Genomic DNA, 72,089 nt, shown 5'->3' with positions numbered 1-72,089 from the left:
TAATTAATTAAAAAAAAATCAAAGAAACAATTCAGGAATGAATGCTCTTCATGGAAATATGAGATAAGAACATCTGCTCAGAATGAAAGTTCAGCCACAGGAAAATATACACAAATAGGAGGAAAAATGAAGATGTGAAGTGACCTTAAACATTATCAAGAAGGAATAGGATTGTTGAGAAGGATAAGGGAGCCACATTAAAATTGGATGGCAAAGACCAAACAACTATTTCTTTACCTTTCTCTAGAAGTGTCTGTGCTGCAAAGAAAAATGCTTAGAAGTTGAATGATAGAGGCCGAAGCTTGAAGATTGATCCAACGTTGGGTGATGTGTGTTGTGTGTGGGTATGTGTGTGTTGGGTATGTTGCTGCTTGTGTGATGGAGTCTAGAAAGAATATGAAGCTGGTTGTGAAGTCGGCACTTACATAACCAAAACTAGAATTTGGGCTAAAAGAGACCCATTATACTGGAACAAAGTAGATGGTCTGTGTAAATAGGAGGTTTGGAGTGGAGAGGTTTGGTGAAGGCACAGTAAGTGGAATGAAGGAATCTGCGAGAAGGTGAGCAAAGCATCACTAAAAGAAATTATTAAATTCACTGTTTATGAGTTGATGTCATTGCCTATAACGATAGGAATCTACTTTTCACAAGTATATGTATTTTATCAAAATCAGAACTGATCATATGGTATGGTAATAAGAAATAAAAAATTGTCATCAGTATGATGGTTGGAGTTTCTTCAAGGGAAAAACCAAAAAGGCTAAGGAGCCCCTTTGTATATTGCCTTTCTTGAGTTCAATCAGTGTAGAAAATTAACACTGGAAGACTTGTTTTCCCCATAGCAACTAATTATCCACCTAGTACACTTATTTGTGGATGTATCAATCATTCTCCAAGTATTTATTGATCCCCTATTGTGTGCCCAACATGATGCTAAATGCTGAGGGTAAACAAGAAAAATATAAAGCATGATCTCTCCCCTCTCAATCTGCAGTGTGCCTGTAAGTCACTTAATCTACCCTGATTTCACTCTTTTGCTTTACATCATTTCACTCTTCTGTTTTAGTAGTGGTATTAGTGACAGAATAACTTTTATTGATAATCCCTTGCTATTTAGCTGTTCTTCTATAATGCTTGATGATCCTTAAGGCTACTCCAGACTTTTATTTTTTTTTCCTATTTGTTTACATTTTCTTGTGGCCAAACCCTGATTCTGAACAGATGTTGCCTAAAAAGCCAAAATCTCTGTCCGGGAGATATTTGCAAACTGCACAGTTACTCATCTGTGTAGAAAGGGTTATATGAATCTTGATCAGTGTTACTGGTCTCTGAAAAGTTGTCTCGGAATATACTTCTATTTGTCTAGTATTTATTTGACATTTGGGAGAATCCTGACAATAAGAATTCCTAGGTTCTAACTTTACATCTTCTCTTTCCTTGGATATTCTGTTTTCAAGCTTAGATAAAAGGGATGACTCCTTATAGCTGTTAGTAAACAGCACAATAGAAAAATCATTGCTGATCCCACTTCACATTTTGCAACATGCAAATTGATTACCACAGGAGCATTCAAAATGTCAACACTCACTGGCTTATTCCCTGCAGGATGTGCCTAAATGGGGCTTCCTTTTACAATCTGAAGCTGTGTGGTCCTATATTTAGAAGAATTTCTACCAGTCCCTTATAAGGCAGGAAACTTAAGCTGAATGTTTAATATTTCATGAATATCACATGAAACTCCAGTTAGGCATGAAAACATGAAGATAAACAATGGGTACACTTATGAAGTCTGGGTGATGCATATATTTTTATTTCGTTCAGTAGCACATACATGGTCTCCTTGTTTTGCTTTCAACACTACTCTTTGCTTGGTTGTGAGGCAGTTTGTATTCAGCATTGCACAACTACATAATTATAAATGCTGAACAAGCTTTTAGATCTATATGCTCTGCCCCACAGAACAGTATAACAAATTAGAGATTATAAATCAATTTAGTTATCCCAAGTTGGAGACTTTCACAAGTGAATTTATTTATTTAATAGATTTTTCTCTGTGCATTTGAATCCTTCCCCTTTGATTTATTGGGTTTTTTGTGTTGTTGTTATTGTTGTTTTTCAGGAAATGTATGGAGGTAGTAACAGGAAGTAAATGTTTATTCAGGATCCAATTGTTATATATATATTTTTTAGGACACTGGAAATTCAGTATAAGTGTTTGTTTTTAATGAATAAACATTGCTCATCAATCTGTCAAACAAATAATCTTCCAACAGAAGAAAGATGCTAAGTTAACCATCATTTTTGACATATGAAAATTTTGTACAACTTTACTTTTCAGCCACACAAAATTCAGAAATTAAGAATCTATATCTAAAATGTGGATTTAGAAATCTTAACATAATTATCTATGATACAAATATACGGAAGAATTTCTGACTGTCAGTGGATGCAACACTCTTTTTAAGTTTTAAAATTTTTTCTGCTAAGTACTATATCAGAATGTTCATATTTGATAGGATCTTTGAGGTGCCAGGTATAGTCTGTTAGACACATTTCCTGGCTTATCTAAATCTGTGTAAAAGGTAGATCACTTTACTTCTCATTTTCAGAAACAATTCCTGAATACCAACCCCATGGATGAATTTCCTAATTAGAATTTGTGGTTTGTGGGTGTGGAGCAAACCATCCTATGTCACATTAGCTACTTCCAGGCTCATGCAATAAAGTCAGATAATTGTCTTCCGTATTTAGGTAACATAATTTTGTTGTGGATGTTAAACTCTTTTAGAGTTGAATTTTTCAAATTATTAATGTTTACAAAATGAGTTTATTGGGACACGATCAGATTTAAAATTAAGATGTAGACTAGAATATTATAGAATAGAATATAACGTACATTGCAGGGAGGAATAATAATCTGTTTTTTGAAATTTTAGTTACACTGTATGTGTTTGTGGGCTATAGTTGCAAAGTTATATATATATATTATATATCTACACATATATGTGTAATATATGTATGTATGTATATATACACACAATATATATTACATATATAACATATTATTATGTTATATATTATATATGCATATATACATATATGTATCTTTCTTTTTAACTGTGGGTAAAAGTAAAAATTAATTTGAAAGCAATTATTCTAAAGGTATATCTTTTTTAGTATTTATATCTAACTGAATCAGTTGCATATTATTAGTTGCGCTAAATTAAGTGAATATTTTTTTTCCAAGTGTCAACTATGCACCAATTAATGTGTGGATCCTTTAACATTTTTATCTCCTGTCAATACTGATAACTCTTTGAGATGATAGTTAAAAACCGAACCCTGTTACAAATTAAGAAAATAAAACATAGAAACACACAAATGACTAGAACTTGGGACATTGCAAAAAATACATTAATATCAGCATTTTCCAAACTTGAGTTTCCAGGTTTTTAAAAGATATTATTTCAAATAACTGAGTTCTATGGCTGATGGGCTTTGGAAAATTGGGTTAAACCTATTAAGTTTACTGCAGCAATTCTTTGGGATTTTAATATACTAATGGCTTCTTCAAATCACCAAGTATTGCTTTATGAATATAATGTACATTTCCCAAGCCTATTTAACCACAGAATTATTTTTAAATATTATTTCTTTGGAATATTGTTTATTGGGACACACTTTGGGAAATGTTTAATTTAATCATGTTAATTGAATTGAACTTAAGAGACAAGGCCTTACAAAGTAAGTTTGAATGATCTTATGATATGCAATAACATTTCCTAGAAATCATACTAAACTCTAATTTTCCTTTTAACAAGAATTTTTAAATGGGAACATTTGGTATTGTAGTAGCTCAAGATTCAACTTAAATGTACCTATTCTGGTCTACTTTCTTAGGGAATTCATTTTAGTGAATTTAGAAGTAGTAAATGCTTTGTGTTTATTTGCTTTTCTTACAATCAGTAATGTTGATTACTCATTACTATTTATATTTTAAAAGTAATGTGTATGGAACTATGTAGGTGTTGTCTTCCCTGGTCAATGTTCCAATATGCTTCAGATGAGACTTCCACGTGAGCTAGATTGATTTTCAGTTCTGTTCGTATACAGTTTCCAAAGGTGTATATATCCCTGGAGATATTTAGTGAGTCAGCCATCTGTTTTCCAGAGAGGTTTTTTTCCTGGTAAACCTCTCTCCCTAGTCACTTGCCATGAATGCAGGAGAACTGGTAAGGGGATGTGGGTCACTTATAGTAGACTAGTTGTGCTCGTTCCCATAGAAGAGTCCTTTCCTTTGGACAAAGTTCATGAGGATCCCCTACACTTTCCTTGGAATGAGTTCACGTCTTTGAGAGCCACCCTGCTGCTTGTCACCTGGCAGAGCTGCAGGGCTCACCCTAAGACATGCCTGAACATGCCTGCTCACTAGAAAAAAAGAGAGTTCATTACTAAGGCAAACATTGCTTCTACTCTCTCTACTTCTATAACAACGTTGATAAACATGCTTTGTATAGTTATCACATTAGAGCATAACAACATATCTTTAAGACAGGTTTGCTCATTCTCATTTGTTTTTGGATGCTGGTTATAGTTATTTATTTTTCATTATTTTTTTATTGAGGTATAGTTGCTTTACAATGTTGTGTTAGTTTCTGCTGTACAACGAAGTGAGTCAGCTATATGTATACCTATATCCCCTCTCTCTTGGACCTCCCTCCTACCCCCCTCCACATCCCACCATCTAGGTCACCACAGAGCACCGACCTGAGCTCCCTGTGCTATACAGCAGGTTCCCACTAGCTAGCTACTTTGCACATGGTACTGTATATATGTCCATCCCAATCTCCCAGTTCATCCCACCCCCTTCCCCACCCCATGTCCACATGTCCGTTCTCTACATCTGTGTCTCTATCCCTGCCCAGCAAATAGGTTCATCTATCCCATTTTTCTACATTCTCACTTTTTAAATTAGGTGAATGAGTCACAGAGGGGTTAAGTCATTTCCCCAGAATTACTCCACCCAAATGTGAACCCAGAGCTATGTCGTTATCTGGCAAGGTTAGCCTTGGGGTAGGTGTAGCTAATGGACAGTCAACGCCTCTTTATGAGGATGTCCTAACCACACCAGCTAGCCTTATCTGGTCCCTCTACTCAAGAACAGAGTTTTATTGTCATCTTCATAAAAGCCTATTGGGCAAGGTCACAGAATTGCTTCTCTACAGATCTATTTTATAAACCAGAAAACAAAACAGAAACAGAAAACAAAAATTTTACTAAACACTGTTGGTTGTAGGCCTGCCAAGGGAACAGAGTGGCCTGATGGGGCTGGGGAAAAAGACAAGGGTGGCCACCTCAAGTCTAACTGACTAATAATTCAATTGGGAGTGTCAACAAAGGAAGGGAAGTGAAATACAGGTGTGAGGGATAAGGAAATAGGGAGGATTTGACATTTTGGTGAGGATTCAAGTATTATATGAGTCACTGAGTAAAACCCAAGAAGGGAGAGGCTAATTAAAGAGAAGGGAAATGAATCAGTTCCATATTTCAGAGACAAGGATTATAGGATAAAGGTGGAAAATCAGAAGGAGAAACTGTAGGTTAAATTCAGGTAATCTTTTGATAAGTCCTTGAATTTATTTTTCTGAAATTGTGGAGTTCACTTACATTTACAAAACACCAAATTAATCAAACAAATTATTCTGCCATTGTTAGTGCCTTACACGCAATGCACTTACTTGGCATATATTTGAGGGCACTTATTGAAATAGGTGCTGGACCAAACAATACAGAAAAAAATAAAGATTTTACTTTAGACTGTTTAAAGTCCAAAGAAAGAGGAATATATGTATAAGCAGATACCCTCACCACATAACTCTGAGCAAGAAAGAATGTATTCATCATTGATCATAAATGGTTTATCCAGAAAAAAATAAACTATACAAAAATATTCTGACAGATGCTGGCTTAGGAGTAACAAACAAAATTTTCTGAAAAGGAAGCCAAAGTAACAACTCAGTCTGGCTGGACTAATTAATCCAGGAAGACTTGTGAAAGTGGGTGGAATTTGTTCTTGGTCTTCAAATGAAAATTATATTTGCAGACAATGAATAGTACTGTTTAAATATAGAAACACTCTGGCTAGAAGTGACAGAATGGTAAGATATACCATGAAAACACTAATCATAAGAAACCTGAAGTGGCTATATTAATATCCAGCAAAGTGATCTTAAAGACAAAGTATTACCAGAAACAAAGAGAGTCATTTCATAATGATAAAATGGTCAATTCATCAAGCAGACATAACAGCCCATAATACATAGGCACCTATGAACAGAGTTTCAGAATACATGAAGCAAAAACTTACTGAAATATATTACAAAATAAATCCACAAATAAAGTTAGAGATTTCAGCACTCCTCTTTCAGTAACTGATAGCAGAATTATACTAAAAAGCAGTATGAATATAGCAGATTGGGGTAATATGATCAATTAACTTGATCTGATTAAATATTTAAATTTTCTTTTATATAACAGAATACCCAACAAATGAAGAACGCATGGTCTTCTCAAGAGCAAGAAAACATTCACCAGGATAGTGCATATGCTGGGTCATAAAGCAGCTTGATAAGGTGCCCCCACCCACTGTCTTCCTTGCTCAGAGACCTTGTGAATGCCTCAGGCGGCAAGACATCTTCACATTTTCTCTACCGCCAAGTGATCTATGTGGATTAATAGGAGGGGGAATGGGCATGCAGAGCTCAAGAATCCCACCTTTGCTTCCACAAAGCAAATTTTAGCTCTTCTCAATTTTAGCTCCTCTCCATCTAATCCTGAATTGGATGTACTTTCTTTGCAAGGTGGTATTTCTTCCACCATGATCTGTTTCTTACTATATGTTTACCCTCTCCTTCAAGACACAATTTAAATTTACTTAGTTTGTTGTCTGAGATCTTTCCAATCCACTCTTCTTTCTATCTGCTCTGAACTTTGTAAGCACAGACTACATATTATTATTTAACTCTTAATGCATTTGTATTTTATCTCCCCCATTGGATTAAAGGCTCTGTGAGAGCAGGTGTCACACTTTATACTTTTTTTGTAGATATTGCCTAACTAATTGCTCAATAATTGCTTGCTAAATAAGTGTGATGAGTGAAGGTTGAATGTTACTTTTGTGGTTTCATAGCTTTAACTTTCTTGTGAAGACATACAGGTGTTTCACATGTGGCATCTATAGGTTACAAAGACATGTTTTAACAAAAGATGAATTGCTATTTTAGATGAACTTTGTTCTACTGTAAACATTCAACAGACAAAAATTGAGTGAGGAATTGGAACAAGGGAGACAAAATTTTTAAAATACTCACAAGGGAAACAAGATTTTTGAAATGATGTTTCAAATTTACTTTCAAAATAGACTTCATAATATTTTAAATTAAAAAGTTCCTGATATAGGTCCTATCACACAGACCCTAGGACTATGATTCTAGGTGGTTTCTAATCATTTCCCGTGGGAAAGAACATTTGACTATGAGTTAGGAGTTTTGAGTTTTGATATTGTCAGCTAATAAGGAATTGTGTCATTGCATTGCTCTGAGATTTTACTTCTTCATATTTAAAATGTGTAGTTACACTAAATGTCATGTAAGGTACCTTCTAGGTTTAACCTTTTTCTATCTTGTGTAGTTTACATTAGAGCCTCCCACTTGAAGTGTTGTCATGAACCAATAGCAGTGGTGTCACCTGGGAGCTTGTTGGAAATACAGAATCTCATCTCAGACCTTACCCCAGACCACGCATTCACATTAAAGTTTAAAAAGCACTGTTCTAGAGTGTATGTGTGAAATTGTACCCTAAATATGATGCATATTTTTCTTTAAAGTTTAAAGAGTTAATCATGAACACAAACAACCTGTTATTTTTCCCCCTCAGAAAACTATATGTCAGAACAGGTGCATATTCATTATGCATATAATCAACAGTGTGAATTTTCATCATATATCGGGTTGGCAAAAAAGTTCATTCGGGTCTTTCTGTAAGATGTTATGGAAAAACCTGAGCGAACTTTTTGGCCAACCCAATACATAGGGAAGCATGGCATTTCACTCTTCCAAACTTCCATCTTCACTTGCCTGTTTCAGATCTAGGAATTTGGGGGAGAATTTGCTCTTAAAAGGACAAAAACAATACATGCTTTTGAGATGATAATGTTTTATGCCTTCATCTCAGCTAGGGCTGCAGTCTCTATTTCTTCTGCACATCCTAAGTGAATAATAGACTACATTATACTGGCATGTCTTTCTGAAATGAGTGAAATATCTGGTTTAATTAGTTTTTCCTGTTACATTGCTTGACATTAGCTATAATTAATGTGTAAAACTGGATGTTACCATTCAGAGTTTCTTAGTAAACAACAGCCCTGGAATTCATCCTTTTTCCTTTTCCTCTAGGGCAGAAGGCTTTGTTAGTTACTTAATGTTGTTGGTGATTTTCATCATGTTATGTTAATTCTCTCCTTGTATGATGTTTTTCTGCTCAATCAATTTCTTATAGGATGTACTATATGACTTTTAAATAGTAAAACATTCAATCAAACATTTACTGATTTCACTGTTAAAATGGATTTCCTTCAATGAACTACTTATTTCACTGATCGATTGAAATAACAAACTGATTGATGGACTGTTTTGACACCATGTTGACACAGGCTTTGTAGTTAATTTCTCCTTTGCTATTCTTACAAACGAAACTGAGAAAAGTGTGCTTCAATCTGCCTATATTTCTGTGTTAAAAAATCTTCATGTTTGTCAAGTTGTTGACATTTTTATTATTCTTCAATTTACACCACTTTGTTCCTATATATTCAAGTGAGCTTATTTTAACACTGCTACTAAGATCTTTTTCAGCCAAGTCCCCCTTCCATCAGTTCAAGTGTAAACAAATTAGTTACAAGGCATAGTGTGCTCTGATAGAAAACTATAACCATCTGAGTTTAGAAAGCAGGACAATAAGATTTAGAAAGTTACTGAACAGTATGCTTACTCATGAGAACCCAAGGGCTAAGAAGATCAGTGGACCATTATCCTCAAATAATCCACATATGTAGCACATCTCTGGCTTTAGAGTGCTTCCCTCTCTCTCTCTTTTCTCCCTGATACCTAGAAAGAAACTTGTAGTTTATCCATTCCATCAAGTACAGCAAGACAAAGACTCATTTTTACTACCTAGCCCACCATTACATAAATTAAATTGCCATCACTCACTCACTATGTGTTATTTCCATTTGGACTTTAGAGATAAAATTCCACTGATGGGAAATGAGAAGGATCCAAGCACAGTCTCTAACTGAGTGATTATCCATTTCTGTATTCACAGGAAATAACCACAATGGCTGGATCTTGTCCCCATTTTATAAACAAGCTTACAAACAAACATAGATGTAAACCTATTCCAATTTATGAACAAAAATAAAAATGTTAGTGTCCAAACTTACTTAATAGGGATTCAGGGATAGAAATCTCCTAATTTGGGTTAATAGCATCATCTTTTTCCATTGTTAAAGGTTAAAAAGAGTAATGGATTAATAATAGAGATCAGTGTTTCAAATCCTGAAACAGCAGTTTTTCTTACCTGCTGCTAAGAAAACTGAGTAGCATTTGGGAACTGATGAGTGAGATGATTCTATAACAGTCATCTTCAATTGGACCCATTTGTAGGTATTCTTTTTTTATCCTAATTTAAATTTGTATTGAAGGCTCACTACAGATTATCCCATTGAAGTGTTGTCACATATTACAAGGTGGTTCCACTCAAATACAAAACAATCATTATTAATATCATATAGTGGCCTATATAACATCTAGAAATATTCATCCTATGCTTTAAATCCTGTATTTGAGGTATATAGACATGTTCTAGGATAGTATTGTGGGGATACTGTTTTTCTGACACTTTTTAAAGTATATGCAGATTTTAAAAAAATATCTAATGAAGTATTGAGCTATTTTTTAAAGGAAAGAAAGGGTTTAGAGGAGGACTGGAAAGTATAGAAACATTTTTATTTTCTACGTTTTTTACCACATGAGCATTGTAATGAAATAACTTCATGGACAAAACACTGATTTTAAAATATAAGATTTTGTTCTCATTTTTCTTAGAAGTCAGATTCAAAGATTTAGTGTTGAATGGAAAATATATTACACAGTGTAACATGTAAACACACTCTAGAGTGTTTTCTGCTATCAAAATGGGTAATCTTAATTTTCCTGTTAATGACTCTCCCCATCTACAACTCCTCAAATGCCACATGATTCCTCCGTTTCAATGACTTTCACTCAGTTCCATTTTCTCATTCTTTGTGTAGTCATTCCTTAGATATCACTCGAACTGCTTTCATTTCATATCTTGTACCACAAAATTCTTTCATAACAACATCTCATTTTCAATTCATTCCCTTTCCTCTCCTGAGCCATATCTTCATTTTCATTATGATTTTCAAGTCTTTTATAAACATATTTTCTTCCCATCTTTTAAGTCCTCTTGATTTTACTTATTCATATCCTGGATTTCACAGTCAATCATTTCAACAATGATTTTAGTAAGGACTTAAAATTCCTCATCTCCTTAGCCTTCTGCGATTTATAAGTATATGCACAAACTTGAGTACATTCTTCCTTTACCTACATTGGCTATCAAGCACTGATATGAGAAAAAAAGGTAAATAAGTAAGTCATAGTAAGCAAGTAACAACATCAAATATTTAACTTTTTAAAATACAGCACGTTTTTCAATTTTTTTCAGCCATCCTACTGAATCTCTGTGACAATTATCTGAGTTCTTATTTTAAAAAGACAGAATAGACTTTGTTTTGCTTCAGAAACAATCTCAAAACAAGGCTTAAAAAATTAGTGCAATGGATTTCATGCTAGTTCATGTGAGTGGGGGGCAGCTTTACCGACCAGACAGAGTCTTTGGCCTTTAATGGTGCTTTCATCATAAGACTTCAGGGTTCTGTACAACAGGAAAGGTGAGATAGAGGTATGAGTCAGAAGGGGAATTTTAAAATTTAGCAATCATTAGAATTATCTTCCACAATGTTCTGACTCTTCTCACTCTGCCCAAATACTAGGACTCATTTTCATTTTTCTCATTCTGAGTGAAATGTTTTCCCCCTTTATTTGGCAAACAGATGCTAAACAACACATGTCATCAAATTCCTTTCCACTCCACATTCCTCTGCATATTCACTCATCCTTTCTTCTTTTCTGGCATCCTCAGCATCACTTCAATTACAAAGATGTTTAGAAACAGGAGCTTTCATGGTTGATGGAAAAACAGAGAATGTCTACTAGAATAATAAGACTAATCCATAAATCAAAAACGATGAGAACTAATTCAGTGTAATATTATTATGTTAGGTCATTAATAAAACCATTTAGGTAAGGTGTAAAACCTGTAGTGCACGGTAGGAGTAAAGGTCAGGGACTGGGACATCCCATTAAAGAAATTGGAGACAAGGACATGAGAAGAGTAGAGACTATACTGTTGCCTCCACAGCAGTAAGAAATGGCCCAGAAATTGTGATAAAATTTGTTATGGATTCTTGGATTTGTTCTTCCAGTACCCACTCCAATCCTTTACAGAGTGCAGGAGATAGTTAGAAGACCAAATTAACAAATGCCATTTGCAGTGACATGGCTAGACCTAGAGATTGTCATATTGAGTGAAGTAAGTCCGACAAGGAAAGACAGATATCATATGATGTTGCTTATATGTGAAATCTAAAAAAAAGGGTACAAATGAACTTATTTACAAAACAGAAATAAAGTCACGAATGTAGAAAACAAACTTATGGTTACCACGGGGAAAAGGGGAGGGGATAAATTGGGAGATTGGCATTGACATATACACACTACTATATATAAAATTGATAATTAATAAGAAGCTACTGTATAGCACAGGGAACTCTACTCATTACTCTGTAATGACATGTATGGGAAAAGAATCTAAAAAAGAGTGGATATATGTCTATGTATAACTGATTCACTTTCCTGTACAACAGAAACTAACACAACATTGCAAATCAACTATACTTCAATAAAAATTTTTTAAAAATCCCTTCCTCCACTCATAGATAGAGTTTGGGATCTGATTTTGATTATATTTTTCATGTGTAACCCCATAAACCTAGATTAGGAACAGTATCACTGAGACATACAAGGTGAGATATATCCATTTTGTTGACTCAGATCATGGCAGCAATGGCATATGTAGCAGCCTTTTTGATTCATCAGCTAACTGTAGAAGGAGCAACAGCTCTGCCAGACATGACACACATAGCATGGCTTGATGATTAGCAGGAGAAGTAGGAGCTTCCTTATTGCTTCTCATAAGGGAGAGGGCAAACTGAGCAGAAAATGAATGATTAGTGGATGGGACCAATCTCATGCCTTCTCTGGCCCTTCTGACAACTTTGTATATTCCTCAATCTTTGTGTCAAATGTGTGTCCATTTAAACCATCTAGAGTAGATTGTACTGCTAAAAACTCAACACTGACCAATGTGGTTATTGATAGCAGCATTGGTTAAATGCAATAGATGTTCAGGAAAATAAGATTTGGGAATGTCTTCATTAACTATTTGTATCTCAAAGTAGTGAGAAACCACTTACCATTAGAAAGTAAGACCGGTATGAGATGCCAAATAAAGGAAAGGCATTGGTGGACAAAATTACTATTAAAACAGACCATTACCTGGATCAAAAGCAAAAGAAGGACTGTAGGCGGGGATAGAGAATTTAAAGATAGAAAGCGACAAGGTCAACATTTTCAAGTCTTAACTCAAGACATTATCAGAAAACCTAACATTTTCTAAGACTGAATATCTTAACTTCTTTGGTCTCAAGGCTGGTATGGCAAAAAGTTAACTTCAGAATCTGATCTTGTTTATTGCTCAATTATAACACAAATTGAATTCATTATGTTAGGTGATTTATTAGGGAAGATTTATTAGGGAAGGTTTATTCCTGAGAACTGGAATAGTGATTTGAGAGTATTTAGATGACTCGTTAATACCCAGATCACCCAAACTCTGTCAGGCCTGCCAGCAGAAGCAGACCTCCTGACGCTTTGAAAAGGGGCTGGTCCTGCATTGCTTAAATTAGTTACAAATTCATACGGAATAGTATCTTGCAGAGGGATGCAAGATATTTCTTATTTCTCTCCATGCTTCATCCTTACCAGTTATCAATGCTCCCACATCTTAAACAAGCTCAGCATGATCTGGGAGAAAAAAAAAAATGTAACTCTAGAGAGAAAAGTGCTTAACACCAAGATCTTGCAAGTTTTTTTGTTTGTTTGTTGTTTAGTTTATTTCATAAAAAAAAAAAAAAAGGATGGATATAGGTAAGAATGGATTCTAAGTGTTAGACTAGAAATAAACATAATTTTTGTGTTGGCTGAATTTATTAAAATGGTTGCACTTACTGAAGGTTGTGGATGCAGAGTATTGGCTTTGGCAAATGAGAAGAGTTTTTATTACTTATTCATTTTGTTGCCTGAAAACTGGATTTTCATGCTGTCTTTGGGGAATGTTACAGTAAATATGTCATAAATGACTCTCCTAAATATGTCCTCTGAGGAAGTTTAGAGGGCACCCCCTTCAGCACTAAATTCGAAGTTACAATGATAAGTGGAAGCTTGGGCATCCTTGAAAAGATATGTAGTGCACAAGTGTTCTTTTTTCCACATCTTTGCCAATATTTGTTATGTGTTGTCTTTTGATGATAACCACATAAGGTGACATCTCATTGTCCAAGTGTGAAGTATTATCTCGTGGTTCCACTTTGCATTTTCCTGATGATTAGTGATGTTGAACATCTTTTCATGTGTTTGTTGGCCACCTGTATACCTTCCTTCGAAAAACATCTATTCAGGTCTTCTGCCTATTTTTTATTGGGTTGTTTGCTTTCTTGATGTTGAGTTGTAAGTTCTTTGTTTATTTTAAATATTACCTCCTTAGTGGACATATTGTTTGAAATATCTTCTCCCATTCAGTAGGCTGACTTTTTGTTGTTGATAGTTTCCTTTGCTGTGCAAGATTTTTAGCTTGACGTAGTCCTACTCCTTTGTTTTTGCTTTTGTTTCCCTTGCCTGGGGAGACAGATCCACAAAAATATCGCTAAGACCAGTGTCAATGAGTGTACTCCTTTTTTGCTTTTATGGGTTTTATGGTTTCAGGTCTTTCATTTAAGTTCTTAATCCATTTTGAGTTTGTATTTGTATGTGGTGTGAGAAAGTAATCCAGTTTGATTCTTTTTAGCATATAGCTGTCCACTTTTCCCAACATCGTTTATTGAAGAAACTGTCTTTTCCCCGTTGTCTATTCTTGCCTCCTTTGTTGTAGATTAATTGACCATATAAGTGTGGGTTCATTTCTGGGCTCTCTATTTGTGCTGGTAGGTGGGTCTGGCCCCCACCTGGTTGGTTGCAAGGCCCTGCCATGTGCAGTGACTGTGGGCCTGCTGGAGGGCAGGGTAGGCTTCTTGATGGCTGGCTACCTGGCCCAGGGGGGCTCAGCACTGCTGTTGGTCTGCTGGTGGGTGGGTAAGCCACTGGCACTAATAGGCTAGAGGGAGGATCTCAAAATGTTGCTTGTCAGTGGGTCTGATCCATGCTCCTTTCAAACTACTACTTATGTCTCTGCTCTGGGACTCACAGCACATGAGAGTTTGTGTGTGCCCTTAAAGAGTGGGGTCTCTGTTTCCTGTAACCCTCTGGCTTTCCTGAACAGAAGCCTTGCTTGTTTTCAAAGCCAGACATTCTGGGGCTTATCTTCCCAGTGCAGACCCACAGGCTGGGGAGTCCAATGTGGGATTTTGACCACTCAGTCCTTGGGAAGGACCTCTGCAATTGTGATATTTCTCCTGTTTTGGAGTCACTGACTAGGGGGTGTGGGTCTTGACTATATTGTGTTTCCACTCTTCCTACTTGTCTCATCATAGTTCCCTTTCTTCTGTCTTTATCTTTAGTTGTGGAAAATCTTTTCTGCTAGTCTTCACATTGTTCTTATAGATAGGTGCCCTATAAAAAGTAATTTTGTTGTACCTGTGGGAGGAGGTGAGTTCAGGGTCTTCCCACTCTGCCACCTTGGCCACCCCCCTAACCCAGATAGATTTTAAAAGAAAATAAGTTTTCATAAACTTAAACAGGGATGACTGATTTAGAGCTGCTGTTTTTAAAGTGGTCCTTTTCCTAGAGCAATTCGACATAGCCCCTGGCATCTGGTAAATTTATATTCTGTATTCCAATAAACAGGGAATAACTGAAGTTATTTGCTTTCACTTGGAAGGGAGAGTAAAATATCTTCAGGACCTTACTTCAGAAGTGCTTAAAATTCCTGGTTTTGCCCAAATTATTCCTTAGGAATTTTATCTATTTTTTTGCAGGGTACTACACCAGTCTATATCAGCTGATTTGATCTGATGAGCAGGGAAAACTTGCTTTATCACATGGCCTTTATGACCAAGTGGATAAGATGCTATGTAAGGTTTATGGAAAGATTTGAGAGGAGAATAAGGGTGAAAAATCCTAGAACTGGATGTAAAGCCATTCTGTTGTCAGAAACTAATTTTTCTCTTTCTGAGATAGCTCTTGGATTGCTAATGTGCCATAGCAGAGACTGCAAACATGGGTTCAGTGGGATCTGAGATGCTCAATACCAAGTGGTTTGAACCACCAATTCATGAAATGAGATGTTCTAGCAGCATCCCACCATCAAGCAAAAATAATAAAACAGAAAGAGGTTCAAGTGGTTCCTGAGAACACAAGTAATGAAAGTCACTAGAAAGCTCATCTTTCTTCTGTGCCTGCTTCTGCAGCAACAGCATTATTCCCTCAGCCTGCCTTATGACCTCATTGAGAATTTCCTATGACTGGCTGATAAAGGAAGAAAAAAAATAATTGAGTTTGTTTACAAATATTTTATTTATTCATTAATTTAAACAAACAAATATCAAGAGAGTCTATTTTTCTTAGGTCTTATTCTAGACTCTGAGGTACAACAGAGTATCATACAGTTACTGCATCTTGGAACTTGCAATTAACTTAGGAAATACAAATATTCCTCACTATCCAAACTCATTATATCCTCTATTTCCAAACTCTCCTTTACTGAATTCAAGAATTGTCCTTATCTGATTTTATTTTTTTTAATTTTCAGATGATTTCCTCACCAACTGAATTCTTGTTATTCACTAGACAAACCACAGTAACCTGTACTATTCCTACTCGCATTCATAAATTAAATATATTTGGACAATAAGAGATGTTTGTGTATAATATATTAGCTTTCAATAAGTGCTTTGGTGGTAAATAAAGCAGAGTAGGAGAGAAGTAATTTCCAGAGCTGGTATGGGAGATTGATATTTTATATAATAGAAGGTGACATTTGAATAAAGAAACTGAGGAAGTGATCTTTAAAGATATCTGTGTGGGGTGGGAGTAGTAGGGAGGTAGCATTCCAGACTGAGTGAACATCAAGTACAAAGTTCCTGAGTCAAGCAAGATTCCTGTGTTTTAGGGCAACAAGGATGTTGATATAGTTCTAATGGTGTAAGGGAAGAAAACTGCCAGAGGGTGATGTCAGAGAGTTTGAGGGGATTGGGATTATGAAAGACCTGAGGACCCACTATAAAAATGGAAAGGAAAGCCAACAAAGGCCTTAGGACAGAGAAACAATATTTCTTTAATTTACTTAAGTAACTTATATGCCAGACATTACCCTAAGCTTTTTACACATATCAAGTAATATATTCTTCATTGCAACTTTAATGTTTATCACATTTTTATTTCTATTTTATAGGTAAATCAACAGAAGCCAGCGAGATTAAGTAACCCATGCAGGGTTACATGGTGGGTAAGTAGTAGAGCCCAGAATGTCCATCTGCAGAGTCCATGCTGTTGGCCATGAGTCTAGGTTGCCTCTATGACCTGACCTAGATTTTAGATAAGGAATTGTGGCTGCTGAGTTGAGAATTGTTTGTAAAGGAAAAATAATAAAAACAAGGAGACTAATTAAGAGGGAATTGTTAAAATCTTAGCAAGAGAAAAGAGTGGTATGGGTACTGTTAGAGGTTATGGAGAAGCATGGTGGCCAGATTCAGGATATATTTTAGAAGTGGAACTGACAGAAATTACTCAAGTGTGAGATGGATTCAACAATAATCCCAAGGTTTTTGAGTTAAATAATCAAAAGAATAAAATTACCATATGCTGAAATGAGGAAAACTGGGAGGGGAGGTGAAAGGAAAACCCTATGGAAAAGAACGAAGGCCATCGTCATCTCTTCATCAAGAATTGGATGTTGGAAATGTTAAATGTAATATATTTATTGGATACTCAATAGAAGACAGTTGTATATGTGAGTATGGAGTTCGGGGGAGAGGTCTGGCTGGAAATATATATGTCAATTTTTAGAACACAGATGATATTGAAAGCCATAAGGATGGAAGAGAAAACTTTGGGAGTATTATTAAAAGAAATGAAGAGAAGTCCAAGAACCCCAATATTTAGAAGATTGGCAGGTGAGGAGAACACTTTGCCTCCCCTCAACAATGGGGGCTGGGGGTTAGATAAGAAGGTACAACATAGAATGTAGGAGGAAAGCCAAGACACAGTAGAGCCTCGGAAGTTAAATGAAGGAATTCTTAAAGTAAATAGGAGTGACTGAGTTAAACCTACAGATAGAGTAAATCAGATGGAGACTGAGAATTAAGCAATATCAATGATCTTTATAAAAACTGTTTTTTTGAAGTGGTAAGAATGAGGGTCTGCTTAGAGTGAGTATAAGAGGGAATGATATGAGTGGAATTGGAGATAGCAGGTATTTTCAGATATTCCCAGAAAAGTGGAAGGAAGCTAGAATGTGATATCAGAAGAAAATATTTTCTTACATGTTTGTACGTTTATGGCAATGATTCAACCAAGAAGGTAAAAATGATAATGTAAGAGAGGCAGAAGAACATTTCTTGATCCACTTCATTAAGTAAGCAAGATAGGATGAGATGCAGAATCCAAATACATGGGCTCTTAGATAGAAAAACAGTTTATCACAAGTACAGAGGAAAAAAGAGTATATGGACACACATACAGGTAGATGTTAACTGTGATCTAGAAAGTTTGTGGATTATTTCCTTATACCTTGAATTTTTTTCACTGGAGGAAGCCTCTCAGCTAGAGTGAAGATGGAAGAGGAGATGGTGGTGATTAGCTTCATAATTTAGTTCATAGGTTATGTGAAACCAAGATGGGATTGTGACCTAAGGAGACATAAATGTCACCAAGATATGAAGGTAGTAAGTCTCTGAAGCTCATGCTGTGATGATAGGACAAGTGCCTAGTTGCATTATAATAGGTGAAAACATGTTGTTTTTGGCTGGAGTAAAAAGTTCATATGAGGAAGTCTGAGAGAAATCAAGTTGGAAAGGTAAGCAGAGGCCAGATACTAAGAGCTTAAGGTCATTTGACAAGTAGTTTGCACTTTATCCTGCTGTTCAGGAGGAAAGTTGGAAGAAGATCTTAAGCTGGGGGATGACATGGTTAGATTTTTGTTTTTAAAAGAAAAGATTAGTCTGTCTATTGTGGTTAAATGATTTTAAAAAGAGAAGGCTAGAAATAAAAGTAATTGAAGTGATCATGCAGCAATGCATGTGATAGATTTGAAAAACTCATCTAAGAGAATGGTAGTAGAGGTAGAGGCAGAAACAGCTTCAAGATACATTGAGGATGAGGGCATGACAGGGACTGTTGATTGGAGTGGAGATGGAGGAAAGGTGAGGAATCAAGGAAGTCCTTGAATGTCTGTCTTTTGTGACTCAGTGGAAGGTGGTGTCCTTCATCAATTTAAGAGATACAGCAAGAAGAACAAGATGGAAGATAACAACAATTATTTCTGTTATATGTAGGTAGCATTGACAGCACATAAAGGATGTGTAGATGGGTATGTCTTATAGACCCATAGCTTATAAATCTGAAGCTTTGGAAAGTAGTCTGGGTGATGAAAGAGACTTAGAAATTTTTAGTTCATTGGTGCATTTGAAATAATTGGTGTAGATGAAATGCCTGAGAAAGAACTAGAATGCAAGTAGAAGAGGACCACCCCCCACAAAACAAAAATCTTGGTGAACATAACCTTAAGAAGCTCTTGGAGGGAAGGAAGTCCAATGAAGATGACCAGGGAAAAATGGTGAGGAAGAAAAAAAGGAAGAAACCAAGAGACATTTTAGAGGAGAATTATTATTTGTGAGTGTCAAATGCAGCCTGGCATAGGTGCTAAATAAACACTGAAAAGTGTTCTTTGGATTTGATCATCTTACCATCAGTAGTTTCACTGGTATGGTGGGGTGGAGACAGAAAGTCAGTCTGTAGTTAAGTAGAACACTGAATGGGAAGGTTAGGAGGATAAAGAATAATGATATATGAAGAATAATTTTGACTATTAAGAGAAGAAAAATGTGATAGGAAAAGAGTCCAAAAAAATTTTTTTAATGATGAAAGAGTTGAGTGTATGTATATGCTCACAAAGAAAGGAGAGGGAGAAATGAGAGACTCATAATGCGAGGGGAATAATTTGGTGGATGAGGCCTGGACAAAGTTGGAAAGACACAGGATCTGTAACAAATGTATAGAGATTAGCCATGAACAAGAGAAAAGATTCTCTTTATTTGAGATAAGAAGTGAAGCGTAAGTGCATATGTAGAAAAGACTCTAGGTACAGGGAGAAAGTTGATAATTCTGAAAAAGAAAGAATTGAAGTATAGAAGAAGAGGGTAGTAAAACCAGTCTAATAGTCTGGGAGTCAAGGGAGAAGTACAGAGAATGGATGAGGGAAGAACCAAAAGTAAGTGCAGTCAGCAAGCAACAACGGTAATATTATATGTTCACATACATATTATAATTTTCCTCTTCACCTACAATGTGACATTCTTCTGGTAACTTCAATATAATTTTGATTAAACTATCCACATCTATCCTCTTAAGACTTTGACCTCTTTTTTCCCAATAAACTTGATATCCTCTCAATCTGATCTTATGTGTATCTCATTTGTCTTTTTAACCCCAGACTAGCTCATCATATGGCATGAGTGAGCCCTCAATATAAATGGACAAATGAAGAAGACAAACAGTGAAAGAATGGAATTAAAAAGCCAGGATGGAATAAAATAATGTTAAAATTTATGAAGTCTCTCACCGTATTTTTAGAGGGTGGGTCCCAGAATTTTAATATATCTTCCTATTTATCTTGATGCTTGCACCAACTACTTGCTAATATCTTTTAAAAATTAAATTGTGTTTTTGGTTAAGGCTTCACCAGTTAGTCAGATGTAGAAAATATTTCAATAGCATATTCGCTATAAATGAGTTTTTCACTTTTTCAATAAAAATCTGTAAATTGAGTGCATATTTTTATAGTTTTCATTGATTGAAAAATATCAAAAAGTGTGTCAATGAATGAAGAAGAAATAATATTACTCTATGTTCATTTATTAATAATGCATGGCAATATTTTCAATTGTGCAAATTCAAATAATATTAAATAATATTCTAAATTAATCTAATTTAGCTATAATCTAAAATACTTAGGTAAACGAATAAAGTAATAAACATCTATGAAAAGCAGTTAAGTGGAAGGCTTTCATTATATTTAAAACTGTCATTTCCAGTGTTTTAATAGAAGTTAAGTTTTTGATCTGTTTTATGAATGTATAAATTTAAATATATATATATATATATATATATATAACAGATCTTTAGATATTTCAAAACAGTCTCTGACTCACTCTTAATAAATTAGAATAAATGAGATATTCTCCTTAAAATATGAACAACTGTGTACATAAGTGGAAAACTGTGACAAATACCATTTGGTGTCACACAAAGATGTTTTGAGTAGTAAAAAAATTACACAATGAGTAAATTTTCCCAGAATGTTTAAAAACAACTGGCTGGGAAAGCCATGGTTCTCTGGCATCATGCCCTCTACGCAAAGTCAATTATCTATTGTCATCTGCATTCATTTTCCAGGTTAACCAGGAAACCAGGATTGCCTGAGGGAGGGTTTGCGTCACATACAGTGAGAAGTTTGAACTGTAGCCAGACATACAATTAAGGTATTTCAGTAGAGCTATTACTTTGATTCAGACAAATCCCACTGGCATAAGTACTCAGTAGGAGGAATACTCCAAATACTTCATGTTTTAACTCATAGAGTTAATATTGTCATAGTTCATGTTTTAATATTTTATAGAGTTTTATCAAATTTTATAGTGTTTTCATCAAAAATAGTTTATATTTTAGCTCATAAATTCTTAACGTTATGATGTTAGAAGACAGGGATGAAGATAGAGGAAAGTTGTTGTCTGTGTTTTACAGCTATTATCTTCATGAAATTTGAATACTAAAGGGAATAATTGTATCTATGTGTTTACTACAATTGTTCCATATTTACCTAGGTCTGAATCCCATCAAATTTAGGGTATATATAAAGATATCCTTGCATTCAGTAGCTCAATTAGCATAATGTCAGAAAATCTCCATTATGAAAAACTACATGAAAAATAGTAAAATCATGGTAAAGTTAAAAAATAATTCAGAATGCACTGTGGCAGTACAGACTATCTCTAATGTAACACTTCATCTGTCTGAGTTAAGGTGTCCTTCACAGAAGCTGGACCCAGTTGAGGAGGCACCTGGTCAGGTCTCATGGAAGTATCTCTTGGACCCTCTTCATGAATTTCTCTGGCAGAGGATGTGATTGGCATTGTATGCCATGGGAGATGCTGTTAAGATTTGGGTCAGTGCTTGTTAATGATCAGATCTTTCAGTTAGATTGATTTTGCCATGCTTATTAAAAACTACTCAGAAAGTTAAAAGAAAGCGACTCTGAGTGCCTTATGATTAAAAGAATGATACCCCTCTAAAGTAGGTGAAACTTCAAAATGTGTTATATAGCAGAAACACCTCAATAATTTATGGAGAGAAAATAAATATACATTTTTCAATTATAGGTAACTCCAGTACATTTGCCTATAATGTTTATAACGCTACAAAATTGCATAATAACAACAACAACAACAAAACATGAAAGGGTAAAAAATAAGAGATTACTGTGGTCTGAAATAGGGATTGCTTTTGATATCTACATGCATTTCCTAACTCCTAATAGTCTGTCCCTTGCGCTCCAATTATAGGAAGGATACATGAACCAAGGCCAATCATCATAATTCTTTTCCATTTTCTGGGCATAGTTATTGGTTCAGGGGTGGACATTTGAACCAAGCCAGACAAATCCGTTCAGAGGTACTGATCCAGAGCTTCAGGTGATATGGGTCTTCCCTCTGGTACTACAGGGCTAGGTAGATGAGAAGTTGGGACCATGTTGAGAACCCTTGTCTGCAACTGGGGAGATGATAGAAACAAGCAGAGGTGTGCCCTGGAGGTCCAGCCCAGCCAGTCTTTGTGTCCCTGGTTAATTGCAGATCTTCTTTTATGTCTATCAGCTCCCTCAGAAACTCTCTCAGCTACAGGAGCCAATGAAGTAGATCTAGGTCATGAAAAACAGATGTGGGAGAGCATTTACACATCTTCATATACTTGGGTAATGCCGTCAAAGAATTAATGCAAGAATGTTATCTAAAACAAAGATTCTTGTGATGTGTGCATCTCTAGTCCACTTAATCAGTTATATCAAAATATTGATTGCTGACCAATGACAGAATCTAGGGCCAGTGAGGCATCCCTTTGATCACTGACATGCTATTTCAGGCCCTCATGAAGATGTCCAGTAAAGAGTGAGTGAATGTCCATTTACTCCCCTTTAGTGGTGTGGACCTCACAATCTCACAAGGCAGAATATTTTATTGTTTTTAGTTATGTCAAAGATTTCTTCCTCATATTGAGCTGAAAGTGTTGCTTTGTGACTTGACTCTAACTTTATTCCTGGTATCAACATAGAACTATTTGAGTTCTATTACAGAGTCTATTTCTTATGGTATATAACAATTTTGAAATTTTTGGAAACAGCTCTCATATTTCTTCAAATGATCTCTTCTCTAAAATAAACATGCTCAGTTACTCTAAACGTTTCTCAAATAAAGAGGACCTAGAACCAGATGTCAGGTATCACATGTGGTAAAATCTGCCATAGACAATTGAATTATTCAGTTCTAATTCCTAACTCCAGAGGTGCTAAATAACTTAGATCTTTGAGTATATTAAAACTTGATTAAGTTAAACAAAAATAATACTTATATATTCTGATTACAAAATTAACATAGACTCATTGGAGAAAGCTTGACAATTTGAGAAAAGCATCCAGAAAAGACCATTGAAAGTGTTAATTCCATAAACATGATTTAACTGCCTTAAAGTTATAAAAGGGAACACTCAAAGGTTATAGCTCAGACTTTTGCTCTATATAAGAGATAGAGTTCAGCCCAATCTGCTACCATCTCTAAACTCTATCACAGCTGCAGACATATGACCATAACCTCTACTCAGGCCATCTTATTTTCTTCCTTTTTTTTCTTTTCATTATACAATTTCTTTGTGTCTGACTTTTTGGCTTTTATAAATATTCTACTATGTATAAAATTCTGGATTTTTTTAAGGACACTGGGTTTCAAACATGCAATGTACCACGTAAATCAGATTCAACACTGGTATTAATTATCTTTAACAAATTACCCCCAACTTTGGCAGCTGAGCGATAAACATTTATTATCTCACAGTTTCTGTGGGTCAGGGATCTGGGAGCAGCTCTGCTGAGTGGTTTTGGCTCCATCATCTCTCATGAGGTTGCACGCTGCATCAGCTATGGCTGCAGTCTTATCTCGAGCCTCAACTATGGCTAGAGAAACTGTTTCCAAGACCTCACATGGTTACTGGCAGACCTCAGTTCCTTGATGGCTATTGGCCAGAGAAGGTTTCACTTTGTTGCTGCCTGGGCTTTTGTGAGCAGCTGCTCACAAAATGGCGGCTCATCTCTCCCAAAGTGGCCGAGATGGAAGGCACGAGCTTCTATAACCTACTCTCTGAAGTGACATGCCATCACCGCTGTCATTATTGGTCACACAGACCAACTCTGGGATCATGTGAGAGAGGACTACACCAGGACGTGAATTATAGGAGGTGGGATCACTGGGGGCTGCCTTGGAAGCTGGTGACCCTAAAACTGATTAAAACAATATTATCTTTAATGATGTCAGGAGACCAGAAATCCATTTTAACTTATTGTCTTGATATAAAAGTTAGCTATTAAAAAGCATGTATTTCTTCTGAGATTTGAATAATAAAAGTAGATCCCTCCCCACAAAGCTGTAGTCTCATAACTTGAAAACTGATAAATAACTAATAGTTAAAAATGAAATACATGAAAATAACTCTTTTCACCAGATAAGACAAATGTTTCTACCTATTAACTACTTTTGCAACATTTTTAAAGTGATAATACCCTGAGAAAAACAAAATCATTTAAATTCTGGGATTTGAAAATATTGAAAAATTGACAACCAAAAAGCTGAATCTTTAAAAGTGAATTTTTTTCTGAACTTCGATTTTATTCCTCTTAGTCTATATCAGAAATTAATTTATTTTGTTGATCATCTTAACTATGAGGGCTAACATTTACTGGGTCCCTGGGTTGTTTCAGGCACGTTCTCTGCTTGGCACCTTACAATGGGTCATCATCTCCTTCAATCTCCAAATTATATAATAGAACCAAGACCAGTGACCATAGGGATACAGCCAGCTCTCTATACCACATCATCCAAATGTCAGAGGAGTCAGGTTTTCTGATGCTAACCTTCATGCAGGACTTGTCTCCATTCCCAATTCACATGATAGACAGCCTCAGACTTGATCAGACTTAGGTATCAAAAAATAAATCTTATTACTCATCTTTTTCATAATTTCATTTAAAATAATTTTGCATCTTTATAACATGATGCATTTTTTTAACTTGTCATGTTTATATTCAAGGTAAAATATAATTTAATTATCTATGATATCATGCTTCTTAGTGGTACTAAAGTGAGCGGTATACAACGTATATCCTCTACATCTATCTCCACAGTCTGGTATCCACAGAGAAAGAAGCAAATAGCAAACAGCAACATGTGGCCATTACTGTTTATTAAGTCAATCAATAGATTTGCTGAGCACCATGCTGGGCTTTAGAGCCAGAGGCGTGAAAAAAGTAGACAGAATCCTAACCATCAATGAGCTTGCATTCCAGAAAATCAGCAGAGACTATTAAACAAATAACTGAGCTCCATTCATATGGATCGTGCTAAGAAGGATATGGACACGGTGTCAGGATAGAGAGTAATGAGAGGAGGCCACTATAGCAGCAGCGATCCTGGAAGACGTTTCTCATCAGGTGAGAGCTGAGGTGAGACCTAAAGCGATGAGTATGAGTCTGCCTTTCGATAAGCCCAGGACGGGTATTCCAGGCAGAGAGAACCACCAGGATAAAAGTGAGAAAGGGTTCTGTGTGCTCAAAAAGCAGAAGGAAAATGGAGCAATGTGTAATGAACTAAGAGAAGAACGAAGGGAGAGAGACTGGAGAAGTAGGCAGGAAATAAATCAGTGGGAAAACATAGATCAGAAGGCTGACACAATGAAATTTTCAATTAAAAATGGAAAAAAAAAAATCTCATCTGTCTACACCATGAATAGGAGGGGCCAAAAAGAGAGCTGTGAGGTCAGAACTACAATAAACTCATTTACGTCATTCAGGAACATACGAGAGAAAATTCTTAACTCATCTGGGAAAGTCCAGAAAGACACTGAGGTGTGAACTCGACTTTACTAGGGGAAGATGGGGATGGCGGAGGGAAGAGCATGCACGAAGGGCTGGAAGCATGAAGTGTTGAGGCAAATTTCAAGAATTGCAAGTAGCAACAAATGAACATGACTTTAAGTTTGGGGTGTGATTCAGAATGCCAGGAGGTGACATTTTAAAAGTAGGTAAGGATGAACTCATAAAAGCCCTGGATGCCAAGCTGCGGAATTGGAGCTTTATTCTGTAAAGGATGGAAACACCAGTGAATAGCCCAAAGTAGGGATATAATCAGATTTCAATCTTGTGGTTAAAATGAGGATAGTAAATTGCAAAGGATCAAGACTACAGAAAAAAAGAAAGAAAAGAAAAAAGGAATTGTCAGCAGGGTGCTTTATTCATCCAGTTAAAAAGAGGATAAAGATTTGGCTTCAAAGAATAGGAGATGGGTTCCAGCATTATTCAGGAGGAAGCGTAGACAATAACATAAACTCCATTAGAATGTGAGCTCAATAAAAACGGAGATTTTGACTATTTTATTCATTGGTGTTGTCTCTAGGGTCTAGAAAAGTAGCTGGCACCTAAAAAAAGTTTAATGAAGTATTTGTTAAATGAATGTATGGATGGATTAATTAGTGACCAATTAGGGAGACCACACTTTTATTTATTAAATGTGTTAATCACTAACTATAATATAGATATAGAAATATAAATCTATCTACCTATCTATCCATTTCTTTCTCTCTTCCTCTCTCTCTCTCCTATCACCTATCTCCATATATCCATCCATTCAACCATGATTTTATCACCTTCCTATGTGTCATTTTACTTACCTATGTTGTGGTAAAAGTTTTTAAACACCAAACTGTTTCTCACTTACAGAGACTAGAACTAAAGGACAGAAGAAACTTTTGCCACTGCAAAATGAAAACTAAAACTGAGAAATGGAGCTTAAGTTTTCCTACATAGGAAAATTCACAAGAAATGAGAAGAGATTCTGGGAATTAAAAAAACTCTACAGATCATTTGAGGAGTGGGGTGGATATGAACGTAGAGAATTGGAGGCAGGAAAAAAGAGTGGCTGGTGAAAATGTTCTGCTTATTCAAGTGATTGAAGAGACTCTTAACTTAGGGATAGCTAGTGTCAATTAATTTTTAAGATTGGTTTTCATTTGCATTTTTGTTACCCAGACCCTCCCTATCAAACCTCTGGAGGTGAAAGATTAAGGAAAATGAATAGTAATCCACATCCGAGATAGCAGGCTAGAGAGAGAAAAGAATCAGTCACAAGAGTAAGATGTAAGATCCAGAGTTAAAGGTGTCTAACAAAAAGAAAATCTCCAAGTTTGCAAAACATCTTGTGAAGGGTGATGGGTTTCCCTTCCTCAAAAAAAAAAAAAAAAATATGCTAGGAATTTCTTTCCAATTTTTCCAATTATATTTAATTCTCACTAGACAAATTAATTTCAGCTAGTATGTAAGTTTCATATCTTAGTTGTTCCTTTAGGTAAATAAATATATCTTGCAGTAACATATGATAGTGTGTGTGTATACATGTGTGATGGGTGTCAGTGTTGAGCTTAAGGGGCTGATGTGATAAAGGAAGGAAATTTCTTTATCCAGTAGCTTCCAGTGGTTCTTATTCAATAAAAACACAGACTCATACTGGCAGCCAAAATGTGGGCACAATCACAGCTCTGCGGTAGGCAACCTCCCCCAAATTAGCCAAGATTCAAGGATCAGTCCTGTTCAGGCATAATCGAGGGGTAATTGTCACAGTTCCCTTCCCAAAGTCCTGCACGTTTAAACCACTCCTCTAAATCAGACTGCTGATTAAGCTATAATAACTCTAGCAGAAGTGATGCAATAGCAGTCTTTATGGGCAGACACGAAAACATTCATTTAAAGTTGCTCTACTAGTGGCCATAAGTGATTTTTGAAGGTATTTGGAGTGTAGTTTTGCATTTGAGATGGCATGGGAAATACAAAGACGGGGACTTCCCTGGAGGTGCAGTGGTTAAGACTCCGTGCTTCCACTGCTGGGGACACCAGGTTCCCTGGTCAGGGAGCTAAGATCCTGAATGTCGCATGGTGCAGCAAAAAAACCCCAAAGAAAACAAACAAACAAACAAACAAAAAAATACAAAAGCAAATCCACCAATAGGAAGGGGAAGCAAAAACAAGGCTATCTCGAAGGAACTCCTAAAATTCAGAGTGGATCGTTAATTAGACTAACACTTCTGGCAACACCTGTAACACTTCTGGCAACACCTACGCCATTTGCTTACAGGTAATTACAATGTGAGGGAGAACACAGGCTTGCCATTCCTATTGGTTTCTTAAACTCTAAGCTATGTGGAAAGGATGATATGGGGGTGTATATAAGATAGAAGATCCTGAGCTCCATCATAGATAATCTGATAAAGTACATCTGGGAAGGGGTGCAGGAATGTGCATTTTTACCAAGTTTCTCAGGTGTTTCTGATACAGTCATTTTAGGAAAACACTGGCATACAGTGGAGATTTCAGAATTTTAGAGGGTAGATGTATTCCATATTTTCCAAAAACACTTCCTCGTCAGCCCACTGATGCTTGAAATTCCTTTAAGGAAAGGCAGATCCTATCAATCCACAATTAGAGATGGAGATCTGTCTGGTAGTTTCCAGATCTAATGTGATCTAAATGTCTTGCAGTATCCTGTCCTAAGCCCATGTTGTAGGGATTGTGAAGAATGTTCTCTGAAAGTAAGAAGACTGCAGGTATTAGCTAGGGTTCTCGAGAGAAACAGAACCATTAGGATATCGTTATCTCTCTCTCTCATATGTACTTATAAAAAATTGGCTCACAAAATTATGGAAGTTAAGTCCCACAATCTGCTGTCTGCAAGCAAGAGACCCGGGAGAGTTGGTGATGTAATTTCATCCAAGTCCTCCGAAGGCCTGAGAACCAGGAGTTCAGATGGTGTGAATCCTAGTCTAAAAGCAGAAGACCTATGTCCCAGCTCCATAGTCAAGCAGGAAAAATAAAAGAGAGATAGAGAGAGAGAAATTCTTCCTTCCTCCGCTTTTGGTTGTCGTCCAGACCTAAATGGATTGAATGATGCCCACACACTTTGGGGAGGTGAGATCTATTTTACTAAACCCACCAATTCAAATGTTAGTCTCATCTGGAAACATCCTCACAGATACGCTCAGAAATAATGTTTAGACGAATATCTGGGCACTCTGTGACCCAGTCAAGTTGGCACATAAAGTTGGTCACCACACTGCCTTTGTTAACAACTGGCACTAAAATCCCTCAAATGATAATGCCTAGAATACAGGAACCTGAAGATGTGAAAACACTCATTTTCATAGAATTTATGGGACAATCATAGCGTGTTATTTTTTTATTGTACCAGTGAAGCAGAGTTTCCTAGTAAGGGTTCCTTAGTGTTTCACAGTTTGATCAGGACCATCAAAAATATATGCAAACATTTATTTTATCCAAAAAATTGTTCTTAAGTGAAAGTCACAACTTTTATTATTGACAGGTTTTTTAAATTTTGTTTTGTTCTGTTGTTTTACTGTAGGATATGTTTTAGAGACCTAACAGGACTGAACACTTCTTGAGAGCAGATGTTTACTGTTGGTCACCATACTTTTGTTTCTAAATGTCTCATGACATCTAGCCCAGTTCCTTGAATAGTGTGTGTAAGTACTTGTTAATATATTGATGGCTTTGACCAACTTACTAATTAATAAGGCAAACCATAATAAAGTCCATTAAAATGAGAGAAGCTTTCTAAGAAGAGTTGTGACAATATGACTCTGTTGTGCAAGTTCCTTTGACAGATTACAAATAAAGAACTCTCTGTCCTAGTTTCCAAGGTCTTCCATATGCTGAACACTTAACTTTTCCAAATATATCTCAAATTGCTGCCTATTGTGTATGCCTGTATTCTGATTCACGTTTCCCTGGACATACCAAGGGTGTTTCCATATTTATAGCTCCACTTTGACATCTTTTCAAACCTTCTTTCACTTATTTTTACCCCTGGGAATCCCCTTCCTCCCCAAGGTCTGTCTCAATTTCTGTCTCTTCCAGAAGGGTTTTCTGCTTCTGCACACTCTTAATCCATATTATCCCTCTCCTCTTCACTTCCAGAGAATTTTGTTTTTCAAATGGCAGTTATCACGGATTGCATTGCATTTGTTTCTTTGATTTATTTGGTTTCTATGTTTTCTTGGAGTGACTTCTCCATGGTACAGGATACCTTATGGTCTCTATTGGATCTAATGAAAAATACTTATTGCATATGCTATTGAAATAACAAAATGAATAATTTAAATTTTGATCTAATTATTTATGAATTGGCAGATTTTGTTCAAGTTGCTTAATGTCCTTGGTGATGGGTGTGCTTATCCAAAAAAATAAAGATGGCAACACCTAAATTGTGTGGTCAGTGCAAAAATTAAGTAAGATTTTTTAATGCAAAGCACACGTATATCTTTAAAATTTTCCAAGATATCCCTATCGATGAAAAGAGATAAGAAAGATAGAAAACAAAACATATTATATTGATATACAGATAGTCATATGAAAAGAATGAATGAAGTAAAGTGAGGCTTTCAAATATCACTTGTCCAAAATTCTGTGAGGCAGAAGTTGGAGCTGGGCTCAGCCAGGATGGGTCTTCTCTGCTCCACATGGTTTATTGGTCTCGCTCCTATTTCATGGACCCAGTTGGGAATGCTGGAATTACTGGGATGGCTCAGAAGGCTGGACTTCTCTATCTGGCCTCTCATCCCCCATCAGGGTGGTCTGGACTAATAACATGGTAGGAGCATTCCAAGAGAGCAAGGCTGAAAGCTGAAAGACTCATGAGGTCTAGATGCAGGACTTGTTTTTTTTTTTTTTTTTTAATTATTTATTTATTTATTTATTTATGGCTGTGTTGGGTCTTCGTTTCTGTGCGAGGGCTTTCTCCAGTTGCGGCAAGTGGGGGCCACTCTTCATCGCAGTGCGCGGGCCTCTCACTATCGCGGCCTCTCCTGCCGCGGAGCACAGGCTCCAGACTCGCAGGCTCGGCAATTGTGGCTCACGGGCCCAGCTGCTCCGCGGCATGTGGGATCCTCCGGGACCAGGGCTCGAACCCGTGTCTCCTGCATTGGCAGGCGGACTCTCAACCACTGCGCCATCAGGGAAGCCCAGGACTTGTTTAATGTCACTTCCTTTGCATTCTTTTGGTGAGAGCTAGTCTTGAGGTTAACCCTCATTCCAGGGCTGGAGAAGTAGTTCCTTCTTAATAGAAGGAACTGCAAATGATTAATGGTCATTTGCAATCTACCAAAACAGAGATGGAGAAAAGAAGTATGGAGAAGGCATGGATTACAGAAGCAACAGAGAGTGTGCTCCAGGTTTGGAGCAAACATATCTGTGATTAATGACATATGGGACAGGTTGAACCCAGTTGTGTGTACTCTAAGTAGTAATTCATAGTTATAAAGAAAGAAAGCTGAGGAAAGAAAAGAAGATAAAGGATAATTGAAAGTAAACAGTGAAGCTTAGGATTAGAAATTTAAATGCCTTTGAGCTCTAATAAAGGAAGGGACATGATAATAGCCATGGTTGGAGGTGAGAATCTGTGTTTCTGTATTTCAGAAATACGGAACAGAAGAATTTGTGACATGAGCAGAGGAGAAAAAGTACTATCTCAGTAAGCTGAGTAAGTAGCAATTGGATTAACATTAATGAATGTAAATGGGGAAGGGACAGGGTTTTAAAACACGATGAGCAAGAATGGAGACAATAGGGACCATAGCAGGAGGCACATGAGAGATCTTAGGTGACCGTATAATTTATCATCCACACTGGGAGTTTTGACAGAAAAAGAGGGTGCTATTAATTATTACTCCAGGACCACAGCAGTTAAAAAACCAGAGTGTAGCAGTCATCAATGTTTTAGGGGAAAAATTAAGTTGTGATACTTATGAAGGAAAAAAATATTGGGGAAATATGAAGCATAGGAAAACATAATGATAATTATGTTTGTGTAAGTTTAAGGCCAACAGGACAGACAAGTTAGTTACTTTATGGGCAGAGAAAGCAAGTGAACTGTAAAGAGCTTAAAGACTTGGACTGCTGGGAGATAATAACAATAATCATGTATTACACTTACATAATGCTTTATGATTAAAATGCTTTCACAGGCACTACCCGGTTTTCTCCTCAGTAGCCCTTCTAGGTAGAGAAGATGGCTATTATCCCCCTTATGTGGGGAGATGGGGAGGACGGGCACCGCATGGAAGAAAGCATACTCTTTCAAGATGCATTGATGTGGGTGCGGACAGTGACCTGGTTGTGTCCTTGGAAAGGTTACGTAACCTCTTTGAGCATCAGTTTTGTTTTTTTTTTAACCTATAAAAGAAAAATAAGAAGAATTATGTGTGTCTGTGTGTGTGCCTTTAGTCTACTTATAAGCATATAGTACATGTTAAAAAGTATTTTTTCACTGTCCACATTTTGTATATGCGAACACTGAGGCTCAGTTTGAATGGAAGAGTTATGTTATAAACTCAGATCTTCTTGTCCAGTGCTCTTTCTACGAATCCATTTGTCATTTACTGGAAGTTGCAAAAACAGGGATGAATGAGTTCTCAAAGGAAGTAGATACATGTGGGATCTAGGGAAGAAATACAAAAGCAATGTATCTTAAAAAATCTTAAAGAAAAGTGTTCTCAGCAATAGTTTAAGAAAAATTGTCAGAAAAAAATTGGAAAAAGTGACAAGATTATTGAAAAAATCTTTGTCAACCTTCAGGAGCCCAACATTTGCAGAAGAATCAAATCAGAAGACATTGCAAAGGGTGCAAAGTGCAATACGAATGGAAGCTCAGTGCTTGGACAGGTGTGAGGTCAAGTTGAGGGTGATGGAATAGAATGAGTAAGAGGTGGTGCAGAGAAGGTGAGTGGAAAGTTGAGAGGCAGGTTTTTCCTGAGGGAGGCAGGTTTAGGTCTGGAGAATTACTGATGGAAGGTAGGGTGGCCCTGGGTCAGACCACATTGAAGAGGAGTTAACTAGAGAGGCTCACCTGTCTTGGCCTTAATTCCTTCCATGATCCTTTTCAACCTTACAATTCTATGATTCTAACCATGTCATCATCAGCTCCAGGAGAGGATGGAAAAGGGCTTTATAAATAGCAGTGGTGTCTCCATGCTTCTGAGAATCTTCATCACAGGTTCAGTGTCAGTTCTAAGAATTATTTTCCTCCTTGTAAAGCTGAATGTTCCTTTGTTTCTCCTTCTGTACCAGTTGAAATTTTCCCTCCCCTTCCAATCACCATAGCCTTTCCTCCCATCCCACCCCTATTTTGGTTTGCACTGTTTCCTAGCTGTGCCTTGCCTTTATTATCAGCTGTCTTTTATACTTTCAGATCTCCTTTATTACATCCTTTCATTTTTTCCCCAGAATGTATTTGACAAATTCATTTCTACCAAATCCACCTCCAGAACCAACCTTGTTATTCAGAGTGTGTGGGAGTTTTTGTTCAACTGATGAATACATTCTTCATCCCACAGTGAGACCAGCCATGATAAAATGTCTGACACATCTTTATTGTGGTAAAAGTTTTAGTCATTTTACTATAGCCCTATCCATATTATGACGGGCTTCTTACTGAATATTTTACTAGTCATTTCAACCAGTAAATTCTGAGCATTACTAAATCACAGTCTAAATTCAGACTTTTGCCCATTTTAAATGTATTTTCTTGATGTCCTGTTTTGTCTGCAATAATCCTTTAATGGGCAATCCATTAAATAAATATTTTCTTGGAAATTATCCTGCTAAGAGTATCAAAACCACGAAACTCCTCTAGACCCATTTAGGAATTGAACTTTTGATTGCCCCCAGATAAGGCACTTTATATTGTGATTTGCTTCTTATTTTCTTCTTTCATTAATTCATCATTTATTCATTCTCTCAGCAAACATTTGCCATCTCCTAAGTGTCAGGTGTTTTGCCATGCAAATATTTTTAAAAACTGAACTTAATTTTGGTTGCAAACTCCCATGGAATACAAACTTAATCTTATTCAGTCAGGGTCCCTCATTTTCTCAGAGTCGTACCTAAGTTCTGTAAAGCCAAGCTCATGTGAAGCCAAGTCATTGATCTGATACTTATGACCTTTATTTTTTCACCTTGGATTTGACTGAGAGGCACCATTTCGGATGATTTTCAGTTGTTGTGTCTCTCAGGTCCAACCAAGAAAAGTGAAATCATTCTATATTTTTAAATTAGTGGAATTTCATAGAGTGACATGGTTAGGCAGGTTATGGGGAGATTGAAGACCAAGGAGAGGACCATGGAGCCTACCAGACCTAATGATAGCAGAAAACTGCTGTTTTCCTGAAGATGAGGGAACTAAAAGAAAAGCAATGATTGTTGGACCCAAGAGATGATGTGCAATTGGCAGAAGCTGGACCTACAAGTGGCCCATTCTGGCAAAGCTGGGAAGAAGACATAGCCATCACTGGAGGCATCTGCCCCCACAAAGAGAAAAGGGGCGGACCACTACTGCCTTCCTGTCTCTAACCTGTGCCTCTTATTGGCCAAGTCTAATGGGCAGCAGTTGAGCATGGAGCTCAGGAAAAGGCAACCTCAGTGGTCTGTCTGGCCTCTCTCACTCCCAGATACAAATTATTTTTTCTTATACCTCTCCTCGGTAAGAGAAATTGTTTTCAGTTATAAGCTTAAAATTAACACATTTTTATTATTTATCCTTTAATGAACACTGTATTCTTTACAGATGTAACTCTGAAGAAACCCCAGTAAGTTCATTACAGGTTAGACTCATTAGAGCTAGCTAGTGTATACACAGTTTGTGCCTCCAATTTCTGTAGCAGAGACACTGTCAAGATGTAGAAACAGAACTCGAGTTACTTTAATTTTGTCATTTTACAGCAACTGGGGGTTTTTATTTGTGTTAAAGAAATTGAAACAGTAAAACCAAGTAAACAGAGTGATGATTTGAAAAATAAGCCTTGCTGAATGTAAGGAAAAATTCTCTCTTGAAACAAATACAGATAGCCATGTGTCAAGGCTCACTGTAGGTTTTCTATCAATCTATCTATCTATCTATCTATCTATCTATCTATCTATCATCTATCTACCATCTATCTATCATCTATTTATATCTATCTAGTTTGCTAGGGTTGCTGTAACAAAATACCACGGACCTGGTGGTTAAAACAACACAAACTTATTTTCTCATAGTTCTGGAGGCTAGATGTCCAAGATCGAGGTGTTGGTAGAGTTGGTTCTTTCTGAAGGCCGTGAAGGAAGGCTCTGATCCAGATCTCTCTCTGTGGTTGTAGATGGCTGTTGTCTCCCTGTGTCTCATATTGTCTTACCTCTGCTCCTGTCTGTGTCCAACTACCCTCTTCTTTTAAGAACACTAGTCATATTGAATTAAGGTCCCACCTTTATGTCTTCATTTTAACTTTATCTCTTTCAAGAACTTATCTCCAAATATGGTCACATTCTGAGATACTGGGGGTAGGATTTAAATGTATGAATTTTAGCAGTGGACACAATTCAGCTCTTTGCTGGCTCTATCTACCTATCATCTATCTATCTATCTATCTATCTATCTATCTATCTATCTATCTATCTATCTACCTATCATCTATCTATCTATCTATCATCTATTGTCAATCTGTCTATCTGTCTATTTTCTACATCTACAGTAACTACAGTGATTTGCAGGACTTAGACCAACACAGTTTTTTTTCTTTCTGAGAAGGAGTGCTTTATCACTGACATTTTTTAGAAAGGCCTTTATGTAAAGATTATAAAGAACAGATCTGATATTTAGGTGGATTTATTATTGCTTTTAAACTCTCTACAGATAGAGTTACCCCTTATTGCCTATACCTGGTAAGGACAATTGCCACCACCCACTCTTGGCATACCACTGCACAACCTGCAGGGACCAACATCCTTAGGATACAGATTAGAGCAGAGGAAGGCAAGGAATAGATCTGAAGACAAACAGGCCATGGACACCCTCCCTGCCCCCCAACCTTCTCCATCCATGTGTGTTACTGCTGTGTTCTCACTTAATCCCAACAACCAGGACTTTTTGCATGCTCTGTTCCATTTTAAGGGGAGTAGGAAATATTCTTCTCTTCCCATAGTGTTCTAGCTGTGGAAAACGTGGCAAGATTATCTCTTGGCCTGACAGACTAAACACATCACAGAGATGTTTCTTATCTCCCAACACTGTGAGTGCATGAGGAAAACTGTCAACATCCTTTGTTCCACCTGGGTCAGGACACAGATCATTTCTGTCCTTAAATTCTCAAACCCATCTGAGAATTTGTCATTTCTCTGCATCTCACTTCCCAAGAACTGAACTAGGGAGGGTCCATAGGTTTCTTCCCAGGGACACACTGAAATCTAGACCATCTTAACTCTGCTCCTTTTTATTTTACCTTCATCCAAAGAAATCATTGTATAATCTTAAGATTCAGAAAAACCTGATTCTGACTGAGCCATTTTATACTTTGCCCACAGTCTCCTCAGAATTTAGGTTTTTCAGACTAAAAAAACAAGAACTGTCTTTAAACTTCTGAGTTCTATTGTTTCATCTCTTCCCTGTGGGAAGAGGAGCTTCATATTAGCTAAAATCTCAAATTACTATACTGATGTATATAGTTTCTTGATCATTCCTCAAATATTTGTTAAGTCTCTACTTAGTATGGCTGACTTCTTGATTTCTCAATGTTGGTATATGATTTTGGCCAAGTCATACAACCTTGTAATTTTCAGTTCTCTTAGTTAAAATATGTTGATAATGCTCTCTGCACTGTCTACAGTATGTGGTAGCTGAGGAGTGCAAGTGAGCCCAATAAAATATTTTTAAATGTATCAAGATCTTTCTGCAAAAGAAAAGCATTATTAGTGTGCATTTAATTAAATTTTTAACCTACAAAGGGTTAGTCTTTGAAAACATTTTAACCATGTGTGGCTGGATAATAGTATATTTCCCCCCTCTCTCTGGTCCCCATTCCAGAAGGCAGTTAGCAATGCAGTTCACTGGTTCTCTAGATAGGGAGTAGAGAGCAAAGCGGAAAGCAAGATCACCTAGAGAAGTTTCAGTCTTTTTATGCATTTTTGCTTCTGAATGCTTAAGCATCTATGAAATTGTATAAAATTTTTGACAATGGAGGAGGAGATTTGTGGAGGTGATTTTTTTTTTTTAATTCCTATGGGAGAAGGCAAAATTTGCTTTACCACTGCTTGTAGACAGCTGGTAACCAAGTCAGGAGGTCAGATTCCTGCCATGACTCTGGGAAATGATGTCATAGGTCATCTGGACACTGGCTGCATTGGTAGTTTTCAAAGTTCCTCTGGCAATTCTATTAATATGCAGCCAGGGTTGAAATCCACCGATCCAAGCAGCCGAGAACAAGAGAGTCTCAAGAAAAGATTGCCAAGCATGACAGAAAATCGACCAAGCAGAGAAGCCTAAAGGGACCTTGTGAGCAGGCATAATAGACATCTTCTCAGTACATCTATGGAGTGATGATCATGGACTGATACCCTGAACCCACCAATCAGCCGCTGCTTATCCCTGCAGAAGACCCCAAAAACTGTGTAATACATGGGAAAATACCCAAGAAGTTGAATTTAAATTGGATTTTTTAAAAAAAGATGCATTTCTTCCACACCTGGGTTTGTGGTATGAGATTTACATCTACAATGCACCTTGAAATTCATTGAAAATTATTAATTTTTTGTGTGTGTGTAGAAGGAAAAATAGTACAGCAGAGAGAAGGAACAATTTTTTTTCCAAAGTATACTCTGATTAATGAAAGGGCAAGGAAAAGAATTCTTAGTCCCTAAAACTTTGCCCCATATTCAGTAGCTAATGTTGTCTCTAGTAATTTTATGACTCTACCTAGAGTTACACAATTTTACTCTTTGATTCTCTGACTAGCAGGATATCATGCCTCATTTAGATTCTGGAACCCATCCTGACAGACTAATTACTTCTTCTAGTGAGCCAAAGGGTAAGACAAATGATTCCGTGACAACCCTTAAGCATATATCTTGCTTGTCCTGATGTCTTATGTATTTGCTTGTGTAAGATAAATGACTCCTTTTCAACGCACCCAATGTTTTGGTCTTTCTCAATTAAGTCTGAAAAATAAAGCAATCTTAGGAAAAATCTATCTAAATTATTGGTTTTCTTATTTTTATTGCTATTATTTGAAGACATTTACATTTATTTGGCCTATATCATTAATGTATTACTAATTTTTAAAATACAGTTTTATGTTACCAAGGGTTTGCCTTATTGAAGTCTTGCTGGTGGTTTGTAGAATGGAATGAGGGTTTGACCTTAACATCTAGCCTTGAGTTATCTCTGATTTAATGCTTCAGAGTTATTAGATGATCTTTTCAGGACAGAACTTCATTTTCAAATTAACCCCGCAGGGAAGTAGACCAACATCACTGAAAATATGTAACTATTTTATTTTATTATTTTATTATAATAAGCATGGACATACAATAAATATTTGGTGAACAAATTTAATCTCTTCACTGAAATTATATGTTGTAAATGAAATACATCTTTATTATAAAATAAACACAATATTTGAAGAGTTAAAATTGAATATATAAACATTAATTGGTTCACAAGACACTGGAGATATTCAGAAGCATCCCATAGGGGTGGTCTTGCCCCACAAACACTTGACTATCCATCTCCCCCAAGCCCCACACTTATGACCCAATATTAGCATGTTAAATACATGGAAAGTGAAGAATTGAGAAAATACTGCATATAATTCAAGCAAAACAAAATGCTTTATCCATACCTATTTATTTATTAGAGAATACAAAAGGAGATACTTACTTTGGCCTGACTAACTGCCTGAATCATGACTTTGATTCTTCATTTTACTTAGAGTGTGTAGACATGTGCAATGACTAAAGAATAAAACAAGGAATAGAAACCACTCCCTTCAACACGCAAACCTCAATTCCCTGATTGGGACTGTGTTTCCTATTGATGAGAATTGAGTGTTCATAGTATTCTACTGATGTGTCTTATCAAGACAGATAATTCTGTTTGCTTGTAGGTGCACATCATAGGTTCTGAAAGCATATTATTTTTCATTTATAAATTGTTTTCCTTTGAATATATAATTCTAAGCAAGTTTAACTGTATAAGTTAGATGCTTTAAAATCATCTTCTTGAATATCCTAACAGATATCAGAGCTCCCTTCTTCCTAAAAGTGTTTAATTTCTAGTACATTTGAGTTTCCTAAAAGAGAAACAACTCTTTTCACTGAACAAACATTTTCATATTTTGATAAATTCAATTAAAAGTCCTTATTTGATGTCTATTATTTGCAGCTTGTTTTAAAAAGAAAAAAAGTCATCATTTTAGCTGTTACCATGTTAGTATAAGAAATAATCTGGAGAAAAAATAAGTTAGGTTATATTTTAGAATATGTTCTATTGCTAGGGCTTATCAATTACAATAGAATTCGGATTTCTTAACAGATAATATATGGTTGTGGACAAAAAAGAGTCTATCATTATACTAAGGATTATGGACATACTTGATTTTAGACTACACAAATTGGAATGGGGATTATGTGAGTCCAGTAATAGTAAATGCATTTAATACACATGAGGTCAGAATGTCTAAAGCAAGTCCTTTTTATTCCTCTCACAGATGACTACAATCTATATGCCCTTTAAACTTTTCATCTCAGTTTGAAAACAGTCATAAAGCAAGTTCTCCTGCCTGATGTACTTACAGTTTCTGGCAAGCCTCTATAAAACACATTGATCATAACCCACAGTTTGAGTGAAAAGCAGGTGTTAGACGTAACTGGTGGAGGTCTTACTAAGCACTGTCCGGTTCTGTTGTCCCTTATCTGTGTGTGGCGCAGGACGCCCAGCGGCTGGATATCTGTGCTTTTGCTTCTTTCTGTTGCAACAGCAGAACCCACAAAGCAGACCCCCTCCGATGAAGAGGACAGCGGTACTTGCCCAGCCAAGGAAGAGTGCCGCTCCCAGCTCTCGTTTCTGACCTATGTGGATGGCTGGGTTGTAGAAATCCCTGATGATGGTATTGGCTGTCCAGGACACCGGAATGAGAACGAAGATGCCCGTCAGGATAAAGAGGGCTCCCGAAGTCCCCAGAAGATATGCTTTAACCCTCTCGTTAGCGCCTGTGCACTGAATCTTCCTCATGCCACAGATGCCAATAAGCAGAGCAATCAGACATAAGGCAACAGCTACACACATGAGGGCGCGGGCTGCTTCCAGGTCAGGTGGGAGAGCCAGCAAAGAATTGTAGAACTTGCACTGCAACCTAACCTTGACTTGTCGGATGCAGTTCATCCAGAGCCCTTCCCAGACCCTTTCAAAGACAATAATGTTGCTGCCAACAAAAGCTGATACTCTCCACTGAGGCAGAAGTGCTGTGGCCAGAGTCCCCACCATGCCGAAGAACCCAAGAGCCAGTCCAGCGGTTTGCAGCGGGTCAAATGCCATGGCCTCTGCTTTAAATACGGATCCAATATGCAATGGAAGCTGCTTACGACCCAGAACGGGGAGGTCTCCGTGAGGCTACAGCGATCTCCGATGGTGTTCTCCACTGTTACTGCCCAGAACATTTTAGTCCAAACCTGCAGCAATGACTGAACGTGGCTTAACTAGAAGTACCTGTTGTACATGCATGCTGCCCTCGTACACTCGCATTCACTTCATACTACGTATGAATTACTCACTAGTCATATATAATTGTTTCTCAGCCAATAAGAACGTAACCAGAGGTGTGCCAAGAAATACTGCATTCAGCGTTAGTATTTCTCATATTATTATTGTCTAAGGAATGCTGTGATTATGTGCCAAAACCTCCATTGTGGATTGCTAATTACAGAGCTGAAAACCTCCTGTCTAAAAATCACTCTGATATAAAAGTATAAATATATATGTTAAGCCACCACTGAAGAAAACACCAACACCTTGCCAGTTCTTTGGAGAGCGTTTGCAAAACACTTTGGACTTCAGATGATCTATTATTTTCTTCTAATCTAAGCCACCTCTCTTTAATGTGGTTCATGAATCCTGGTTTTAATAACGACTTCTTGAATCAAATAAGTGTTCAGGTATTATTTTCAAGACTTCTACTAAAATTACTGATACTTTATGAAAAGAGGCATCCTAAGCAAGACATTCAGATTTCATAGTTTATTTCTAAGATCCAGAAAGCAAGAACAAGGAGAAGCACTTCTTATTATTGAATTTACTGGTAATTATTATATTATCTGTTGAGTAACACCTTTCTCTCTGGTGAAATAATGTTTAGGTTATAAATGTTCATTAGATGTTTCTTCAACAGCAGCTTGGAATATATCATATTTATCAAAGCCAAAAATGTATATTCCATTTTTATGGAGCAAAATGAAAGTGGACCTTTGGATTAGATGTGTAATTACTTAAATCCAGGTAACAGAAAAATTTTTAGAGATGGAAGGCAGCTTCAAAGTCATCAGGCTTAAGTCTCTCATTTGCTAGATGAGGAATGTGAGGTTTTCAGAGCACCTGGCTAGACTAGCTGCACGGTAACTGATCCAGGAATAGATATGGTCTCTAACTTATGATGCTTCCCTCCTCTTTCTAGTCTGACTCAAAAACAGGAGGATAGAAAAGAATTCAGAAGAATTTTCATATGAACGGGATTAAACCTGAAATTTAGTGCTATCCCTTCGATAGTTTTCAAATTTTCAAAGCAAGTAAAATTCAATTGAGATGGTTTCAAAATCTGAGAGTCAAGTTGTCATTTTTGATGGTCACATTCCTGCCATGGTTCAGACATGAGGTGGGGAGTAGGCTTAATTTGGGAAGTGTGAACTTTTCCTCTTTTTCTTTCACATTCTACTGCAAGGAATCCATTCCAAGGATGAAAACTATTTGAAAGTAGGCACACCAAGCATGCTCCAGGTGGGAGGCATTACAGTTTCCGAAAGGTCCTCCATTTTATTCAAATATAAGTCAAGAGATGATGGGTGGTCCAACACTATTCAGGTTTTAAGAACCCATTAATTTAATTAGAACATGTGAAAACTATTAAGTTTCCAAGAAGGGTGGTCCACCTATATATGTATGTATCTATGTATGTATGTATGTATGTATGTATCTATCTATCTATCTGTCTATCTATCATCTATCTATTTATCATCTATCTATCGTTGTTGCTGATGTTGTTACTTTCTTAGTACCATCCTACACCAAATAAGAACTTCTTCTCTAAGAAATGTGAATCACTGAGGAAACAGATGACTTCTGTGTAGTTCATAGTTTCCTAACACCAACTAAGGATGAAGGGTTTTCTCGGCCCTTTGTTTGAGGTTGTTGAGACACAAGTTTAACCATTCCCACCCTGAAGGGATTTGCCAACACTACTCTGACTTATTACTTCTATTTCTTCTTCCTCATTCTACCTAATTTTTACTCCTGTCTTTATTTTGTCCTGGAAGTTTCCAACTTCCAACTGTTTGATTTTTTTATCAGACAGAACATCTGGTCTGTATTAAAGATAAACACAAGTAAGAGCATATGTTTACTTAGAATATGGAGGCACATCCTAAGTATAAGTATAATATGAGAAACATAATTAATGCAGGAGCTTTAGTTTTTTTTTTTTTGCTCTCACACTCAAAGCCAATCGTCAACACTATCTTTACTTTCTCTCCTTTACATTTAAGGGGAGATATTGTTTTCTTCTCTAACTTTTCTGTGAATCTTATCCCCTACTTCCTCAGGGGCCCTTGGTCCATTGATCATCCCCTACTTTCATTGTACCTATACCCTCTTTGTCTCTCTGAATTGTCCTTTAGAATACAAACATACTCAATTCTCTTCCATATTAAAATTCCACCTTGTCAGATCTGTATTCCCTGCTATGTATTCATATACATCTTTTGGTCCACCTTCACATTTTCCCCTTTCTAGAAATGTGACAGAATTCTGGGACATCCTAACTGCTATCTCCAAAGAACACTTCCATATTCTTGCTTAATTGTCCTTTCTGTAAAGTTCAAAATAAACCACCATCTTCTAGATGAGGCAGTAAACAGGACGTGCTTTGGAGAGAGGTTTGTGTCAGTCTTGGCTTGATGGCTTAACCATCAAATTTGGGTATGTTTTGAACTTTTCAAAGTTGCCTGTTCTCCAAAAGTAGGATAATAATGATACCAACCTCATAGGGCTTCCTTGAAGATTAAGTTTATGGAATATGTGCAAAGACCTGGCTTTGACAAGCACCCAGGAAATGTTTGCTGTAATGTTTGTCTCTTTTGCCTTTATTATATTATCCTGCTTACCACTTCTCTACATGTTCATCCTCAGTCTTTTCATTCCATAAGTGCCCTGACCCAGGTTTGCTTTGTCTGGTTTTTCAGGCTTCCATATATACCTCGATACTCTTTTCCCCCAGCACATGCTTTCTAGGGAGTTTCACCAAGGGCCATAGCTTCTGCTATGTCTTATTGGGCTATAAGTTTCTAATCTTTTATCTTCAGCGCAGGCCTCACTCTGTTTATCACCCAGGTTTCTTTGTTTCTCTCAGCCCCTCAGTCAATAGGAACCTGTGGAGCTCTTATGCACCCAAATGCCTCTTCCACCTGCTAAGAGTGCCAACAGCAAAATGATCTCACCTGTCAGCCACCTTCAGGTATTGCCTGAAAACAGCCATCTCACCCAAAGCATTCCCCATTCATGGGGACAGCCTATATCCAATGAATGACTGATCAATATAGGAGTGTAAAGGTCTAGCCCACTAGCCCCAACTAGGGGTTAACTCTAAGGGGCGATCCCAGCTCCAGAGTTCACTGTGGGGCTAGCTTATGATTTCACTGAGTCTGTACTACAACTTGACTTCTTATTTCCAATTCTCTTCCTTCCCTTCTTTCCCATAAGTGTTGATCCCAAGAGTACTCTATAAAACCCAATGCACAATCTAATCTCCACCTCAGAGTCTGCTTCCCTGGGAGCCCAACTATTGGTTGACACCTCATTATAATTCATTAAATATGTTTCCTGTTCTAACATCACTATGCCTTAGTTTGCCTTTCAACATTCCTACTTGAATCATTTCAATAATGTTTTACCTAGTCTCCTTGCCTCTGGTATTACTCTTATGTCGCTCAACCTCCACTAGGGACCATAAAGACTTTGCTGAATCAAATTCTGAACACGCCACCACCTTGCTTAAATTTTTTCAGTAGTTCTCTATTTCCTCCAAGATAAAATACAAATCCCTTAGCAGAATGCAAAAGAGCAATCCTTGGCTTGACCCCTGCCCAATTTTAATACATATCTTCTAAACATGACTCCATCCCATGTCTTTACAGAGCTTACATTTTGGTGAGAGTAGTAAATATTAAACAAGCAATTGCAAGCACAAAAATATGTAATTACAAATTGAGATATAGCTATAGATAAAAAATATAGGGTATAGAAAACAGGGTATAAAGAGAGTGTAAACAGATGAGACCTCAATTTTAATTACAAGGTGAAGAAAAGGCTCTCTGACAAAGTGATATTTAAGCCATAACCTGAAGCTTGAGTAGGAATTAGCCAGACCATCAGATAAAGAGTGGGTTAAAGAGCATTCTGGGCATGAAAGAGTGTCTGGGTGAAGGCACTGAGGCCAAAGAGAGCTTGGAGCTAATGCAGCTGGAAGACCTTGAGCAAGAGGGAAGTGAGAACTGCTGACGGGCAGATGAGGCTGCAAATATAGGCAAAGTCCAGATACGTAGGGCAAGTGAACCATTTAATAATCTTCTCAGAAGATCAAAGCAAAATCAGTTAAAGATTTTAAGCATCGAACTGACATGATCAAAACTGCATTAAAAAACATACTAACTATTAAGGACCTACTGTATAGCACAGGGAACTCCACGCAATACTCTGTAATGGCCTATATGGAAAAGAAAATAAAAAAGAGTGGATATATGTATATGTATAACTGATTCACTTTGCTGTACACTTGAAACTAACACAACATTGTAAATCAACTATACTCCAATAAAACTTTTTTGAAAACATTGCTATTTGGTGGGAATAGACTAGAAAGGCATACAGTTGAACATGAAGAAACCAGTTAGAGAGTTACTGCAATAATCCAAATGAGAGATGATGGAAGTTAAGTTAGAAGTATCAATAGTGCAATGTAGAGGACAGGATAGATTGTGCTATGTATAGGAGTTATAACTGACAAGGGTGAGTGATGGACTAGAGGTGGGGAAATGTGTCAGAGATGACTGTCATACCATTGGTATGAGCACCATTGTACCCAGGGATGCAAGTACTGAGGTGTGAGACACTGAAGAATCGGCGACCTTGTAGAAACAGGTCAAGAGTTAAGTTTCAGATGTGAAGTTGAGTAGCCTGTGAGCCATCCCAGTAAAGAACATAGGAAATTAGATTTTGTGGAGCTCATAGGAATAGTCTGGACTGTACATATATGTAAGAATCCACACCTCCATCCTGAACACAAATTGTCTATGATTAGATCACCATCAGTGAGAGGAATCTGACAGTACAGACTGCTGACTTACTCTATCCTCATGTCCTCTTGAGACTTGTTCTGAGGTCTTAGAGAATCTAATTTAGGTTGAGGGACTTTTGCAAAAATGTGTCTGAGTTTTACTTGCAGCATCAGCTTCAAGTAAATAGGAGTGGAGGTAGAACATCAGACTGGAAGAATTAGGATTCACAAAGCATCCTCATTTTGCCTTATTTTTCTCCCCCTTCAAGAGTTTCACTCCGTAAAATGTTCAGATATTCTGCTAACTTACTGTATTCTATTTTGAAAGTTACTGTTCTGTCTCCCTCCTTGTCCAGTTCAAGTTTTAACAAGTACAAGTGAATGGAAAAAGTTTGAATTGAACGCCTGTTAGATTGATTTGAAATTGTATGTAAGTAAATGTATGAATACACATGCATATATAGAAATTTTTATTCTTTTATTGACTTTAATGTATGCTATCCCCTCTACATAAAGAGCTTTCCCAATTCCCCTCACTCATGTCAACACATACACATTGCCCACTTGAGAATTATTCATTCTCCTTTAGATTTTGATCCAAATTTTGTCACAAGAGAAACTTCTGAACTATCAGAATATATTACACTCCAATTCCACCTGCTATCTCTGCCATTGTTTTAGTCTTTTATAATAATATGCATTTTTCTCCATAACATTTTTCACCAGTTCTAAATGAATATACATTTCTATTTATGTTCATTTAAGTCTGTTTCCCATCTAGAGTATAGATTCTATGCGAACAGAGACCATCTATTTTGTTAACAGCTAGAATCACACTGCATAGCAGAGAGGCTGACCCAGATTCGGGCAGTAGTAACCTGCCCAGGAAATATTGTTTGAATGAATAATGAATTAATTAATAAATACAATGCTTCATTTAGTTAGGCCATCCACTAATTTAAGGATTGGCATTTAATTATATCTTCCTAAATTATAAATTCACAGTTTGAATACTTTTCTACAGAGTTAAAGACTGGATTTATGTAATGAAATATACTACGTAACAATTTAAACATCTCATTTGTTAAAAAAAAAAAAAATGTTCTATTCCAGGAATACATTTGGGGGTAATCTAAAATCCAACTAAATTAGGTTTAATACCACCAACTAGTCTATCAAATTTATTATCTTTCATTATTACTCAAATTCCAACTTTTTTAAGGCTACTTACATGCCAGTATTTCAAATGGACTTTTCTGTGAATCCATTCAGGGAAATTTGAGTCCACTCTAATGCAAACCTGTGTTAAACGCGTGTCTTTTTTGCTTCTGCACACAGTTGAGTATATGCTATAAAAATCCTTGAATTTATCTTCCTCCCTCCCATTTCCTTCTCTCCTTTCTTTTTTCAGTCTCATAGGGCAGCAGAAATAATTGAAGAAGACTTGTAAAAAAAAAGGAAAACAAAACAAGAATCCTTGTGATTAATGAAAAGAAAATGGAATTTTGGGGGACAGGGTACCACAAGAATAGGAAATAGAAGATAAAAATGACATGAAGTTTGTCCACAACATATGTTCCCCATTTGCTAAGCATTGGCCTTGAATTTGCACCTAAGCCTTTTAGCAGTAATGCAGAGTGTCCAGGCAATAAAAACAAATACATTTCTTCAGGAGTTGCATAACTCTTCTTGCTTATGACACCAGAAAGAAATCTCTTTCACTGTGGAATACAATGAACAACATCCCTGCAGTAAGTATAGTAGACACATTTGACCAAGTGTTCTTCTTCTACAGGAGTCTAAATAAGGTGGCCCAGATCTTGGAGCTATGGTTCTCAGCCCTGACTTTACATTAGAATCACCTGTAGGAGCTTTGAAACAATATCAGCAAATTGGGTCCCACCACAGACCCATTAAACCAGAATCAGGGGGTAGGGCCCTAGTGTCAGAATTTTTGTTTTTGTTATATTTTGTTATAGTCGCATCACTATTTTGAAAGCACCTCCTGTGATACTAATATGCAGACTGGGATCAGAAACACTGCTTTCTAGTTTCTATTCCAGTGGTTCTTGTTTTTTGCTTTTTAATTCCAATCATATAAGGGAACTTATTAACCATATCAAGTCCCACATCCAACCAATTAAATCAAAATAGCTCAAGATGGGAGCCAGGCATCAGTATTTTTTAAGTGCCTTAGGTGATTTTAGTATGCAGCTAAGACAGAGTCACTGATCTATATGAATGGATGGGTTGTATATCCTCAAGGTAATTTTACATTAATATTAATTCTTTCAGTAGAGCTTTTGAGACTTGAGATTGAGTTTGAGGTTATACTCCTTGACAAGAACCTGCAGTGTAAATATTGTACATTGCTGGTTAAACTCAGTCTTATGTGAGTAGGTGGTGAACGGCTTTGAAATAAAAATGATGAATGTTTTGCTCTTATCTCTCTGCAATTAGGCAATGTTATTTCTTAAAAAGCAGGGTAAGGGCATGACATTTACCAATTATAATTGAAAACTCCTCAACTGGAGTATTAGCACAGTGCTTCTAACTATAAATTATGTTCAAATACCTTTGAAAAATAAGTTAAATTTTTTTTTATTATAATACTGTACTACTTCAATTATGTTCAGACATAAATGTGGTACAAACTTTTATGCTTATGGTTCTTACAAAAACCATGAAACCAAAATAAATTAACAAATTAATTACAAGCAAGACTGCACAATTGATAAACTTTAAATTATAATTACTTTTATACAGTAGATAATATTAAATTTTGAAACTAAATTCTGGATGTTAGAAATACTAGCAGAAAGCTACACTTCCATAATTTGTCCTCCACTTGTCATTTTTTTGTCAGATTTTGAATGTGATGCACCATTACTTGAAACATTCATTTATCATTATCATTTTTTAATTTTAACAATAAAATTATTCTTAATCTGATTCAATATTTTAATAAGTCAAAACACTTGAAAGCATGCCCCTAAGTAAAATATGGCAAATTAAAATGTACTGTTCTTTACTGCCTATTTATATCTATGTTTACTAATGAGCTACACAAAGATCAGATCTGCTTATTACGTTTGATCCAAATATGAGAAGATTTCAGCAAGTTCTTTCTTTCATTTGATTTTGCCTGAATGTCTCTGCATATTGTAAGGCTCAATATCCCACTAACTGGCTTTTTGACTATGAACTCTACATGTGCACAGTGTACCGTGACCACATTTGACCTTCATTTTGAAAATTATTCCAGTGTAAAATGTCATTTTCATGAAGGCAAATCAATGTCTCTACCACATGATTTAAAAAACTAAAACCTAGTGTTGAATTTCTTTAAATTGAAACTTATCACTGCAAAAAATCCTATATCTGTATAAATAGTAAACATAATTCAACCAGTAACTGTATTACTGACCAAATATTCTTAATTTAAAATTTGGAGAAGCCAACCTGAAAGAAGTCAGATGCACATCAAGCACATTACATGTTTAACATTTTCAATTTAGATAATCATTTGCGTCAATCACTTGGGTCAGTCATAATTGCAGTTGTCATCTAGATAATCCATCATAACTAAAAACTCTCATTGAGCAGATGTGTCTGCAAATATTTTGGAGACTCTCAGGTTCACACGGTATCAGTTTAAACAATACCAAAGGACCTTTCTAACCCTTGGTTTCCTCTTTGGTATAAATGGGTTAAATGACATATTAACAAAAATTGGTTAACATTAAATATGGTAAATAAATGTCCCATATACTAATTTTATAATAAAAAATTGATCAAAATGTATCCATTCAATAATTAATTTTATGACTTTTTTGAGATAAACAGTCCATATTGTCATATTTTATGTATAGTTTATGTTTTAAAATAATTTTAAATTTAGAAAAAAATTGAGAGGCTAATACAGGGAGTTTCCATACTTCTTACTCAGTTTCATCTGTTACTAACATCATTCATCGGTATGGGATATTGGTCACAATTAATAAACCAATACTTATACATTATTAGCAACTAAAGTTCATAGTTTATTCAGATTTTCTTAGTTTTTAGCTATTATTCTTACTCTGTTCCAAGATCCCATCCAGCATACCACATTACCTTTGGTTGTAATGTTTCCTTAGATCCCTTTTGGTCATGACAGTTTCTCAGACTTTCCTTGTATATGATGACCTTAAAAGTTGAGGAGTACTGTTCAGTTATTTTATAGCAGGGGTCCCCAACCCCCCCCACCACGGGCCAGTAGCAGTCCATGGCCTACTAGGAACAGGGTCACACTGCCCGGTGAGCGAAGCTCCATCTGTATTTACAGCTGCTCCCCATTGCTCGCACTACTGCCTGAGCTCCGCCTGCTGTCAGATCAGCAGTGGCATTATAATCTCATAGGAGTGTGAACCCTACTATGAACTGCACACATGAGGGATCTAGGTTGCTTGCTCCTTATGAGAATCTAATGCCTGATGATCTGAGGTGGAGCTGAGGCTGTGATGCTAGCGCTGGGGATGGCTGCAAATACAGATTATCATTAGCAGAGAGGTTTCACTGCACAGAGACCATGATAAATCAGTTGCTTACAGACTCATATCAAAGCCCTATCAGTGAGTGGCAAGTGACAAGCTGCATCTGGTGGCAGGCTTTATAGTGTCAGGTGAGTTGCTATACTTCAATTGTACAGCTGCATCTGGTAGCAGGCTTTAAGTCTGAATCTGGCACTTATTTTAGTCCACATGTGGCTTGCCCATTATTTTATTTACCACTTCCATCCGAACCTCTTTCCCACACTATGCACTTTTCTCAGTCACAGCTTTGGTAAGCCCACAAGCTAACCTTAGACAAAATGAGTAAAAAACAAATGTTGCTGGAGAACTTCTTTGAAAACCGGGAAAGACCCAATGATGAGACAGCAGAAGACTCTAATACTGCCGACAAAAAGAAAGTTACATTTAAAAGAAAATACCAAGAGTCCTACTTAAATTACCGGTTCATTGCAACAGGTGATTCACATTCTCCAAGCCCACTTTGTATAATATAAGGCGACCGACTATCCAACAAAGCCATGAAACCTTCAAAACTGCTTTGCCACATAGAGACCAAGCGCCCTGCAGCAAAAGACAAGCCTTTGGAGTATTTCAAAAGAAATAAACGTGAACACAAAGAACAGAAGCAATTATTGAAGGCCACCCACGACTTTATCAAATGCGTCTGCACTGAGAGCATCGTTCTTAGTGGCTAACCGCATTGCTAAAGCTAAGAAGCCCTTTACTATTGCCTGCTGCTAAGGACATTTGTCATGAACTTTTAGGAGAGGCTACAGCTCAAAAGGTGGCACGTGTTTCTCTTTTGGCTAGCACCATAACTAGACGAATTGATGAAATAGCAGAGGATACTGAGGCACAATTGTTAGAGAAGATTAATGAGTCACCGTGGTACGCAATCGAGGTTGACGAGTCTACCGATGTTGACAACAAGGCAACAATGCTTGTTTTCGTGTGATATATTTTTCAGGAGGATGTGCGTGAGGATATGTTATGTGCACTTTTGTTGCCAGTCAACACCACAGCTGCAGAACTCTTCAAGTCTTTGAATGATTACATATTAAGAAAACAGAACTGGTCATTTTGTGTCAGTATATGCACAGACGGAGAGGCTGCCAGACTGGACAGCTTTCTGCTTTCACTACTCGAGTCAAAGAGGTCGCTTCTGAATGTGAGTCTATGCACTGTGTCATCCATAGAGAAATGCTGGTTAGCCAAAAAACGTTACCTGAACTTAGCAACATTTTGCAGGATGTGATTAAAATTATCAGCCACATTAAAGTACATGCCCTTAACTCACGTCTGTTCGTGCTGCTCTGTGAGGAGATGGACACAGAGCACACACGTCTTCTCTTATACCAGAAATGAGATGGCTTTCTAAAGGTAGATCACTGGTCAGAGCTTTTGAGTTATGAGAGCCGCTCCAGAGATTTCTTTTAGAAAAACAGTCACCACTGGCAGCACATTTCAGTGACACAGAATGGGTTGCAAAACTTGCTTACTTGTGTGACATATTCAACCTGCTCAATGAACATAATCTGTCACTTCAAGGGAGAACGACAACTGTGTTCAAGTCGACAGATAAAGTGGCTGCATTCAAAGCCAAACTGGAATTATGGGGGCAATGATTGAACACTGGGGTTTTCGATATGTTTCAAACATTAGCAGAGATTTTGAAAGAGACTGAGCCAGGGACTTCTTTCTCCCAGCTGGTACATGATCACCTATCTCAGCTTTCAAAAGAGTTTGAGCATTACTTCCCAACCACAAAAGACCCCCGAACTGGGAAGGAATGGGTCCACGACTTGTTTATGAATAAGCCAGGTGAATCAACGTTGTCTGTGCTAGAAGAGGATCAACTGCTTGAGATCGCAAATGACGGTGGCCTTAAAAAGTATGTTTGAGACAACTTCAAATCTCCATACGTTCTGGATTAAAGTCAAGGCTGAATATCCTGAGATGGCCACAAAAGCACTGAAAAGCCTGCTTCCATTTCCAACATCCTGTATTATGGTTTTGTTTGCTGCCTGCCTTTTTTGATTTTACTTATTCTTTGCTTTAACGTACATGCTTCATACAATACTGATGCACCACAATCAAATCAGTTAATATTTTCCATCATGCTTTTATTGAATTCCTCGGTACACTCTTCTATAAACTATTCTAGTTCTCAAGAAGATTCTTATTTTTTACAAGAAAATTTTAATGCTTTGATTATTAAATTAATATATGATGTGAGATAAGAAATTCACTCTAATTCTTTTTTTTTCATATTTTTAGCCAGTTATATCTACACTTCTACATCTTTTATTGTTTTCTCCTTTTTTTTTTTTTTTTTTTTTTGTAACATGTTGCCGTTATCACAGACTGTAGTAAGGAGAATAGTGGTCTTCCAAAGATGTCCATAAGTTTAGTTACATGAAAAGGAAGAATTAAACTTGCAGATGAACTTAGATGATGGTAGATAACATTTTTTTTTTGAGACTTGAGTGTTCCAGTTTTTATCTTTACTTAAAAAATTTTTTTTAATTGGAGTATAATTACTTTACAATATTGTGTTACTTTCTGCTGTACAACAAAGTGAATCAGCTATATGTATACATATATCCCCTCCCTCTTTGACCAGAGCTCAGCTCGGTGCTCTGTGATGACCTAGATGGGTGGGATGCAGATAACTTTAAGATAGGGGGATTATCCTGGATCACATGAATAGGTCCAAGGTAGTCAAGAGGGTCCTCAAATGTGGGAAGCAGAAGAAAAAGAACCAGAGAGAAGACAGTATGTGAAGAATAGCCAGATGTTGGTTTTCAAGATGGAGCTTGGAGGTCATAAGCTAGGGAGTGCAGCCAGCCTCTAGAAACTGGAAAAAGCAAAGAAACAGATTCTCCCCAGAGCCTCCAGAGAGACCCTAGCCCTGCCAACACCTTGATGTTGTCCACTGAGACCTGTTTTGGACCTCTGACCTCCAGAACTGTAAGATAATAGATTTGTGATGTGTAAAACTCTATGTTTGTGGTAATTTATTACAGCAGCAATGGGAAATGAATACACGTGTATATCATTTCCTTATGCTTGAAGCACCCAGCACCCTGGAACTCTACACTTCTTCATTTGCATGTTCACTCTTGGTGACCTCATCCAGACTGTGGCTTTAAAATCATTTCCACATTTGTGTCTCCAGTTGCTGTCACTTCCTTGAACTTGGACTCATCTATCTAACAACCTATTAAACATTTCTCCACATTGGGGTCCAATAGATATCTCAAACATAATTTGTTCAGAGCCAAACTCTTGATTACCCAAACTTTCCCAAATTATTCCTTCCCTGTCTCAATAAATGCAACCTCTTCAGCCCAGTTTCTCAGACCAAAAAAGTTGAAGGTAACCATAAACTCACCTCTTTGTCTCACATACAGCATATAATTCATTAGTAATTCTTAATGCTCTATCTTCAAATCCCAAGTCTAACTATTTCTCATCTCCTCCACCACAAATGTCATGGTCCAATCGACCAAACTACTGATGCTGCTTTCAAATTATTCTTACTGCTGTGGTTTTCCCTGTTACTCTTTATTTTTCACAGATTATGTTTCCTCCTTCGTGAGGCTTTCTATCACACTTAGAATAAAATCCAGCATCCCTATCATATTTGGTACCCAGTTAGTTCTTTGACTTAATCTCCCACTGGTCTGGCCCCAAAGCCCTCCATGCTCTATCTTCAGATATGTGTGGGGTTCCCTGTCTGCTTTTTTTTAAATCTCTGCTTAAAAGTTATTTATTAAAAGAAGACTTCTCTGACCAGAGACCACCCTGCCTAAATTGGAAATCCTTTATGACTGTCACTTTACTCTCTTTTATGTTTTTTTAAATCACTTATCACTACCAGACAGTATATTACAAATCTATGAGTTGATTTTTTAAATTGTTTTTCTGCCTATTCTAGGGAAAATCTAAGAGAACAAGGACATATTCTGTTTTATAACTAATATACCCCCGATATTTAGACCACTTCCAGGAACATAGTATGGGTTCAGCAAATATTTTTTTTTAATTTATTGAAAACATACTTAAATTGTTTCTGGACTTTCTATTCTGCCTCATGGATCTCTACAATTTAATTTGCTACAGATCTATTTATATTATTTGTCTTCTTTTGTAATTGGGATGAATTTCTCTTTAGTCTGTTTTTGCGTTAATAACATAACATTTTAATTATTGCAATTTTCTTTAAAAAGCTTTAAAAATCTCCTGTTTTCTACTTCTTAAATACTTTTGGATTTTTTCCAGATGAACTTTAAAATAGTTTTGTTAAATTAACAACAGAAAAGACCATATTGGATTCTGAAAGCATTTATGTAAATGGTATTATTACATGGAAAATGACCAACAGTTTCCAATATTAAAGATTCATATCAGTTTCCTAATTTATAACCCTAAGTAATTACTGTGTGTAGCTTACATTTGGGGTGTTTTTATTTTGTTAATTTTATTCCTAATTTTATATTTGTTGCTCTTATGATTTAGGTCTTTTATCCATTATAATTTTTAACTGTAAAATAAGAAAATCATTAATTTTATACACTTATTTTGCCACCAGCCAAATTCTTGAATTATCTGCTTAGTTCTAATGGTTATCTGCATTTTACAGATAAGAAAATGAAGAAACTAGAGACAGTGAACAATGTTCAGCATCTGAATTCAAGTTCTGATGTGTCTCAGTTCAGAGTCTATGCTTCAAAGGTCTCTCCCCCCATTGGACTGTTTGCTTATGGTCTTCAGGGACTATGTCATTTCGAAATTGTTCCATCCCCTCCCCATAAAATCTATTATAATACAAAACAGTGGTTCTCAATCAGAGGCTATTCTTCCCCATGGGACATTTGACAATATATGGAGATATTTTTGATTCAAACTGGGAAGATTCTGCTGACATCCAGTGAGTAGAGGCCAGAAACAGCATGCATTGCAGAGGCCAGGCCCCCATCCCAGAGAATCATAGTTAATATCAGTACTTACCTAGCACTCTGACATGTCACAAAGATATGTACTATTATTTCCTATGTGATCTATGCATTACTTATCATCATTGGCACTCAAAATTACCCTATGGGGTTGACATCGTCTTCAATTCCATCTTTCGGAAGAGAATACTGAGCATGACACACTAAGGTGCAGTGTCATCCAGCTAATAGGTAAAGCCAAGATTCAGCCTCAAGCAGTGTGACCTCAGAGCCACATCTGATTACCATATGCCAGCTTAAATCTGCTGCATTTTGTTCAATCCAAGTTAAGGGCTTCTTTAGCCTTAAAAAGGTATGAATTGGGACGTCCCTCATGGTCCAGTGGGTAAGACTTCTCGCTCCCAATGCAGAGGGCCTGGGTTCAAACCCTAGTCAGGGAACTAGATCCCACATGCATGCTGCAACTAAGAAGTCTGCATGCTGCAACAAAGACCTGGTGCAGACTAAATAAATAAATAATTAATTTTTTTAAAAAGTATGAATTTATCTTACAAAAACAAATTAAAAATCAGTAACAATTGACACTAATTAATTTAATTAGTTAATTAACTAATTTAATTGCATAGAGTTGGAAAATTGTCAGTTTCTTCCATAGTTTTTTTGGGTTCTTTTGTGTTTTTTTTTTAAACATCTTTATTAGAGTATAATTGCTTTACAATGGTGTGTTAGTTTCTGCTTTATAACAAAGTGAATCAGCTATACATATACATATACCCCCATACCTCCTCCCTCTTGCATCTCCCTCCCACCTTCCCTATCCCATCCCTCTAGGTGGTAACAAAGCACCGAGCTGATCTCCTTGAGCTATGTGGCTGCTTCCCACTAGCTATCTATTTTATATTTGGTAGTGTATATATGTCCATGCCACTCTCTCACTTCATCCCAGCTTACCCTTCCCCCTCCCCATGTCCTCAAGTCCATTCTCTATGTCTGCATCTTTATTCCTGTCCTGCCCCTAGGTTCTTCAGAACCTTTTTTTTTTTTTTTTTAGATTCCATATATATCTGTTAGCATATGGTATTTGTTTTTCTCTTTCTGGCTTACTTCACACTGTATGACAGACTCTAGGTCTATCTACATCACTACAAATAACTCAATTTTGTTTCTTTTTATGGCTGAGTAATATTCCATTGTATATATGTGCCACATCTTCTTTATCCATTCATATGTCGATGGACACTTAGGTTGCTTTCATGTCCTGACTATTGTAAATAGTGCTGCAATGAACATTGTGGTACATGACTCTTTTTGAACTATGGTTTTCTCAGGGTATATGCCCAGTAGTGGGATTGCTGGGTCATATGGTAGTTCTATTTTTATTTCTTTAAGGAACCTCCAAACTGTTCTCCATAGTGACTGTATCAATTTACATTCGCACCAACAGTGCAAGAGGGTTACCTTTTCTCCACACCCTCTCCAGCATTTACTGTTTGTGGATTTTTTCATGATGGCCATTCTGAGTGGTGTGAGGTGATATCTCATTGTAGTTTTGATTTGCATTTCTCTAATGATTAGTGATGTTGAGCATTGTTTCATGTGTTTGTTGGCTATCTGTATATCTTCTTTGGAGAAATGTCTATAGTTAATTTGACAGTTAATGTTTCACTGTGAAAGATGAGAATATAAAACCAAGGCTCTCTACCATCCAAGTTCAGTGCATGCTCCTGAACTTTTTTATGGGAATCATAAAAGCTGATGGTGGGGACACTTGAAGCTTTAGGTAATACTATCCAACTCTTTAATAAGGTAATGAATATTTTCTATTGTTCAGAGGTTAAGAAAAAAGAGCAAACACACCTTCTTCTAGCAGAGAAAATCCATAGGAAGACATGATTCCTAAGACCTTTTATAATGTCACAGGAGAGAGGAATTTTAATAAGAGGACAGATAATTGTACCCTGGCCTGGGAACAAAGGCTTCATACACATTATCTAACTTTACAACATTCCCAAGAGAGAGGGAATGAGCAGGTGTTACATCTGCACCTGGTTGTGGAAAATGTGAGAATATAGAGCAGCTCAGTGACTTGGCCAAAGGCATTCTGTAAATCAGTAACAAAGAGAAAAATATTTTTAGTTTCCTCTGCTTTTGAGCACTCTTCTTTGAACTAATGTTTCTTTTGTGGGAATATTTGTAGAATGCTTTGCAATTCTAACTCATATTTTCAAGAGTTTTGTTATGCAAATATTATGCTTCTGTAATGGCTCAAAGTAAATAAACATAATTAATAAATATGTATAAGTTATCAACAGTTTATCCACCATTTTTCAAATGCCTTGCCTTCAAGGAGCTTGCCATCTATTTAACGAAACAAGACTAGTGGTGCATATTTAAAAGACCAACTGATTGGTACTAACTAGAAGAAAATAAAAGTTAATATGAACTGAGATAACTCTTCAATCTTGTAACTGATGTGAATTTATTCATCACAACAACCCAGTGAGATAGCTGCCAATTTTATTCACTTTTCACAAATGAGAAAAGAGAAACACAGACACGGTAGATGAAGTGCCCAGGGACACAGCGGGCGTCTGAGATAGAAACGCAGACAAGGAGATTACAGAGCACACACTCTTGATCACTTCACTGTATATACAAACTTTAAAAGTTGTCAAGTGCTGGAGAAATGAGAGGATAATAGTCACAGAAATCACTGGGAAATACTCATGAAGATATATTGTTCAAATTGACCCTTTAAAAATTGGTAAATATGCCTCAATCAGTGGTCCTGAAATGGGGAAATACAAGCTTAGGAATATTTTGATAATGCGTTTTTGGGGAAGTGGAATTTGGTTGCTGCAGTGATAAGGAACTTCATTAACATTTAATAGGTGGAGGTCTGATAGTCCTCTTGTACAAACAAGACTTAAAATACAGTAAATCCTTCACAAAGTACACTGCATCTCATGCAGCTTTCTAATGATCTTTTGGTTGGTGACTGAAAACCCCGTGTATGATTATGAACATAAAACTCTATTTTATATTTAAACACAAAATAATTTTTTTTAATGAACAGTGAAAATCCAGGACTGCAGTAAAGAGGGACGGTTGACTTTTATTTTGTTTGGAACTTATACTAAAAGTTATTCATCATTTAAAAAATCACGGCATTCATGGCAATCAGTTGTGGAATTTGAGTCACAAATCTAACATCTGTACCAATCTGTCTCTAACGTCCATATTGTCAGTGAGTCTACATATAAAAGCAAGCATCTGACCAATTTATTTTTCTTTTAGTGTAGCTGTTCCTATTTGACTACATAATGAAATGTGTTATTTTAAATAAATTATTCTTATTTAAAGTTTCCCTTATGTTATAGTAGGACATAATTTTTCCAAATGACTATTTTATATTATCTGTGACTTTCATTCCACAATATTCCATAGGACATTACCAAATATTTTATATTAAAGGGAGCTTCAGGTCTGATAGAGTGGGGATGCCATAATTTAGATAAATAGATGAAAAAAAGGCATAGAGAGTAGGTCAGTTTCACTGATTCATTATTTCAACATATTTTCTGAGCAACTAATATGTGTCAGACCACTCTACTGTGCACTAGTCATGGAAGACTGGACAAGAATTGTAAAACCCCTACCCTCATAGACTTTACATTTGTAATGAAAAAAAAAAAAAATGATCCACTACTTAGAAGTAAGGCAAAATAAAAACTGCATGTCCTTTCAATGCCATGAACCCAATGCCATTGCTTAACAGAGTCAACCAAATCTTATTTAATTCTTTAGGGCATTGTACCTATGTCTTACTTGGCATTTATTATTGGTTAGGGCTGAAATTTTGTGATGTTACATGCTAATTTACAGATTCTTTCCTGTACAGAGGCAAATAATTTCTGGACAGTAAAAGATAACATCTGTCCTCATGTTTCCTTTCTCTTAGGACACTGAAGAGGTTTGTTTTTGACTTAGCAAACTTATTTCAATACATCTTTCCTTAAACGCTCCTGCAACCAGCCCTCCTAACCTAGTAGTTCTCATTAATGAGTAAATACACCTTTGAAACATGTTCATTTCTATATTGATGTAAGGGTGATATTTTTAACTTACTGAAATTGTCTTTTTATGCATTTTAGTAAGAATCATATAGTAAAGGAATAAGGTTGGGATAAACATCACTGGGCCTAAGAAGTAAAGAGTTTAGATTTTTTGAGATCTAAAACTGAGGCCAATTATAAGTTTCTTAAGCAGGTTATTTACTTGACAAGAAAGGTATTAAAATGAATCATAAAATCTGAGAAATATGTTTTTTGTTTTTATTCAATATAAGTCAAGGGTTATTTAATTTCAATTAGAGAATCTTCTTGTGCTATTAAGCATTGGATATCAATTTAGCACTTCAATTGATATTCAGCACTTTCTGCTGATACTGGAGATTAATACGTTATAATTTCCTCAGAAAAAAATCCAAAATGCTTGAAAGAAAAAACGTCATTTTATTTAACGTCTAAGAAGTTTTCGAGAAAATAGGTGAAATATTTTGAGATTAAGAACTAAGCGGAAATTTAATTTTGAGAAACTAGCAAAGGAAGCAGCTGAGAATGCCCGTAGGAAATCTACCATCCCTAGTGGCCTAGAACTGCAGTTTGGGGGCGGGGGTTAGTGCACAGGGCATGGGCAAAATCCTGGATTCAGGTTAGACATCCTAGAATAAGGGTAAGATTCTCAAAGAACAACAATTTAAGGAGAAAGATTAAATTAGAAAGAATTTCCACCAGTAAGTCCAACAAAAAGGAAATTTGCTTGTCTCAGATTAGAATTACAAAAGTAACTTGAGATACTGTGGCCATGTAAAAGTGCCTAACAAAAACAGTGTAACTTTCCTCTGAAGGAGTCCTCAATGAATTCCCACAGATATCCCCCAAACAGGACTCACAATCACAAATCTCAAAATACACAAGGAAACGTCATAATATGTGAGAACTTGCAGAAGGTAAAAACAGCAGAATCAGACCTCCAAAAATTTGAGATTATCGGGAACAGAATATGAAATAAAAATATATATATGAAATAAAATGTAGACTCAAAGCAAATGGAAATTTCAAGAAAATAAAAATAACTGATAAACGGGTATTACAAGAGATTAAAAAGAGTTAGATCTTTAGAATATAAATTTTAAAAATTATTGATATGTAACAAAGAAAAAGAGTTGGGGAATGCCAAAGGAAGTTTGAGTACTGTGGAAGATAAATTCAAAGTAAGTTTAACTGGACTTACTTACATTTAAATGGAGATAATATGTAGAATGAAGAAAACCAAAATCAGAAATAATGGTTGAGAATTTTCCAGAAAGTCAGATTCTGAAATCAGAATTACCTAATTGCCAGACTTAAGAAGCACTTTTAATTCCAATCCGATAAATAAAGAGTTATCCTTCCAGCTGTATTGTGGTAAATTGCAGAACACCAATGACAAAAGAGAAAAATGTTAATATGAGTTGAGAAAAAAATGACAACTTACAAGGAAACAATAATTAGCATGATAACTATTTTTTCTTTTCACTTTTTATTTTTTATTTTTCCAGCTTTAATGAAGTATGATTGACAAATAAAAATTGTAAATATGTAAGGTATAAAATGTGATGTTTTGAAATATGTATACATTATGAAATGATTGCATAATCAAGCTAATTAACATGTCCATCACCTTAGTTATCATTTTTTTTTTTGGTTTGTATAATGAGAACACTTGATATCTATTCTAGCAAATTTCAAGTATAAAATTTATTATTCTTAACTATAGTCACCATGCTGTACATTGGTCTCTAGAACTTATTCATCTTATAACTATAACTTATTCTCTCTGACAAACATCTCCCCCTTTTCCAATTTCCTGCACACCTTCCTAGTAACCACCATTCTGTTCTCTTTTACTATTAATGCAGGGTTTTTAGATTCCACACATTAAGTGAGATCATGCAATATTTGTCTTTCTGTGTCTGACTTATTTAACTTAGCATGATAACCTCCAAGTTATATTAAATGTCAGGATTTCTTTAAGACTGAACAATATTTCATCATATATTATATCACATTCATATATATAATATATCACATTTTCTTTATCAGTTCACCTACTTACAGACACATGGGTTCTTTCCACATCCTGATTAATACAAATAATGCCGCAAAGATCATGGGAGTACAAATATTTCTTTAAGATAGTGACTTTATTTCCTTTGGATATATACCCAAAAGTGGGATTGCTAGATCATAAGGTAGTTTTATTTTTACTTTTTTGAGGAACTTCCATACTGTTTTTCATAATCAGTGCACTGATTTATATTCCCCCCAATAAAGTACAAGTGTTCCCTTTTCTTCACATGCTTGCCAACACTTACCTTCTGTCTTTTTGAAAATAACCATTCGAACAAATGTAAGATGAAATCTCGTTGCAGTTTTCATTTTTGTTTCCCTTATGACTAGTGACGTTGAGCATCTTTTCAGGAGAGAAATACCTTCACTGGTCAGCCTGGCAAGGGAGTCTGTGGCTCTCTCAGACTTTTTCTGTGCATGCACCTGCTCCACATCTCCTGTTTCCTCTTGAGGGGGAATTCTCAAAATTGTGTACTTTCTTTTGGTCCTACAAAGCCAGTCTAGGTGTTGATAGCCTCCAGTTTATTTTCTCTAGGGGAGTGCCCTGAAATGCTCAAGTTTTATACCTTCTCCCAATTCTGCAGAGCTGGACCTGCTTTATATATGTGCTCCCAAACCTCCTGCAAATGCTCACACTCACTTCTGTGGGCACTTGCGTAGGGAACCAGCCACTAGGGGGTGCATGAAGCATGTGGAGCATTGGGGGATGCCTGTGGGCCAGCTGTGGAGTGGGCGGGGTCGTCTGCTGGTGATGCATCTCAAGTAGCTCGTGGGAAGGCTTCCTAATGGAGTCCATGAAACTATTAGTAGAATCTATGCCTTTTGCTGTGTTCTGAGCCCTGGTTGCCGTGCTCCCAGCCTCTTCCAGCCACTCAGCCACGCCAATCACCTCAGTATACCGGGTAGGGTGAGATAGAAATGGGTCTCCTGGTCAGTATCCCACATGGCTGGGGAAGCCAGGCATTCACTCACTACACGTCCACTTTCCCCAGTAAAAGAAATCACAGGTCGAGAGCTTCTCTCTTGGCCCTGAGATGTCCTCTTTGGGGCAAGGGTCACGTGGGGAAATTGAAACTGTTCTTCTTACCCTCTGCAGTGTGTTTACTCAGCGTGCTGGAGCTTCTCAGCTAGACTCCTGGACTCCTACAAAGATGCTCTCATCCATGCGTGGTTGTCAAAATCAGTGCTTTGTGGGGGGATGATGATAGAAAATTCCTATTCTGCCATCTTCTGACCTGATAGCTACCTTTTCAATAGCAACAATAAAGCTAGAAGACAGTGCAATCATATCTTTAAAATTAGGGAGAGATTTTGCATCTAAGGGCAAAATTTTATACCCAACTTAAATTTAAAACATGATAAGCTCAATAAGAATATATTGAATTAATTTTATTTTGAAACTAATATCAATATAAAGTGTGATAAGGGGTTTAACAGAAATCTAATGTGTTATCTGTTCATTCCTCTGTTATAATATCTAAGGTATTATTAAATAATGCTCCCAAAAGATTATACTTAAATTTACCAGTCATACAAAATTACATCTGCAGTCACCTAAGAAAGTAGAGTCTATTCTTAAGGCATTTCAAGTTTTGTCCTTTTAAAGCAACAGGAGGGCATTATTCCTACAGGCAATTCTGCATTATGCCTAGAAAATAGCAGAGAGCCACATAAATCAGCTGTACTTTTTCATGTAAAAATTTTTCATATAATTAGATAAATGTAATAATTTGAGAAATGTACAATATTGCATCGAAACACACACACATAAAGCCTGAGAGAATTTCTGATTACAAAGGTTTCACCATACTCAATATTTTATTTTATTTATTGATTTTACTTTTTAATAACCATTTTTTAAATGGAATACAGTTAATTTACAATGTTGTGTCAGCTTTTGGTATACAACAAAGTGAGTCAGTTATACACACACATATATATTCTTTTTCAGATACTTAATATTTTAGATGTGACAATTGTGATAAGTAAAAATGGCTGAGGGTGGGTTGGTGGGATAAAAAATAAATAAATAAAATCCCTACAAAATCTCAATGAGGTTTTTGCTTAAAAAAAGAATTGCTATTGCTCTTTTTGTTGTGCTTCATGTGGTGATTCACACAAGGAAAAACCTTCAGAATTCAATCAAGTGGTGAACTCTAGAGTACAGTATTTTCTAAAGAATATCCAAAACCACTACCCATAATTTTTTTTAAATGAAACTCTTAGCTGACTATAAATTTACTAATCAGTTATTTGGGGAGAAAATATGTAAGCACTGTGGATATTTTTTATATTAATCATAACTCTTGCCCAGATGATGTGAAGGGTTATAAAATAAGCTATTTAGGTTCACTAAACTCTTATGAGTTGAGTGTGCATAATAGGTTGCACTGAACCATGTTCTGCTTCACCCTGGGTGCTCTGCTGTTATTAAACATGTGTTTGTAAATAGAAGGGCTAACAGCGTATGCAATTGCTCAGATACATAACCCATGGATTCAGGGTAATTTCACACTTTACTTTTTTCTTATAATTGAATATCTAGCAATTAAAGAGCATTTAAAAATACATGAAAATACAGTGTTCTCTGGTGCATATCAAATGTGAATTCAGAAGCCAGATTATGAAATTATTATTATTTTTTTAACATCTTTATTGGAGTATAATTGCTTTACAATGGTGTGCTAGTTTCTGCTTTATAACAAAGTGAATCAGTTATACATATACATATATCCTCATATCTCCTCCCTCTTTCATCTCCCTCCCACCCTCCCTATGCCACCCCTCTAGGTGGTCACAAAGCACCGAGCTGATCTCCCTGTGCTATGTGGCTGCTTCCCACTAGCTATCTATTTTACATTTGGTAGTATATATTAGTCCATGCCACTCTCTCACTTCGTCCCATCTTACCCTTCCCTCTCGCCATGTCCTCAAGTCCATACTCAACATCTGCGTCTTTATTCCTGTCCTGCCACTAGGTCTTTCATAACCATGTTTTTTTCTTTTCTTAGATTCTATATATATGTGGTAGAAAACGGTATGTGTTTTTCTCTTTCTTACTTGACTCTGTATGACAGACTCTAGGTCCATCCAACTCACTACAAATAACTCAATTTCGTTTCTTTTTATGGCTGAGTAATATTCCATTGTATATACGTGCCACATCTTCTTTATCCATTCATCTGTCGATGGACACTTAGGTTGCTTTCATGTCCTCGCTATTGTAAATAGAGCTGCAATGAACATTGTGGTAAATGACTCTTTTTGAATTATGGTTTTCTCAGGGTATATGCCCAGTAGTGGGATTGCTGAGTCTTATGGTAGTTCTGTTTTTAGTTTTTTAAGGAACTATCATACTGTTCTTCATAATGGCTATATCAATTTACATTCCCACCAACAGTGCAAGATGGTTCCCTTTTCTCCACACCCTCTCCAGCATTTATTATTTTTCATAATGGCCATTCTGACTGGTGTGAAGTGATACCTTACTGTAGTTTTGATTTGTATTTCTCTAATGATTAGTGATGTTGAGAATCCTTTCATGTGTTTGTTGGCAATCTGTATATCTTCTTTGGAGAAATGTCTATTTAGCTCTTCTGCCCATTTTTGGATTGGGTTGTTTGTTTTTATGATATTGAGCTGCATAAGCTGCTTGTAAATTTTGGAGAGTAATCATTTGTCAGTTGCTTCATTTACAAATATTTTCTCACATTCTGAGGGCTGTCTTTTCATCTTGTTTATGGTTTCCTTGGCTGTGCAAAAGCTTTTAAGTTTCATTAGGTCCCATTTGTTTATTTTTCTTTTTATTTCCATTTCTCTAAGATGTGGGTCAAAAAGGATCTTACTGTGATTTATGTCATAGAGTGTTCTGCCTATGTTTTCCTCTAAGAGTTTTATAGTGTTTGGCCTTATATTTACGTCTTTAATCCATTTTGAGTTTATTCTTGTATATGATGTTAGGGAGTGCTCTAATTTCATTCTTTTACATGTAGCTGTCCAGTTTTCCCAGCACCACTTATTGAAGAGGCTGTCTTTTCTCCATTGTATATGCTTGCCTCCTTTATCAAAGAAAAGGTGACCACGTGTGCAGGGGTTTATCTCTGGGCTTTCCATCCTGTTCCATTGCTCTATATTTCTGTTTTTGTTCCAGTACCATACTGTCTTGATTACTGCAGCTTTAGTGTAGTCTGAAGACTGGGAGCCTCATTCCTCCAACTCCAGTATTCTTTCTCAAGATTACTTTGGCTATTCGGGGTCTTTTGTGTTTCCATATAAATTGTGAAATTTTTTGTTCTAGTTCTGTGAAAACTGTCATTGGTAGTTTGATAGGGATTGCATTGAACCTGTAGATTGTTTTGGGGCGTATAGTCATTTTCACAATGTTGATTCTTCCAATCCAAGAACATGGTATATCTCTCCATCTATTTGTATCATCTTTAATTTCTTTCATCAGGGTCTTATTTTTTTCTGCATACAGGTCTTTTGTCCCCATAGGTAGGTTTATTCCTAGGTATTTTATTCTTTTTGTTGCCATATAAATGGGAGTGTTTCCTTAATTTCTCTTTCAGATGTTTCATCATTAGTGTACAGGAATGCAAGAGATTACTGTGCAATAATTTTGTATCCTGCTACTTTACCAAATTCAGTGATTAGCTCTAGTAGTTTTCTGGTAGCATCTTTAGGAGTCTCTATGTATAGTATCATGTCATCTGCAAACAGTGACAGCTTTCTTCTTTTCTGATTTGAATTCCTTTTATTTCTTTTCCTTCTCTGATTGCTGTGGTTAAAACTTCCAAAACTAAGTTGAATAACAGTGGTGAGAGTGGGCAACCTTGTCTTGTTCCTGATCTTAGAGGAAATGGTTTCAGTTTTTCACTATTGAGGACGATGTTGGCTGTGGGTTTGTCATATATGGCCTTTATTATGTTGAGGAAAGTTCCCTCTATGCCTACTTTCTGGAGGGTTTTTACCATAAATGGGTGATGAATTTTGTCGAAAGCTTTTTCTGCATCTTTTGAGATGATCATATGGTTTTTCTCCTTCAATTTGTTAATATGGTGTATCACATTGATTGATTTGCATATATTGAAGATTCCTTGCATTCCTGGGATAAACCCCACTTGATCATGGTGTATGATCCTTTTATTGTGCTGTTGGATTCTGTTTGCTATCATTTTGTTGAGGATTTTTGCATCTATATTCACCAGTGATGTTGGTCTGTAGTTTTCTTTCTTTGTGACACCATTGTCTGGTTTTGGTATCAGGGTGATATTGGCCTCATAGAATGAATTTGGGAGTGTTCCTCCCCCTGCTATATTTTGGAGGTGTGAGTTCTATATTTTGAGAAAGATAGGTGTTAGCTTTTCTCTAAATGTTTGATAGAATTCTCCTTTGAAGCCATCTGGTCCTGGGATTTTTTTTTGTTGGAAGATTTTTAATCACAGTCTCAATTTCAGTGCTTGTGATTGGTCTGTTTATATTTTCTATTTCTTCCTGGTTCAGTCTTGGAAGGTTGTACTTTTCTAAGAATTTGTCCATTTCTTCCAGGTTGTCCATTTGATTGGCATATAGTTGCTTGTAGTAATCTCTCATGATCCTTTGTATTTCTGCAGTGTCAGTTGTTACTTCTTTTTCATTTCTAATTCTATTGATTTGAGTCTTCTCCCTTTTTTTCTTGATGAGTCTGGCTAACGGTTTATCAATTTTGTTTATCTTCTCAAAGAGCCAGCTTTTAGTTTTATTGATCTTTGCTATCGTTTCCTTCATTTCTTTTTCATTTATTTCTGATCTGATCTTTATGATTTCTTTCCTTCTGCTAACTTTGGGGTTTTTTTATTCTTCTTTCTCTAATTGCTTTAGGTGTAAGGTTAGGTTGTTTATTTGAGATGTTTCTTCTTTCTTGAGGTAGGATTGTGTTGCTGAACTTCCCTCTTAGAACTGCTTTTGCTGCATCCCATAGGTTTTGGGTCATCGTGTTTTCATTGTCATTTGTTTCTAGTTAGTTTTTGATTTCATTTTTGATTTCTTCAGTGATCTCTTGATTATTTAGTAGTGTGTTGTTTAGCCTCCTTGTATTTGAATTTTTTCCATATTTTTTCCTGTAATTGATATATAGTCTCATAGCATTATGGTCAGAAAGCACACTTGATATGATATTAATTTTCTTAAATTTACCAAAGCTTGATTTGTGACCCAAGATATCATCTATCCTGGAGAATGTTCCATGAGCACTTGAGAAGAAAGTGTATTCTGTTGTTTTTGGATTGAATGTCCTATAAATATCAATTAAGTCCATCTTGTTTAATGTATCATTTAAAGCTCATGTTTCCTTATTTATTTTCATTTTGGATGATCTGTCGATTGGTGAAAGTGGGGGGTTAAAGTACCCTACTATGATTGTGTTACCGTCAATTTCCTCTTCTATGGCTGCTAGCATTTACCTTATGTATTGAGGTGTTCCTATGTTGGGTGCATAAATATTTACAATTGTTATATCTTCTTCTTGGATTGATCCCTTGATCATTATGTAGTGTCCTTCTTTGCCTCTTGTAATAGTCTTTATTTTAAAGTCTATTTTTTTCTGATATGAGAATTGCTACTCCAGCTTTCTTTTGATATCTATTTGCATGGAATATCTGTTTCCATCCCCTCACTTTCAGTCTGTATGTTTCCCTAGGTCTTAAGTGGGTCTCTTGTAGACAGCATATATACAGGTCTTCTTTTTTTTATCCATTCAGCCAGTCTATGTTTTTTGGTTGGAGCAGTTAATCCCTTTACATTTAAGATAATTATCAATATGTATGTTTCTATTACCATTTTCTTAATTGTTTTGGGTTTGTTATTGTAGGTCTTTTCCTTCTCTTGTGTTTCCTGCCTAGAGAAGGTCCTTTAGCATTTGTTGTAAAGCTGGTTTGGTGCTGCTGAATTCTCTTAGCTTTTGCTTGTCTATAAAGGTTTTAATTTGCCCATCGAATCTGAATGAGATCCTTGCTGGGTAGAGTAATCTTGGTTGTAGGTTTTTCTCCTTCATCACTTTAAATATGTCCTGCCACTCCCTTCTAGCTTGCAGAGTTTCTGCTGAAAGTTCAGCTCTTAACCTTATGGGGATTCCCTTGTGTATTATTTGTTGCTTTTCCCTTGCTGCTTTTAATATTTTTTCCTTGTATTTAACTTTTGATAGTTTGATTAATATCTGTCTTGGCATGTTTCTCCTTGAATTTATCCTGTATGGGACTCTCTGTGCTTCCTGGACTCGATTAACTATTTCCTTTCCCATATTAGGGGAGTTTTCAAATTTAATCTCTTCAAATATTTTCTCAGTCTCTTTCTTTTTCTCTTCTTCTTCTGGGACCCCTGTAAGTCAAATGTTGGTGCAATTAATGTTGTCCCAGAGGTCTCTGAGACCATCCTCAATTCTTTTCATTCCTTTTTCTTTATTCTGCTCTCCGGTAGTTATTTCCACTATTTTTTCTTCCAGGTCACTTACCCAGTCTTCTGCCTCAGTTCTTCTGCTATTGATTTCTTCTAGAGAATTTTTAATGTCATTTATTGTGTTGTTCATCATTGTTGTTTGCTCTTTAGTTCTTCTAGATCCTTGTTAAATATTACTTGTATTTTCTCCATTCTATTTCCAAGATTTTGGATCATTTTTAGCATCATTACTCTGAATTTTTTTCAGGTAGACTGCCTATTTCCTCTTCATTTGTTTGGTCTGATGGGTTTTTACCTTGGTCCTTCATCTGTTATGTGTTTCTCGATCTTCTCATTTTGCTTAACTTACTGTGTTTGGGATCTCCTTTTTGCAGACTGCAGGTTCTTAGTTCCCATTGTTTTTGGTGTCTGCTCCCAGTGGCTAATGTTGATTCACTGGGTTGTATAGGCTTCCTGGTGGAGGGGACTGGTACTTGTGTTCTGGTGGATGAGGCTGGATCTTGTCTTTCTGGTGGGCAGGACCATTTCCAGTGGTGTATTTTAGGGTGTCTGTGTCTTTATTCTGTTGTTAGGCAGCCTCTCTGCTAATGGGTAGGGTTGTGTTCCTGTCTTGCTAGTTGTTTGGCATAGCATGTCCAGCACTGTAGCTTGCTAGTCATTGAGTGGAGCTGGGTCTTAGCATTGAGATGGAGATCTCTGGGAGAGTTTTCGCCTTTCGATATTATGAGGATCCAGAAGGTCTCTGGTGGATCAATGTCCAGAACTTGGCTCTCCAACCTCAGAGGCACAGGCCTGACACCTGGCCAGAGCACCAAGAACCTGTCAGCCACACAGCTCAGAAGAAAAGGGAGAAAAAAAAAGAAAGAAAGAAAACAAAACAAAACAAAATAAAATAAAAAGTGATTGAAATAAAAACTAAAAAAAATTATTAAATATTAAAAAGTAATTTAAAAAAAGAGAGCAACCAAAACATAAAACCAATCCACCAATGATAACAAGCACTAAAAACTATACTAAAAAAACCCAGAAAAAGCAAAAAACAAAACAGACACCCAGGACCCTAGGACAAATGGTAAAAGCAAAGCTATACAGACAAAATCACACAAAGAAGCATACACATATACACTCACAAAAAGAGAAAAAGGAAAATATATATATATATATTTAAAAAAAGGAAGAGAGCAACCAAATCAATAAACAAATCTACCCATGATAATAAACTCTAAATACTAAACTAAGATACATAAAACCCGAAACAAATTAGATGCAGAAAGCACACTCCAATCTACAGTTGCTCCCAAAGTCCACTGCCTCAATTTTGGGATGATTCGTTGTCTATTCAGGTATTCCAGAGATGCAGGGTACATCAAGTTGATTGTGGAGATTTAATCTGCTGCTCCTGAGGCTGCTGGGAGGGATTTCCCTTTCTCTTCTTTGTTCGCACAACTCCCGGGGTTCAGCTTTGGATTGGCCCCACCTCTGTGTGTAGGTAGCCCGAGGGCATCTGTTATTCGCTCAGACAGGATGCGGTTAAAGGAACAGCTGATTAGGGGGCTCTGGCTGACTCAGGCCACAGGGAGGGAGGGATATGGAATGCGGGGTGAGCCTGTGGCGGCAGAGGCCAGCGTGATGTTACACCAGCCTGGGGTGCACTGTGTTCTCCCAGGGATGTTGTCCCTGGATCACAGGACCCTGGCAGTGGCAGGCTGCACAGGCTCTCGGGAGGGTACGTGGGGATAGTGACCTGTGCTTGTACACAGGCTTCTTGGTGGCTGCAGCAGCAGCCTTAGCGTCTCATGCCCGTCTCTGGGGTCCGTGTTGATAGCTGCAGCTTTTGCCCATCTCTGGGGCTCGTTTAGGTGATATTCTGAATCCCCTCTCCTTGTGCACCCCAAAACAATGGTCTCTTGCCTCTTAGGCAGTTCCAGACTTTTTCCTGGACTCCCTCCTGGCTAGCTGTGGCGCACTAGCCCCTTCAGGCTGTGTTCATGCTGCCAACCCCAGTCCTCTCCCTGGGATCCTACCGAAGCCCAAGCATCAGCCCCAGCTCCCACCTGTCCTGGCAGGTGAGCCGACAAACCTCTCAGGATGGTGAGTGCTGGTCAGCACCAATCCTCTCTGTGGGAATCTCTCCGCTTTGCCCTCCGCACCCCTGTTGTTGTGTTCTCCTCTGTGGCTCCAGTGCTTCCTCCCTGCCACCACCACCCCCATCTCTGCCAATGAAGGGGTTTCCTAGTGTGTGGAAACTTTTCCTCCTTCGCAGCTCCATCCCCGAGGTGCAGGTCCAGTCCCTATTCTTTTGTCTCTGTTTTTTCTTTTTTCTTTTGCCCTACCCAGGTACGTGGGGAATTTCTTGTCTTTTGGGAAATCTGAAGTCTTCTGCCAGCGTTCTGTAGGTGTTCTGTAGGAGTTGTTCTACATGTAGATGTATTTCTGATGTATTTGTGGGGAGGAAGGTGATCTCCACATCTTACTCCTCCACCATCTTGATGGTCTCTCCTATGAAATTATTTTTGACTGCGAGTAAATGAGCCCAACATGAAAAATAATTGGAGACTGACTGAAGGTCTTCTGAGTTCTAAAAATTCACTCCACAAAAAGCCCTTGAGCATTATTTAATAAATTTAAGTACTATGTGGATAATAATAGCAATCAGTAATTGATCTCCCTAACATTGAAGGTAAAAGTCTTTTTTGTTGTTTTTGTTTGTTTATTTTTTACAATAACAAAGTATATCTTGATAAAACATTAGCCAATAAACTTAAGAAGGAAAAAAGAAAAAAAAATAATATTATGATTAAAAAATATTTAAAGTTGGTTTCTTGAGATTTTCAAGGATAAACATATGCCATTTTTCTTCATTACATGCAGCCACTAACCCCAGACTTTGAAGACTCATGTTGTCTTGGTGTTTCATAGACTAGTTCTCCAGACGCATCTCCTCCATGGCTTGCCCTTTACTACAACCATGACTTACCACAATAGACCTGAAAAGAAAAAATGGATAAGATTTAGATGAAAATAAGTTGGACAAAGCCTAGTATACATCCTTTTTTTTCTCCACCTAATATACTCTATCGTGAACATTTATGTCATTACACATTGATGCCCACCTCATCATATTTATAATGGTGCTGTATTCCATTGTATGAATGAGCATAAGTATAATTTAAACATAATTTACATAATCTACTGATTAAATGTCTTTTTTTTTAACTTACAACAAAGGATAAAGGAAGATATTTTGTAAACTCTCTTTGAAGAAAATTATATTTGCTAGCAATTACACTTGGCTCTATGTAGCACATATTCTATTAATGTTGCTTCAACAAGTAAGATGTTTATTATTCTCTCATAAAGACAAAGGGTAGAGTTTGGCAGCTCAGGGCTGGCACAGCTGCTCTTATAATTCCTGGAGGATGGAGGCTCTGTCTAGCTTCCTGCTCACAGCAACCCAGCATGTGGCACTTGTTCCCAAAGTCCCAGAATGGCTGCGTCACTTCCAAGGAAAAGGGTGAAATGTGCAAAGGAGCAAAGACCCAAGCTCCTGAGTCTGTCTCTATCAGAAGA

At 36.6% G+C, this 72,089-nt stretch overlaps 1 protein-coding gene across 1 annotated transcript; it reads right to left on the bottom strand.

Annotated features, from left to right (window-relative positions):
- Nucleotides 1-37,627: 37,627 nt before the first annotated feature.
- Nucleotides 37,628-65,803, bottom strand: CLDN17 (claudin 17). The gene has a single exon (XM_082391987.1). It carries the CDS (start codon nucleotides 40,400-40,402, stop codon nucleotides 39,725-39,727), a length of 678 nt encoding a protein of 225 aa, XP_082248113.1. The 5' UTR covers nucleotides 40,403-65,803; the 3' UTR covers nucleotides 37,628-39,724.
- Nucleotides 65,804-72,089: the final 6,286 nt, after the last annotated feature.

Source organism: Balaenoptera borealis, assembly GCF_965194805.1.
Source record: "Balaenoptera borealis genome assembly, chromosome: 5".
In the NCBI taxonomy this organism is placed as follows: Eukaryota; Metazoa; Chordata; class Mammalia; order Artiodactyla; family Balaenopteridae; genus Balaenoptera; species Balaenoptera borealis.
The sequence above is the reverse complement of the archived record's forward strand: the minus strand, read 5'-3'. Positions and strand labels throughout refer to the sequence as shown.

Bases quoted from the DNA above. Each gene is read 5' to 3' on its own strand.
- CLDN17 (XM_082391987.1), bottom strand. From the start codon at position 40,402: ATGGCATTTGACCCGCTGCAAACCGCTGGACTGGCTCTTGGGTTCTTC.